Here is a 71,430-nt window from a genome sequence, read left to right as displayed (position 1 = left end):
ACGCACGCACACAACCAAATGCTTCCACCCTCAGGAGCGGCTGTTTGAGCTGAAGCACGGATTCTCTGCCGTGTTTTTCCTTTGAGTTAGGTGGCTGTCTTTCAGCCTGCACACACACCCAGGGCAACGGTACTAGCCCCATAACCATGATGTGAGTTGAGAGCTGCCTTCTGTACCGGCCTGTCTCTCCCCGATATTACGATATTGAAACCGTCCCAGGGCTCTCAGCCACAGTACACCCTAAACTGCTTCGCCCACACAGAGGTCGACGGTAGCTAAAGCACGGCTTCTCTACAGTGTTGTTTCTTCGAGTTAGAACGCTAGCTATTAGACTTCCATGCAAAAGTGGGGCTGCCGTGCTAGCGTGATGAAACACATGGGGAGTCGTGTTCTGCCTTTCGCTGGGGCCTGAGTCTCACTCGCAAAAAGCTTTGGACTCCCTTGCAGTGCTCTCACGCACGCACACAACAAAATGCTTGCACCCTCAGGAGCAGCTCTTTTACCTGCAGCACAGGCTCTCTACCGAGTTTTTCCTTCGAGTTAGGTGGCTGTGTTTAAGCCTGCACACACCCACGGGGCAACGGAACTAGCCCCATAACCATGTAGGGAGTTCAGATCTGCCTTATGTGCCAGCCTGTCTCTCCCCCGATATGATGAAATGGAAACCGTCCCCAGGCTCTCAGCCACAGTACACCCTAAACTGCTTCGCCCACAGAGAGGTCGACGGTAGCTAAAGCACGGTTTCTCTACAGTGTTGTTTCTCCGAGCTAGAAAGCTAGCTGTTAGACTTCCATGCAAAAGTGGGGCCGCAGTCCTAGCTTCATGGAGCAAGTGGGGAGTCGTGTTCTGGCTTCTTCCGGGGCCTGGGTCTCACAAGGAAAATGCTTTTGGACTCACTTGCAGTGCGCTCACGCATGCACACAGCAAAATGCGTCCACCCTGAGGCATGGCTCTTTTAGCCGAAGCAGGAATTCCCTACAGAGTTGTTCCTTTGAGTTAGGTGGTTGGCTTTAGGCCTGCAGGCACCCCCGGGGCAAGGGCACTAGCCTCATCAACCAGAGGTGACTTGAGAGCTGCCTTCCGCACCGGCCTGTTTCTCACTCCATTTCACGTCTGGGACCCTTTCCCCGGTCTCTCGTACACGAGCAGGGTCAAATTCCTCCTGCTTCAGGCACGGCAATGTTAACTCAAGCGCAGTCACTCTAGAGGATTGATTCTTGGTGTTAGTAGCCTGGGAACTAGGCATCCAGGCACACAGGGTACAGCGGTGCTAATCTCCTCAAACAAGAGGTGAGTCGACAGCAGCCTTCCTTCCAGGCCTGCTTCTCACTCCGAGTTACGTTTAGGTTCCATTTCTCATGCTTTCACAAAAACACACAACAGATGAAGTGCACGCTCAGGAAGGGCGATCTTTGCTGAGGCACGGGTTCTCTACAGTTTTGTTCCTTTGCGTTGCGTGGATGGCACTGAGGACTCCACGCACACACGGGAGAGCCGATCTAGTTTCCCGAAACAAGAGTTGAGTCCATAGGGGCCTTCTGCCCATGCTTATTTCTCCCTCCGAATTCGGCTGGGACTCCTTCCCCAGGTTTGCACTCAAGCAGACTTGAAAATGCTGCCACCCTGTGGAGAGGCGAACGAGCTGAAGCTGGGCTTCTTGAGCGGCTTCTTTCTGCCAAATCAGTGTGGAGCCCTTAGCATTCCTATGCACACATGGAGCCGAAGTGTTAGCTTCAGGTAACAAGAGCTGAGTCGAGAGGAGCCTTCTGGCCCGGACTCCTTCTCCCTCGGTTTCACGTAAGGAACCCGTTCCTCAGGCTCTCACCCACGGTAGCCTGGAAAGTGCTTCCTCCCTCAGAGAGGTGGATGGTAGCTAAAGCACGGTTTCTCTACCGTGTTGTTTCTTCCAGGGAGAACGCTAGCGATTAGATTTCCATGCAAAAGTAGGGCCGCAGTGCTAGCTAAATGAAACACACGGGGAGTCGTCTTCTGCCTTTTGCTGGGGCCTGAGTCTCACTCGCAGAAACTTTGGACTCCCTTGCAGTCCTCTCACGCACGCACACAACCAAATGCTTCCACCCTCAGGAGCGGCTGTTTGAGCTGAAGCACGGATTCTCTGCCGTGTTTTTCCTTTGAGTTAGGTGGCTGTCTTTCAGCCTGCACACACACCCAGGGCAACGGTACTAGCCCCATAACCATGATGTGAGTTGAGAGCTGCCTTCTGTACCGGCCTGTCTCTCCCCGATATTACGATATTGAAACCGTCCCAGGGCTCTCAGCCACAGTACACCCTAAACTGCTTCGCCCACACAGAGGTCGACGGTAGCTAAAGCACGGCTTCTCTACAGTGTTGTTTCTTCGAGTTAGAACGCTAGCTATTAGACTTCCATGCAAAAGTGGGGCTGCCGTGCTAGCGTGATGAAACACATGGGGAGTCGTGTTCTGCCTTTCGCTGGGGCCTGAGTCTCACTCGCAAAAAGCTTTGGACTCCCTTGCAGTGCTCTCACGCACGCACACAACAAAATGCTTGCACCCTCAGGAGCAGCTCTTTTACCTGCAGCACAGGCTCTCTACCGAGTTTTTCCTTCGAGTTAGGTGGCTGTGTTTAAGCCTGCACACACCCACGGGGCAACGGAACTAGCCCCATAACCATGTAGTGAGTTCAGATCTGCCTTATGTGCCAGCCTGTCTCTCCCCCGATATTATGAAATGGAAACCGTCCCCAGGCTCTCAGCCACAGTACACCCTAAACTGCTTCGCCCACAGAGAGGTCGACGGTAGCTAAAGCACGGTTTCTCTACAGTGTTGTTTCTCCGAGTTAGAAAGCTAGCTGTTAGACTTCCATGCAAAAGTGGGGCCGCAGTCCTAGCTTCATGGAGCAAGTGGGGAGTCGTGTTCTGGCTTCTTCCGGGGCCTGGGTCTCACAAGGAAAATGCTTTTGGACTCACTTGCAGTGCGCTCACGCATGCACACAGCAAAATGCGTCCACCCTGAGGCATGGCTCTTTTAGCCGAAGCAGGAATTCCCTACAGAGTTGTTCCTTTGAGTTAGGTGGTTGGCTTTAGGCCTGCAGGCACCCCCGGGGCAAGGGCACTAGCCTCATCAACCAGAGGTGACTTGAGAGCTGCCTTCCGCACCGGCCTGTTTCTCACTCCATTTCACGTCTGGGACCCTTTCCCCGGTCTCTCGTACACGAGCAGGGTCAAATTCCTCCTGCTTCAGGCACGGCAATGTTAACTCAAGCGCAGTCACTCTAGAGGATTGATTCTTGGTGTTAGTAGCCTGGGAACTAGGCATCCAGGCACACAGGGTACAGCGGTGCTAATCTCCTCAAACAAGAGGTGAGTCGACAGCAGCCTTCCTTCCAGGCCTGCTTCTCACTCCGAGTTACGTTTAGGTTCCATTTCTCATGCTTTCACAAAAACACACAACAGATGAAGTGCACGCTCAGGAAGGGCGATCTTTGCTGAGGCACGGGTTCTCTACAGTTTTGTTCCTTTGCGTTGCGTGGATGGCACTGAGGACTCCACGCACACACGGGAGAGCCGATCTAGTTTCCCGAAACAAGAGTTGAGTCCATAGGGGCCTTCTGCCCATGCTTATTTCTCCCTCCGAATTCGGCTGGGACTCCTTCCCCAGGTTTGCACTCAAGCAGACTTGAAAATGCTGCCACCCTGTGGAGAGGCGAACGAGCTGAAGCTGGGGTTCTTGAGCGGCTTCTTTCTGCCAAATCAGTGTGGAGCCCTTAGCATTCCTAGGCACACATGGAGCCGAAGTGTTAGCTTCAGGTAACAAGAGCTGAGTCGAGAGGAGCCTTCTGGCCCGGACTCCTTCTCCCTCGGTTTCACGTAAGGAACCCGTTCCTCAGGCTCTCACCCACGGTAGCCTGGAAAGTGCTTCCTCCCTCAGAGAGGTGGATGGTAGCTAAAGCACGGTTTCTCTACCGTGTTGTTTCTTCCAGGGAGAACGCTAGCGATTAGATTTCCATGCAAAAGTAGGGCCGCAGTGCTAGCTAAATGAAACACACGGGGAGTCGTCTTCTGCCTTTTGCTGGGGCCTGAGTCTCACTCGCAGAAACTTTGGACTCCCTTGCAGTCCTCTCACGCACGCACACAACCAAATGCTTCCACCCTCAGGAGCGGCTGTTTGAGCTGAAGCACGGATTCTCTACCGTGTTTTTCCTTTGAGTTAGGTGGCTGTCTTTCAGCCTGCACACACACCCTGGGCAATGGTACTAGCCCCATAACCATGATGTGAGTTGAGAGCTGCCTTCTGTACCGGCCTGTCTCGCCCCGATATTACGATATTGAAACCGTCCCAGGGCTCTCAGCCACAGTACACCCTAAACTGCTTCGCCCACACCGAGGTCGACGGTAGCTAAAGCACGGCTTCTCTACAGTGTTGTTTCTTCGAGTTAGAACGCTAGCTATTAGACTTCCATGCAAAAGTGGGGCTGCCGTGCTAGCGTGATGAAACACATGGGGAGTCGTGTTCTGCCTTTCGCTGGGGCCTGAGTCTCACTCGCAAAAAGCTTTGGACTCCCTTGCAGTGCTCTCACGCACGCACACAACAAAATGCTTGCACCCTCAGGAGCAGCTCTTTTACCTGCAGCACAGGCTCTCTACCGAGTTTTTCCTTCGAGTTAGGTGGCTGTGTTTAAGCCTGCACACACCCACGGGGCAACGGAACTAGCCCCATAACCATGTAGTGAGTTCAGATCTGCCTTATGTGCCAGCCTGTCTCTCCCCCGATATGATGAAATGGAAACCGTCCCCAGGCTCTCAGCCACAGTACACCCTAAACTGCTTCGCCCACAGAGAGGTCGACGGTAGCTAAAGCACGGTTTCTCTACAGTGTTGTTTCTCCGAGTTAGAAAGCTAGCTGTTAGACTTCCATGCAAAAGTGGGGCCGCAGTCCTAGCTTCATGGAGCAAGTGGGGAGTCGTGTTCTGGCTTCTTCCGGGGCCTGGGTCTCACAAGGAAAATGCTTTTGGACTCACTTGCAGTGCGCTCACGCATGCACACAGCAAAATGCGTCCACCCTGAGGCATGGCTCTTTTAGCCGAAGCAGGAATTCCCTACAGAGTTGTTCCTTTGAGTTAGGTGGTTGGCTTTAGGCCTGCAGGCACCCCCGGGGCAAGGGCACTAGCCTCATCAACCAGAGGTGACTTGAGAGCTGCCTTCCGCACCGGCCTGTTTCTCACTCCATTTCACGTCTGGGACCCTTTCCCCGGTCTCTCGTACACGAGCAGGGTCAAATTCCTCCTGCTTCAGGAACGGCAATGTTAACTCAAGCGCAGTCACTCTAGAGGATTGATTCTTGGTGTTAGTAGCCTGGGAACTAGGCATCCAGGCACACAGGGTACACCAGTGCTAATCTCCTCAAACAAGAGGTGAGTCGACAGCAGCCTTCCTTCCAGGCCTGCTTCTCACTCCGAGTTACGTTTAGGTTCCATTTCTCATGCTTTCACAAAAACACACAACAGATGAAGTGCACGCTCAGGAAGGGCGATCTTTGCTGAGGCACGGGTTCTCTACAGTTTTGTTCCTTTGCGTTGCGTGGATGGCACTGAGGACTCCACGCACACACGGGAGAGCCGATCTAGTTTCCCGAAACAAGAGTTGAGTCCATAGGGGCCTTCTGCCCATGCTTATTTCTCCCTCCGAATTCGGCTGGGACTCCTTCCCCAGGTTTGCACTCAAGCAGACTTGAAAATGCTGCCACCCTGTGGAGAGGCGAACGAGCTGAAGCTGGGCTTCTTGAGCGGCTTCTTTCTGCCAAATCAGTGTGGAGCCCTTAGCATTCCTATGCACACATGGAGCCGAAGTGTTAGCTTCAGGTAACAAGAGCTGAGTCGAGAGGAGCCTTCTGGCCCGGACTCCTTCTCCCTCGGTTTCACGTAAGGAACCCGTTCCTCAGGCTCTCACCCACGGTAGCCTGGAAAGTGCTTCCTCCCTCAGAGAGGTGGATGGTAGCTAAAGCACGGTTTCTCTACCGTGTTGTTTCTTCCAGGGAGAACGCTAGCGATTAGATTTCCATGCAAAAGTAGGGCCGCAGTGCTAGCTAAATGAAACACACGGGGAGTCGTCTTCTGCCTTTTGCTGGGGCCTGAGTCTCACTCGCAGAAACTTTGGACTCCCTTGCAGTCCTCTCACGCACGCACACAACCAAATGCTTCCACCCTCAGGAGCGGCTGTTTGAGCTGAAGCACGGATTCTCTGCCGTGTTTTTCCTTTGAGTTAGGTGGCTGTCTTTCAGCCTGCACACACACCCAGGGCAACGGTACTAGCCCCATAACCATGATGTGAGTTGAGAGCTGCCTTCTGTACCGGCCTGTCTCTCCCCGATATTACGATATTGAAACCGTCCCAGGGCTCTCAGCCACAGTACACCCTAAACTGCTTCGCCCACACAGAGGTCGACGGTAGCTAAAGCACGGCTTCTCTACAGTGTTGTTTCTTCGAGTTAGAACGCTAGCTATTAGACTTCCATGCAAAAGTGGGGCTGCCGTGCTAGCGTGATGAAACACATGGGGAGTCGTGTTCTGCCTTTCGCTGGGGCCTGAGTCTCACTCGCAAAAAGCTTTGGACTCCCTTGCAGTGCTCTCACGCACGCACACAACAAAATGCTTGCACCCTCAGGAGCAGCTCTTTTACCTGCAGCACAGGCTCTCTACCGAGTTTTTCCTTCGAGTTAGGTGGCTGTGTTTAAGCCTGCACACACCCACGGGGCAACGGAACTAGCCCCATAACCATGTAGGGAGTTCAGATCTGCCTTATGTGCCAGCCTGTCTCTCCCCCGATATGATGAAATGGAAACCGTCCCCAGGCTCTCAGCCACAGTACACCCTAAACTGCTTCGCCCACAGAGAGGTCGACGGTAGCTAAAGCACGGTTTCTCTACAGTGTTGTTTCTCCGAGCTAGAAAGCTAGCTGTTAGACTTCCATGCAAAAGTGGGGCCGCAGTCCTAGCTTCATGGAGCAAGTGGGGAGTCGTGTTCTGGCTTCTTCCGGGGCCTGGGTCTCACAAGGAAAATGCTTTTGGACTCACTTGCAGTGCGCTCACGCATGCACACAGCAAAATGCGTCCACCCTGAGGCATGGCTCTTTTAGCCGAAGCAGGAATTCCCTACAGAGTTGTTCCTTTGAGTTAGGTGGTTGGCTTTAGGCCTGCAGGCACCCCCGGGGCAAGGGCACTAGCCTCATCAACCAGAGGTGACTTGAGAGCTGCCTTCCGCACCGGCCTGTTTCTCACTCCATTTCACGTCTGGGACCCTTTCCCCGGTCTCTCGTACACGAGCAGGGTCAAATTCCTCCTGCTTCAGGCACGGCAATGTTAACTCAAGCGCAGTCACTCTAGAGGATTGATTCTTGGTGTTAGTAGCCTGGGAACTAGGCATCCAGGCACACAGGGTACAGCGGTGCTAATCTCCTCAAACAAGAGGTGAGTCGACAGCAGCCTTCCTTCCAGGCCTGCTTCTCACTCCGAGTTACGTTTAGGTTCCATTTCTCATGCTTTCACAAAAACACACAACAGATGAAGTGCACGCTCAGGAAGGGCGATCTTTGCTGAGGCACGGGTTCTCTACAGTTTTGTTCCTTTGCGTTGCGTGGATGGCACTGAGGACTCCACGCACACACGGGAGAGCCGATCTAGTTTCCCGAAACAAGAGTTGAGTCCATAGGGGCCTTCTGCCCATGCTTATTTCTCCCTCCGAATTCGGCTGGGACTCCTTCCCCAGGTTTGCACTCAAGCAGACTTGAAAATGCTGCCACCCTGTGGAGAGGCGAACGAGCTGAAGCTGGGCTTCTTGAGCGGCTTCTTTCTGCCAAATCAGTGTGGAGCCCTTAGCATTCCTATGCACACATGGAGCCGAAGTGTTAGCTTCAGGTAACAAGAGCTGAGTCGAGAGGAGCCTTCTGGCCCGGACTCCTTCTCCCTCGGTTTCACGTAAGGAACCCGTTCCTCAGGCTCTCACCCACGGTAGCCTGGAAAGTGCTTCCTCCCTCAGAGAGGTGGATGGTAGCTAAAGCACGGTTTCTCTACCGTGTTGTTTCTTCCAGGGAGAACGCTAGCGATTAGATTTCCATGCAAAAGTAGGGCCGCAGTGCTAGCTAAATGAAACACACGGGGAGTCGTCTTCTGCCTTTTGCTGGGGCCTGAGTCTCACTCGCAGAAACTTTGGACTCCCTTGCAGTCCTCTCACGCACGCACACAACCAAATGCTTCCACCCTCAGGAGCGGCTGTTTGAGCTGAAGCACGGATTCTCTGCCGTGTTTTTCCTTTGAGTTAGGTGGCTGTCTTTCAGCCTGCACACACACCCAGGGCAACGGTACTAGCCCCATAACCATGATGTGAGTTGAGAGCTGCCTTCTGTACCGGCCTGTCTCTCCCCGATATTACGATATTGAAACCGTCCCAGGGCTCTCAGCCACAGTACACCCTAAACTGCTTCGCCCACACAGAGGTCGACGGTAGCTAAAGCACGGCTTCTCTACAGTGTTGTTTCTTCGAGTTAGAACGCTAGCTATTAGACTTCCATGCAAAAGTGGGGCTGCCGTGCTAGCGTGATGAAACACATGGGGAGTCGTGTTCTGCCTTTCGCTGGGGCCTGAGTCTCACTCGCAAAAAGCTTTGGACTCCCTTGCAGTGCTCTCACGCACGCACACAACAAAATGCTTGCACCCTCAGGAGCAGCTCTTTTACCTGCAGCACAGGCTCTCTACCGAGTTTTTCCTTCGAGTTAGGTGGCTGTGTTTAAGCCTGCACACACCCACGGGGCAACGGAACTAGCCCCATAACCATGTAGTGAGTTCAGATCTGCCTTATGTGCCAGCCTGTCTCTCCCCCGATATTATGAAATGGAAACCGTCCCCAGGCTCTCAGCCACAGTACACCCTAAACTGCTTCGCCCACAGAGAGGTCGACGGTAGCTAAAGCACGGTTTCTCTACAGTGTTGTTTCTCCGAGTTAGAAAGCTAGCTGTTAGACTTCCATGCAAAAGTGGGGCCGCAGTCCTAGCTTCATGGAGCAAGTGGGGAGTCGTGTTCTGGCTTCTTCCGGGGCCTGGGTCTCACAAGGAAAATGCTTTTGGACTCACTTGCAGTGCGCTCACGCATGCACACAGCAAAATGCGTCCACCCTGAGGCATGGCTCTTTTAGCCGAAGCAGGAATTCCCTACAGAGTTGTTCCTTTGAGTTAGGTGGTTGGCTTTAGGCCTGCAGGCACCCCCGGGGCAAGGGCACTAGCCTCATCAACCAGAGGTGACTTGAGAGCTGCCTTCCGCACCGGCCTGTTTCTCACTCCATTTCACGTCTGGGACCCTTTCCCCGGTCTCTCGTACACGAGCAGGGTCAAATTCCTCCTGCTTCAGGCACGGCAATGTTAACTCAAGCGCAGTCACTCTAGAGGATTGATTCTTGGTGTTAGTAGCCTGGGAACTAGGCATCCAGGCACACAGGGTACAGCGGTGCTAATCTCCTCAAACAAGAGGTGAGTCGACAGCAGCCTTCCTTCCAGGCCTGCTTCTCACTCCGAGTTACGTTTAGGTTCCATTTCTCATGCTTTCACAAAAACACACAACAGATGAAGTGCACGCTCAGGAAGGGCGATCTTTGCTGAGGCACGGGTTCTCTACAGTTTTGTTCCTTTGCGTTGCGTGGATGGCACTGAGGACTCCACGCACACATGGGAGAGCCGATCTAGTTTCCCGAAACAAGAGTTGAGTCCATAGGGGCCTTCTGCCCATGCTTATTTCTCCCTCCGAATTCGGCTGGGACTCCTTCCCCAGGTTTGCACTCAAGCAGACTTGAAAATGCTGCCACCCTGTGGAGAGGCGAACGAGCTGAAGCTGGGGTTCTTGAGCGGCTTCTTTCTGCCAAATCAGTGTGGAGCCCTTAGCATTCCTAGGCACACATGGAGCCGAAGTGTTAGCTTCAGGTAACAAGAGCTGAGTCGAGAGGAGCCTTCTGGCCCGGACTCCTTCTCCCTCGGTTTCACGTAAGGAACCCGTTCCTCAGGCTCTCACCCACGGTAGCCTGGAAAGTGCTTCCTCCCTCAGAGAGGTGGATGGTAGCTAAAGCACGGTTTCTCTACCGTGTTGTTTCTTCCAGGGAGAACGCTAGCGATTAGATTTCCATGCAAAAGTAGGGCCGCAGTGCTAGCTAAATGAAACACACGGGGAGTCGTCTTCTGCCTTTTGCTGGGGCCTGAGTCTCACTCGCAGAAACTTTGGACTCCCTTGCAGTCCTCTCACGCACGCACACAACCAAATGCTTCCACCCTCAGGAGCGGCTGTTTGAGCTGAAGCACGGATTCTCTACCGTGTTTTTCCTTTGAGTTAGGTGGCTGTCTTTCAGCCTGCACACACACCCTGGGCAATGGTACTAGCCCCATAACCATGATGTGAGTTGAGAGCTGCCTTCTGTACCGGCCTGTCTCTCCCCGATATTACGATATTGAAACCGTCCCAGGGCTCTCAGCCACAGTACACCCTAAACTGCTTCACCCACACCGAGGTCGACGGTAGCTAAAGCACGGCTTCTCTACAGTGTTGTTTCTTCGAGTTAGAACGCTAGCTATTAGACTTCCATGCAAAAGTGGGGCTGCCGTGCTAGCGTGATGAAACACATGGGGAGTCGTGTTCTGCCTTTCGCTGGGGCCTGAGTCTCACTCGCAAAAAGCTTTGGACTCCCTTGCAGTGCTCTCACGCACGCACACAACAAAATGCTTGCACCCTCAGGAGCAGCTCTTTTACCTGCAGCACAGGCTCTCTACCGAGTTTTTCCTTCGAGTTAGGTGGCTGTGTTTAAGCCTGCACACACCCACGGGGCAACGGAACTAGCCCCATAACCATGTAGTGAGTTCAGATCTGCCTTATGTGCCAGCCTGTCTCTCCCCCGATATGATGAAATGGAAACCGTCCCCAGGCTCTCAGCCACAGTACACCCTAAACTGCTTCGCCCACAGAGAGGTCGACGGTAGCTAAAGCACGGTTTCTCTACAGTGTTGTTTCTCCGAGTTAGAAAGCTAGCTGTTAGACTTCCATGCAAAAGTGGGGCCGCAGTCCTAGCTTCATGGAGCAAGTGGGGAGTCGTGTTCTGGCTTCTTCCGGGGCCTGGGTCTCACAAGGAAAATGCTTTTGGACTCACTTGCAGTGCGCTCACGCATGCACACAGCAAAATGCGTCCACCCTGAGGCATGGCTCTTTTAGCCGAAGCAGGAATTCCCTACAGAGTTGTTCCTTTGAGTTAGGTGGTTGGCTTTAGGCCTGCAGGCACCCCCGGGGCAAGGGCACTAGCCTCATCAACCAGAGGTGACTTGAGAGCTGCCTTCCGCACCGGCCTGTTTCTCACTCCATTTCACGTCTGGGACCCTTTCCCCGGTCTCTCGTACACGAGCAGGGTCAAATTCCTCCTGCTTCAGGAACGGCAATGTTAACTCAAGCGCAGTCACTCGAGAGGATTGATTCTTGGTGTTAGTCGCCTGGGAACTAGGCATCCAGGCACACAGGGTACAGCAGTGCTAATCTCCTCAAACAAGAGGTGAGTCGACAGCAGCCTTCCTTCCAGGCCTGCTTCTCACTCCGAGTTACGTTTAGGTTCCATTTCTCATGCTTTCACAAAAACACACAACAGATGAAGTGCACGCTCAGGAAGGGCGATCTTTGCTGAGGCACGGGTTCTCTACAGTTTTGTTCCTTTGCGTTGCGTGGATGGCACTGAGGACTCCACGCACACACGGGAGAGCCGATCTAGTTTCCCGAAACAAGAGTTGAGTCCATAGGGGCCTTCTGCCCATGCTTATTTCTCCCTCCGAATTCGGCTGGGACTCCTTCCCCAGGTTTGCACTCAAGCAGACTTGAAAATGCTGCCACCCTGTGGAGAGGCGAACGAGCTGAAGCTGGGGTTCTTGAGCGGCTTCTTTCTGCCAAATCAGTGTGGAGCCCTTAGCATTCCTAGGCACACATGGAGCCGAAGTGTTAGCTTCAGGTAACAAGAGCTGAGTCGAGAGGAGCCTTCTGGCCCGGACTCCTTCTCCCTCGGTTTCACGTAAGGAACCCGTTCCTCAGGCTCTCACCCACGGTAGCCTGGAAAGTGCTTCCTCCCTCAGAGAGGTGGATGGTAGCTAAAGCACGGTTTCTCTACCGTGTTGTTTCTTCCAGGGAGAACGCTAGCGATTAGATTTCCATGCAAAAGTAGGGCCGCAGTGCTAGCTAAATGAAACACACGGGGAGTCGTCTTCTGCCTTTTGCTGGGGCCTGAGTCTCACTCGCAGAAACTTTGGACTCCCTTGCAGTCCTCTCACGCACGCACACAACCAAATGCTTCCACCCTCAGGAGCGGCTGTTTGAGCTGAAGCACGGATTCTCTACCGTGTTTTTCCTTTGAGTTAGGTGGCTGTCTTTCAGCGTGCACACACACCCAGGGCAACGGTACTAGCCCCATAACCATGATGTGAGTTGAGAGCTGCCTTCTGTACCGGCCTGTCTCTCCCCCGATTTTACAAAATGGAAAATGTCCCCAGGCTCTCAGCCACAGTACACCCTAAACTGCTTCGCCCACAGAGAGGTCGACGGTAGCTAAAGCACGGTTTCTCTACTGTGTCGTTTCTTCGAGTTAGAACGCTAGCTCTTAGACTTCCATGCAAATGTGGGGCTGCCGTGCTAGCTTGGTAAAACACATGGGGAGTCGTGTTCTGCCTTTCGCTGGGGCCTGAGTCTCACTCGCAAAATGCTTTGGACTCCCTTGCAGTGCTCTCACGCACGCACACAACAAAAGGCTTCCACCCTTAGGAGCAGCTGTTTTACCTGCAGCTCGGATTCCCTACCGAGTTTTTCCTTCGAGTTAAGTGGCTGTCTTTAAGCCTGCACACACCCACGGGGCAACGGAACTAGCCCCTTAAGCATGTAGTGAGTTGAGAGCTGCCTTCTGTACCGGACTGTCTCTCCCCCTATATTCCGAAATGGAAACCGTCCCCAGGCTGCCAGCCACAGTACACCCTAAACTGCTTCGCCCACACAGAGGTCGACGGTAGCTAAAGCACGACTTCTCTACAGTGTTGTTTCTTCGACTTAGAACGCTAGCTATTAGACTTCCCTGAAAAGTGGCGCTGCCGTGCTAGCGTGATGAAACACATGGGGAGTGGTGTTCTGCCTTTCGCTGGGGCCTGAGTCTCACTCGCAGAAAGCTTTGGACTCCCTTGCAGTGCTCTCACGCACGCACACAACAAAATGCTTCCACCCTCAGGAGCAGCTGTTTTACCTGCAGCACAGGCTCTCTACCGAGTTTTTCCTTCGAGTTAGGTGGCTGTGTTTAAGCCTGCACACACACCCTGGGCAACGGTAGTAGCCCCATAACCATGATGTGAGTTGAGAGCTGCCTTCTGTGCCGGCCTGTCCCTCCACCGATATTATGATATTGAAACCGTCCCAGGGCTCCCAACCTCAGTACACCCTAAACTGCTTCGCCCTCAGAGAGGTCGACGGTAGCTAAAGCACGGTTTCTCTACAGTGTTGTTTCTTCGACTTAGAAAGCTAACTATCAGACTTCCATGCAAAAGTGGGGCCGCAGTATTAGATTCATGGAGCAAGTGGGGAGTCGTGTTCTGGCTTCTTCTGGGGCCTGGGTCTCACAAGGGAAATGCTTTTGGACTCACTTGCTGTGCACTCCCGCATGCACACCACACAATGCGTCCACCCTGAGGCATGGCTCTTTTAGCCGAAGCAGGAATTCTCTACAGAGTTGTTCCTTTGAGTTAGGCGGTTGGCTTATGGCCTGCAGGAACACACGGGGCAAGGGTACTGGCCTCATAAACAAGAGGTGAGTTGAGAGCTGCCTTCCGCACCGGCCTGTTTCTCACTCCATTTCACGTATGGGACCCTTTCCCCGGTCTCTCATACACGAACACTATACAACTCCTGCGGCTTCAGGAACTGCAATGTTAGCTAAAGCGCAGTAAAGCTACAGCATTGATTCTTGGTGTTAGTAGTCTGGTAGGCGAATGAGCTGCACCTGGGATTCTTGACAGGCTTGTTTCTTCCCAGTCAGTGTCGAGCACATAGCATTCCAAGCACACATGGAGCAGTAGTGTTAGCTTCAGGTAGCAAGAGCTGAGTCCAGAGGTGCCTTCTGCCCGGACCTATTTCTCCCTTGGTTTCACGTATGGAACCCGTTCCCCAGGCTCTCAGCCACGGTACTCCGTGTAATACTTCCTCCATCTAGAGGTCGACGGCAGCTAAAGCAGGGTTTCTCTACAGTGTTGTTTCTTCGAGTTAGAACACTAGCTGTTAGACTTCCATGCAAAAGTGGGGCTGCCGTGCTAGCGTGATGAAACACATGGGGAGTCGTGTTCTGCCTTCTGCTGGGGCCTGAGGCTCACTCACAAAAAGCTTTGGACTCCCTTGCAGGGCTCTCATGCACGCACACAACATAATGCTTCCACCTTCAAGAGCGGCTCTTTTAGCTGAAGCATGGATTCTCCAGCGAGTTTTTCCTTCGAGTTAGGCGGTTTTCATGAAGCCTGCACACACACCCGGGGCAACGGTACTAGCCCCATAACCATGGTGTGAGTTGAGAGCTGCCTTCTCTCCGGGCTGTCTCTCCCTCGATTTTAGGAAACGGAACCCGTCCCCAGGCTCTCACCCACCGTACACCCTAAACTGCTTCCTCCCACACAGAGGTCGTCGGTAGCTAAAGCACGGTTTCTCTTCAGTGTTGTTTCTCCGAGTTAGAACGCTTGCTATTAATGTCCACAATAGCCAAACTGTGGAAAGAGCCAAGATGTCCACCAACAGATGAATGGATAAAGAAGAGGGGGTATATATATATATATATATACAATGGAATATTATGCAGCCATCAAAAGGAATGAGATCTTGCCCTCTGCAACGACGTGGATGGAACTGGAGGGTATCATGCTGAGCGAAATAAGTCAAACAGAGAAAGACATGTATCATATGACCTCACTGATATGAGGAATTCTTAATCTCAGGAAACAAACTGAGGGTTGCTGGAGTGGGGGCTGGGGTGGGAGGGATGGGGTCACTGGGTGTTGGACACTGGGGAGGGTATGTGTTCTGGTAAGCGCTGTGAATTGTGCAAGACTGTTGAATCTCAGATCTGTACCTCTGAAACAAATAATGCAATATATGTTAAGAAAGAAAAAAAGAAGAAGAAGAATGTAGCAGGAGGGGAAGAATGAAGGGGGGAAAATCGGAGGGGGAAAAGAACCATGAGAGACGATGGACTCTGAAAAACAAACTGAGGGTTCTAGAGGGGAGGGGGGTGGGAGGATGGGTTAGCCTGGTGATGGGTATTGAGCAGGGCACGATCTGCATGGAGCACTGGGTGATATGCACAAACAATGAATCATGGAACACTATATCTAAAACTAATGATGTAATGTATGGGGATTAACATAACAATAAAAACATTTAATAATAATAATAATAAAGAACGCTTGCTATTAGACTTCCAGGCAAAAGTGGGGCCGCAGTGCTAGCTTCATGAAACAAGTGGGGAGTCGTGTTCTGTCTTCTGCCGGGGCCTGAGTCCCACACGGAAAATGGGTCTGGACTCCCTTGCAGTGCTCTCACGCACGCACACAACAAAATGCTGCCACCCTCAGGAGCAGCTGTTTTACCTGCAGCACAGGCTCTCAACCGAGTTTTTCCTTCGAGTTAGGTGGCTGTGTTTAAGCCTGCACACACACCCTGGGCAATGGTACTAGCCCCATAACCATGATGTGATTTGAGAGCTGCCTTCTGTACCGGCCTGTCTCTCCCCGATATTACGATATTGAAACCGTCCCAGGGCTCTCAGCCACAGTACACCCTAAACTGCTTCGCCCACACAGAGGTCGACGGTAGCTAAAGCACGGCTTCTCTACAGTGTTGTTTCTTCGAGTTAGAACGCTAGCTATTAGACTTCCATGCAAAAGTGGGGCTGCCGTGCTAGCGTGATGAAACACATGGGGAGTCGTGTTCTGCCTTTCGCTGGGGCCTGAGTCTCACTCGCAAAAAGCTTTGGACTCCCTTGCAGTGCTCTCACGCACGCACACAACAAAATGCTTGCACCCTCAGGAGCAGCTCTTTTACCTGCAGCACAGGCTCTCTACCGAGTTTTTCCTTCGAGTTAGGTGGCTGTGTTTAAGCCTGCACACACCCACGGGGCAACGGAACTAGCCCCATAACCATGTAGTGAGTTCAGATCTGCCTTATGTGCCAGCCTGTCTCTCCCCCGATATGATGAAATGGAAACCGTCCCCAGGCTCTCAGCCACAGTACACCCTAAACTGCTTCGCCCACAGAGAGGTCGACGGTAGCTAAAGCACGGTTTCTCTACAGTGTTGTTTCTCCGAGTTAGAAAGCTAGCTGTTAGACTTCCATGCAAAAGTGGGGCCGCAGTCCTAGCTTCATGGAGCAAGTGGGGAGTCGTGTTCTGGCTTCTTCCGGGGCCTGGGTCTCACAAGGAAAATGCTTTTGGACTCACTTGCAGTGCGCTCACGCATGCACACAGCAAAATGCGTCCACCCTGAGGCATGGCTCTTTTAGCCGAAGCAGGAATTCCCTACAGAGTTGTTCCTTTGAGTTAGGTGGTTGGCTTTAGGCCTGCAGGCACCCCCGGGGCAAGGGCACTAGCCTCATCAACCAGAGGTGACTTGAGAGCTGCCTTCCGCACCGGCCTGTTTCTCACTCCATTTCACGTCTGGGACCCTTTCCCCGGTCTCTCGTACACGAGCAGGGTCAAATTCCTCCTGCTTCAGGAACGGCAATGTTAACTCAAGCGCAGTCACTCTAGAGGATTGATTCTTGGTGTTAGTAGCCTGGGAACTCGGCACCCAGGCACACAGGGTACAGCAGTGCTAATCTCCTCAAACAAGAGGTGAGTCGACAGCAGCCTTCCTTCCAGGCCTGCTTCTCACTCCGAGTTACGTTTAGGTTCCATTTCTCATGCTTTCACAAAAACACACAACAGATGAAGTGCACGCTCAGGAAGGGCGATCTTTGCTGAGGCACGGGTTCTCTACAGTTTTGTTCCTTTGCGTTGCGTGGATGGCACTGAGGACTCCACGCACACACGGGAGAGCCGATCTAGTTTCCCGAAACAAGAGTTGAGTCCATAGGGGCCTTCTGCCCATGCTTATTTCTCCCTCCGAATTCGGCTGGGACTCCTTCCCCAGGTTTGCACTCAAGCAGACTTGAAAATGCTGCCACCCTGTGGAGAGGCGAACGAGCTGAAGCTGGGGTTCTTGAGCGGCTTCTTTCTGCCAAATCAGTGTGGAGCCCTTAGCATTCCTATGCACACATGGAGCCGAAGTGTTAGCTTCAGGTAACAAGAGCTGAGTCGAGAGGAGCCTTCTCGCCCGGACTCCTTCTCCCTCGGTTTCACGTAAGGAACCCGTTCCTCAGGCTCTCACCCACGGTAGCCTGGAAAGTGCTTCCTCCCTCAGAGAGGTGGATGGTAGCTAAAGCACGGTTTCTCTACCGTGTTGTTTCTTCCAGGGAGAACGCTAGCGATTAGATTTCCATGCAAAAGTAGGGCCGCAGTGCTAGCTAAATGAAACACACGGGGAGTCGTCTTCTGCCTTTTGCTGGGGCCTGAGTCTCACTCGCAGAAACTTTGGACTCCCTTGCAGTCCTCTCACGCACGCACACAACCAAATGCTTCCACCCTCAGGAGCGGCTGTTTGAGCTGAAGCACGGATTCTCTACCGTGTTTTTCCTTTGAGTTAGGTGGCTGTCTTTCAGCCTGCACACACACCCAGGGCAACGGTACTAGCCCCATAACGATGATGTGAGTTGAGAGCTGCCTTCTGTACCGGCCTGTCTCTCCCCCGATTTTACAAAATGGAAAATGTCCCCAGGCTCTCAGCCACAGTACACCCTAAACTGCTTCGCCCACAGAGAGGTCGACGGTAGCTAAAGCACGGTTTCTCTACTGTGTCGTTTCTTCGAGTTAGAACGCTAGCTCTTAGACTTCCATGCAAATGTGGGGCTGCCGTGCTAGCTTGGTAAAACACATGGGGAGTCGTGTTCTGCCTTTCGCTGGGGCCTGAGTCTCACTCGCAAAATGCTTTGGACTCCCTTGCAGTGCTCTCACGCACGCACACAACAAAAGGCTTCCACCCTTAGGAGCAGCTGTTTTACCTGCAGCTCGGATTCCCTACCGAGTTTTTCCTTCGAGTTAAGTGGCTGTCTTTAAGCCTGCACACACCCACGGGGCAACGGAACTAGCCCCTTAAGCATGTAGTGAGTTGAGAGCTGCCTTCTGTACCGGACTGTCTCTCCCCCTATATTCCGAAATGGAAACCGTCCCCAGGCTGCCAGCCACAGTACACCCTAAACTGCTTCGCCCACACAGAGGTCGACGGTAGCTAAAGCACGGCTTCTCTACAGTGTTGTTTCTTCGACTTAGAACGCTAGCTATTAGACTTCCCTGAAAAGTGGCGCTGCCGTGCTAGCTTGATGAAACACATGGGGAGTGGTGTTCTGCCTTTCGCTGGGGCCTGAGTCTCACTCGCAGAAAGCTTTGGACTCCCTTGCAGTGCTCTCACGCACGCACACAACAAAATGCTTCCACCCTCAGGAGCAGCTGTTTTACCTGCAGCACAGGCTCTCTACCGAGTTTTTCCTTCGAGTTAGGTGGCTGTGTTTAAGCCTGCACACACACCCTGGGCAACGGTAGTAGCCCCATAACCATGATGTGAGTTGAGAGCTGCCTTCTGTGCCGGCCTGTCCCTCCACCGATATTATGATATTGAAACCGTCCCAGGGCTCCCAACCTCAGTACACCCTAAACTGCTTCGCCCTCAGAGAGGTCGACGGTAGCTAAAGCACGGTTTCTCTACAGTGTTGTTTCTTCGACTTAGAAAGCTAACTATCAGACTTCCATGCAAAAGTGGGGCCGCAGTATTAGATTCATGGAGCAAGTGGGGAGTCGTGTTCTGGCTTCTTCTGGGGCCTGGGTCTCACAAGGGAAATGCTTTTGGACTCACTTGCTGTGCACTCACGCATGCACACCACACAATGCGTCCACCCTGAGGCATGGCTCTTTTAGCCGAAGCAGGAATTCTCTACAGAGTTGTTCCTTTGAGTTAGGCGGTTGGCTTATGGCCTGCAGGAACACACGGGGCAAGGGTACTGGCCTCATAAACAAGAGGTGAGTTGAGAGCTGCCTTCCGCACCGGCCTGTTTCTCACTCCATTTCACGTATGGGACCCTTTCCCCGGTCTCTCATACACGAACACTATACAACTCCTGCGGCTTCAGGAACTGCAATGTTAGCTAAAGCGCAGTAAAGCTACAGCATTGATTCTTGGTGTTAGTAGTCTGGTAGGCGAATGAGCTGCACCTGGGATTCTTGACAGGCTTGTTTCTTCCCAGTCAGTGTCGAGCACATAGCATTCCAAGCACACATGGAGCAGTAGTGTTAGCTTCAGGTAGCAAGAGCTGAGTCCAGAGGTGCCTTCTGCCCGGACCTATTTCTCCCTTGGTTTCACGTATGGAACCCGTTCCCCAGGCTCTCAGCCACGGTACTCCGTGTAATACTTCCTCCATCTAGAGGTCGACGGTAGCTAAAGCAGGGTTTCTCTACAGTGTTGTTTCTTCGAGTTAGAACACTAGCTGTTAGACTTCCATGCAAAAGTGGGGCTGCCGTGCTAGCGTGATGAAACACATGGGGAGTCGTGTTCTGCCTTCTGCTGGGGCCTGAGGCTCACTCACAAAAAGCTTTGGACTCCCTTGCAGGGCTCTCATGCACGCACACAACATAATGCTTCCACCTTCAAGAGCGGCTCTTTTAGCTGAAGCATGGATTCTCCAGCGAGTTTTTCCTTCGAGTTAGGCGGTTTTCATGAAGCCTGCACACACACCCGGGGCAACGGTACTAGCCCCATAACCATGGTGTGAGTTGAGAGCTGCCTTCTCTCCGGGCTGTCTCTCCCTCGATTTTAGGAAACGGAACCCGTCCCCAGGCTCTCACCCACCGTACACCCTAAACTGCTTCCTCCCACACAGAGGTCGTCGGTAGCTAAAGCACGGTTTCTCTTCAGTGTTGTTTCTCCGAGTTAGAACGCTTGCTATTAATGTCCACAATAGCCAAACTGTGGAAAGAGCCAAGATGTCCACCAACAGATGAATGGATAAAGAAGAGGGGGTATATATATATATACAATGGAATATTATGCAGCCATCAAAAGGAATGAGATCTTGCCATCTGCAACGACGTGGATGGAACTGGAGGGTATCATGCTGAGCGAAATAAGTCAAACAGAGAAAGACATGTATCATATGACCTCACTGATATGAGGAATTCTTAATCTCAGGAAACAAACTGAGGGTTGCTGGAGTGGGGGCTGGGGTGGGAGGGATGGGGTCACTGGGTGTTGGACACTGGGGAGGGTATGTGTTCTGGTAAGCGCTGTGAATTGTGCAAGACTGTTGAATCTCAGATCTGTACCTCTGAAACAAATAATGCAATATATGTTAAGAAAGAAAAAAAGAAGAAGAAGAATGTAGCAGGAGGGGAAGAATGAAGGGGGGAAAATCGGAGGGGGAAAAGAACCATGAGAGACGATGGACTCTGAAAAACAAACTGAGGGTTCTAGAGGGGAGGGGGGTGGGAGGATGGGTTAGCCTGGTGATGGGTATTGAGCAGGGCACGATCTGCATGGAGCACTGGGTGATATGCACAAACAATGAATCATGGAACACTATATCTAAAACTAATGATGTAATGTATGGGGATTAACATAACAATAAAAACATTTAATAATAATAATAATAAAGAACGCTTGCTATTAGACTTCCAGGCAAAAGTGGGGCCGCAGTGCTAGCTTCATGAAACAAGTGGGGAGTCGTGTTCTGTCTTCTGCCGGGGCCTGAGTCCCACACGGAAAATGGGTCTGGACTCCCTTGCAGTGCTCTCACGCACGCACACAACAAAATGCTGCCACCCTCAGGAGCAGCTGTTTTACCTGCAGCACAGGCTCTCAACCGAGTTTTTCCTTCGAGTTAGGTGGCTGTGTTTAAGCCTGCACACACACCCTGGGCAATGGTACTAGCCCCATAACCATGATGTGATTTGAGAGCTGCCTTCTGTACCGGCCTGTCTCTCCCCGATATTACGATATTGAAACCGTCCCAGGGCTCTCAGCCACAGTACACCCTAAACTGCTTCGCCCACACAGAGGTCGACGGTAGCTAAAGCACGGCTTCTCTACAGTGTTGTTTCTTCGAGTTAGAACGCTAGCTATTAGACTTCCATGCAAAAGTGGGGCTGCCGTGCTAGCGTGATGAAACACATGGGGAGTCGTGTTCTGCCTTTCGCTGGGGCCTGAGTCTCACTCGCAAAAAGCTTTGGACTCCCTTGCAGTGCTCTCACGCACGCACACAACAAAATGCTTGCACCCTCAGGAGCAGCTCTTTTACCTGCAGCACAGGCTCTCTACCGAGTTTTTCCTTCGAGTTAGGTGGCTGTGTTTAAGCCTGCACACACCCACGGGGCAACGGAACTAGCCCCATAACCATGTAGTGAGTTCAGATCTGCCTTATGTGCCAGCCTGTCTCTCCCCCGATATGATGAAATGGAAACCGTCCCCAGGCTCTCAGCCACAGTACACCCTAAACTGCTTCGCCCACAGAGAGGTCGACGGTAGCTAAAGCACGGTTTCTCTACAGTGTTGTTTCTCCGAGTTAGAAAGCTAGCTGTTAGACTTCCATGCAAAAGTGGGGCCGCAGTCCTAGCTTCATGGAGCAAGTGGGGAGTCGTGTTCTGGCTTCTTCCGGGGCCTGGGTCTCACAAGGAAAATGCTTTTGGACTCACTTGCAGTGCGCTCACGCATGCACACAGCAAAATGCGTCCACCCTGAGGCATGGCTCTTTTAGCCGAAGCAGGAATTCCCTACAGAGTTGTTCCTTTGAGTTAGGTGGTTGGCTTTAGGCCTGCAGGCACCCCCGGGGCAAGGGCACTAGCCTCATCAACCAGAGGTGACTTGAGAGCTGCCTTCCGCACCGGCCTGTTTCTCACTCCATTTCACGTCTGGGACCCTTTCCCCGGTCTCTCGTACACGAGCAGGGTCAAATTCCTCCTGCTTCAGGAACGGCAATGTTAACTCAAGCGCAGTCACTCTAGAGGATTGATTCTTGGTGTTAGTAGCCTGGGAACTAGGCATCCAGGCACACAGGGTACAGCAGTGCTAATCTCCTCAAACAAGAGGTGAGTCGACAGCAGCCTTCCTTCCAGGCCTGCTTCTCACTCCGAGTTACGTTTAGGTTCCATTTCTCATGCTTTCACAAAAACACACAACAGATGAAGTGCACGCTCAGGAAGGGCGATCTTTGCTGAGGCACGGGTTCTCTACAGTTTTGTTCCTTTGCGTTGCGTGGATGGCACTGAGGACTCCACGCACACACGGGAGAGCCGATCTAGTTTCCCGAAACAAGAGTTGAGTCCATAGGGGCCTTCTGCCCATGCTTATTTCTCCCTCCGAATTCGGCTGGGACTCCTTCCCCAGGTTTGCACTCAAGCAGACTTGAAAATGCTGCCACCCTGTGGAGAGGCGAACGAGCTGAAGCTGGGGTTCTTGAGCGGCTTCTTTCTGCCAAATCAGTGTGGAGCCCTTAGCATTCCTAGGCACACATGGAGCCGAAGTGTTAGCTTCAGGTAACAAGAGCTGAGTCGAGAGGAGCCTTCTGGCCCGGACTCCTTCTCCCTCGGTTTCACGTAAGGAACCCGTTCCTCAGGCTCTCACCCACGGTAGCCTGGAAAGTGCTTCCTCCCTCAGAGAGGTGGATGGTAGCTAAAGCACGGTTTCTCTACCGTGTTGTTTCTTCCAGGGAGAACGCTAGCGATTAGATTTCCATGCAAAAGTAGGGCCGCAGTGCTAGCTAAATGAAACACACGGGGAGTCGTCTTCTGCCTTTTGCTGGGGCCTGAGTCTCACTCGCAGAAACTTTGGACTCCCTTGCAGTCCTCTCACGCACGCACACAACCAAATGCTTCCACCCTCAGGAGCGGCTGTTTGAGCTGAAGCACGGATTCTCTACCGTGTTTTTCCTTTGAGTTAGGTGGCTGTCTTTCAGCCTGCACACACACCCAGGGCAACGGTACTAGCCCCATAACGATGATGTGAGTTGAGAGCTGCCTTCTGTACCGGCCTGTCTCTCCCCCGATTTTACAAAATGGAAAATGTCCCCAGGCTCTCAGCCACAGTACACCCTAAACTGCTTCGCCCACAGAGAGGTCGACGGTAGCTAAAGCACGGTTTCTCTACTGTGTCGTTTCTTCGAGTTAGAACGCTAGCTCTTAGACTTCCATGCAAATGTGGGACTGCCGTGCTAGCTTGGTAAAACACATGGGGAGTCGTGTTCTGCCTTTCGCTGGGGCCTGAGTCTCACTCGCAAAATGCTTTGGACTCCCTTGCAGTGCTCTCACGCACGCACACAACAAAAGGCTTCCACCCTTAGGAGCAGCTGTTTTACCTGCAGCTCGGATTCCCTACCGAGTTTTTCCTTCGCGTTAAGTGGCTGTCTTTAAGCCTGCACACACCCACGGGGCAACGGAACTAGCCCCTTAAGCATGTAGTGAGTTGAGAGCTGCCTTCTGTACCGGACTGTCTCTCCCCCTATATTCCGAAATGGAAACCGTCCCCAGGCTGCCAGCCACAGTACACCCTAAACTGCTTCGCCCACACAGAGGTCGACGGTAGCTAAAGCACGGCTTCTCTACAGTGTTGTTTCTTCGACTTAGAACGCTAGCTATTAGACTTCCCTGAAAAGTGGGGCTGCCGTGCTAGCTTGATGAAACACATGGGGAGTGGTGTTCTGCCTTTCGCTGGGGCCTGAGTCTCACTCGCAGAAAGCTTTGGACTCCCTTGCAGTGCTCTCACGCACGCACACAACAAAATGCTTCCACCCTCAGGAGCAGCTGTTTTACCTGCAGCACAGGCTCTCTACCGAGTTTTTCCTTCGAGTTAGGTGGCTGTGTTTAAGCCTGCACACACACCCTGGGCAACGGTAGTAGCCCCATAACCATGATGTGAGTTGAGAGCTGCCTTCTGTGCCGGCCTGTCCCTCCACCGATATTATGATATTGAAACCGTCCCAGGGCTCCCAACCTCAGTACACCCTAAACTGCTTCGCCCTCAGAGAGGTCGACGGTAGCTAAAGCACGGTTTCTCTACAGTGTTGTTTCTTCGACTTAGAAAGCTAACTATCAGACTTCCATGCAAAAGTGGGGCCGCAGTATTAGATTCATGGAGCAAGTGGGGAGTCGTGTTCTGGCTTCTTCTGGGGCCTGGGTCTCACAAGGGAAATGCTTTTGGACTCACTTGCTGTGCACTCCCGCATGCACACCACACAATGCGTCCACCCTGAGGCATGGCTCTTTTAGCCGAAGCAGGAATTCTCTACAGAGTTGTTCCTTTGAGTTAGGCGGTTGGCTTATGGCCTGCAGGAACACACGGGGCAAGGGTACTGGCCTCATAAACAAGAGGTGAGTTGAGAGCTGCCTTCCGCACCGGCCTGTTTCTCACTCCATTTCACGTATGGGACCCTTTCCCCGGTCTCTCATACACGAACACTATACAACTCCTGCGGCTTCAGGAACTGCAATGTTAGCTAAAGCGCAGTAAAGCTACAGCATTGATTCTTGGTGTTAGTAGTCTGGTAGGCGAATGAGCTGCACCTGGGATTCTTGACAGGCTTGTTTCTTCCCAGTCAGTGTCGAGCACATAGCATTCCAAGCACACATGGAGCAGTAGTGTTAGCTTCAGGTAGCAAGAGCTGAGTCCAGAGGTGCCTTCTGCCCGGACCTATTTCTCCCTTGGTTTCACGTATGGAACCCGTTCCCCAGGCTCTCAGCCACGGTACTCCGTGTAATACTTCCTCCATCTAGAGGTCGACGGTAGCTAAAGCAGGGTTTCTCTACAGTGTTGTTTCTTCGAGTTAGAACACTAGCTGTTAGACTTCCATGCAAAAGTGGGGCTGCCGTGCTAGCGTGATGAAACACATGGGGAGTCGTGTTCTGCCTTCTGCTGGGGCCTGAGGCTCACTCACAAAAAGCTTTGGACTCCCTTGCAGGGCTCTCATGCACGCACACAACATAATGCTTCCACCTTCAAGAGCGGCTCTTTTAGCTGAAGCATGGATTCTCCAGCGAGTTTTTCCTTCGAGTTAGGCGGTTTTCATGAAGCCTGCACACACACCCGGGGCAACGGTACTAGCCCCATAACCATGGTGTGAGTTGAGAGCTGCCTTCTCTCCGGGCTGTCTCTCCCTCGATTTTAGGAAACGGAACCCGTCCCCAGGCTCTCACCCACCGTACACCCTAAACTGCTTCCTCCCACACAGAGGTCGTCGGTAGCTAAAGCACGGTTTCTCTTCAGTGTTGTTTCTCCGAGTTAGAACGCTTGCTATTAATGTCCACAATAGCCAAACTGTGGAAAGAGCCAAGATGTCCACCAACAGATGAATGGATAAAGAAGAGGGGGTATATATATATATACAATGGAATATTATGCAGCCATCAAAAGGAATGAGATCTTGCCCTCTGCAACGACGTGGATGGAACTGGAGGGTATCATGCTGAGCGAAATAAGTCAAACAGAGAAAGACATGTATCATATGACCTCACTGATATGAGGAATTCTTAATCTCAGGAAACAAACTGAGGGTTGCTGGAGTGGGGGCTGGGGTGGGAGGGATGGGGTCACTGGGTGTTGGACACTGGGGAGGGTATGTGTTCTGGTAAGCGCTGTGAATTGTGCAAGACTGTTGAATCTCAGATCTGTACCTCTGAAACAAATAATGCAATATATGTTAAGAAAGAAAAAAAGAAGAAGAATGTAGCAGGAGGGGAAGAATGAAGGGGGGAAAATCGGAGGGGGAAAAGAACCATGAGAGACGATGGACTCTGAAAAACAAACTGAGGGTTCTAGAGGGGAGGGGGGTGGGAGGATGGGTTAGCCTGGTGATGGGTATTGAGCAGGGCACGATCTGCATGGAGCACTGGGTGATATGCACAAACAATGAATCATGGAACACTATATCTAAAACTAATGATGTAATGTATGGGGATTAACATAACAATAAAAACATTTAATAATAATAATAATAAAGAACGCTTGCTATTAGACTTCCATGCAAAAGTGGGGCCGCAGTGCTAGCTTCATGAAACAAGTGGGGAGTCGTGTTCTGTCTTCTGCCGGGGCCTGAGTCCCACACGGAAAATGGGTCTGGACTCCCTTGCAGTGCTCTCACGCACGCACACAACAAAATGCTGCCACCCTCAGGAGCAGCTGTTTTTACCTGCAGCACAGGCTCTCAACCGAGTTTTTCCTTCGAGTTAGGTGGCTGTGTTTAAGCCTGCACACACACCCTGGGCAATGGTACTAGCCCCATAACCATGATGTGAGTTGAGAGCTGCCTTCTGTACCGGCCTGTCTCTCCCCGATATTACGATATTGAAACCGTCCCAGGGCTCTCAGCCACAGTACACCCTAAACTGCTTCGCCCACACAGAGGTCGACGGTAGCTAAAGCACGGCTTCTCTACAGTGTTGTTTCTTCGAGTTAGAACGCTAGCTATTAGACTTCCATGCAAAAGTGGGGCTGCCGTGCTAGCGTGATGAAACACATGGGGAGTCGTGTTCTGCCTTTCGCTGGGGCCTGAGTCTCACTCGCAAAAAGCTTTGGACTCCCTTGCAGTGCTCTCACGCACGCACACAACAAAATGCTTGCACCCTCAGGAGCAGCTCTTTTACCTGCAGCACAGGCTCTCTACCGAGTTTTTCCTTCGAGTTAGGTGGCTGTGTTTAAGCCTGCACACACCCACGGGGCAACGGAACTAGCCCCATAACCATGTAGTGAGTTCAGATCTGCCTTATGTGCCAGCCTGTCTCTCCCCCGATATGATGAAATGGAAACCGTCCCCAGGCTCTCAGCCACAGTACACCCTAAACTGCTTCGCCCACAGAGAGGTCGACGGTAGCTAAAGCACGGTTTCTCTACAGTGTTGTTTCTCCGAGTTAGAAAGCTAGCTGTTAGACTTCCATGCAAAAGTGGGGCCGCAGTCCTAGCTTCATGGAGCAAGTGGGGAGTCGTGTTCTGGCTTCTTCCGGGGCCTGGGTCTCACAAGGAAAATGCTTTTGGACTCACTTGCAGTGCGCTCACGCATGCACACAGCAAAATGCGTCCACCCTGAGGCATGGCTCTTTTAGCCGAAGCAGGAATTCCCTACAGAGTTGTTCCTTTGAGTTAGGTGGTTGGCTTTAGGCCTGCAGGCACCCCCGGGGCAAGGGCACTAGCCTCATCAACCAGAGGTGACTTGAGAGCTGCCTTCCGCACCGGCCTGTTTCTCACTCCATTTCACGTCTGGGACCCTTTCCCCGGTCTCTCGTACACGAGCAGGGTCAAATTCCTCCTGCTTCAGGAACGGCAATGTTAACTCAAGCGCAGTCACTCTAGAGGATTGATTCTTGGTGTTAGTAGCCTGGGAACTCGGCACCCAGGCACACAGGGTACAGCAGTGCTAATCTCCTCAAACAAGAGGTGAGTCGACAGCAGCCTTCCTTCCAGGCCTGCTTCTCACTCCGAGTTACGTTTAGGTTCCATTTCTCATGCTTTCACAAAAACACACAACAGATGAAGTGCACGCTCAGGAAGGGCGATCTTTGCTGAGGCACGGGTTCTCTACAGTTTTGTTCCTTTGCGTTGCGTGGATGGCACTGAGGACTCCACGCACACACGGGAGAGCCGATCTAGTTTCCCGAAACAAGAGTTGAGTCCATAGGGGCCTTCTGCCCATGCTTATTTCTCCCTCCGAATTCGGCTGGGACTCCTTCCCCAGGTTTGCACTCAAGCAGACTTGAAAATGCTGCCACCCTGTGGAGAGGCGAACGAGCTGAAGCTGGGGTTCTTGAGCGGCTTCTTTCTGCCAAATCAGTGTGGAGCCCTTAGCATTCCTAGGCACACATGGAGCCGAAGTGTTAGCTTCAGGTAACAAGAGCTGAGTCGAGAGGAGCCTTCTGGCCCGGACTCCTTCTCCCTCGGTTTCACGTAAGGAACCCGTTCCTCAGGCTCTCACCCACGGTAGCCTGGAAAGTGCTTCCTCCCTCAGAGAGGTGGATGGTAGCTAAAGCACGGTTTCTCTACCGTGTTGTTTCTTCCAGGGAGAACGCTAGCGATTAGATTTCCATGCAAAAGTAGGGCCGCAGTGCTAGCTAAATGAAACACACGGGGAGTCGTCTTCTGCCTTTTGCTGGGGCCTGAGTCTCACTCGCAGAAACTTTGGACTCCCTTGCAGTCCTCTCACGCACGCACACAACCAAATGCTTCCACCCTCAGGAGCGGCTGTTTGAGCTGAAGCACGGATTCTCTGCCGTGTTTTTCCTTTGAGTTAGGTGGCTGTCTTTCAGCCTGCACACACACCCAGGGCAACGGTACTAGCCCCATAACCATGATGTGAGTTGAGAGCTGCCTTCTGTACCGGCCTGTCTCTCCCCCGATTTTACAAAATGGAAAATGTCCCCAGGCTCTCAGCCACAGTACACCCTAAACTGCTTCGCCCACAGAGAGGTCGACGGTAGCTAAAGCACGGTTTCTCTACTGTGTCGTTTCTTCGAGTTAGAACGCTAGCTCTTAGACTTCCATGCAAATGTGGGGCTGCCGTGCTAGCTTGGTAAAACACATGGGGAGTCGTGTTCTGCCTTTCGCTGGGGCCTGAGTCTCACTCGCAAAATGCTTTGGACTCCCTTGCAGTGCTCTCACGCACGCACACAACAAAAGGCTTCCACCCTTAGGAGCAGCTGTTTTACCTGCAGCTCGGATTCCCTACCGAGTTTTTCCTTCGAGTTAAGTGGCTGTCTTTAAGCCTGCACACACCCACGGGGCAACGGAACTAGCCCCTTAAGCATGTAGTGAGTTGAGAGCTGCCTTCTGTACCGGACTGTCTCTCCCCCTATATTCCGAAATGGAAACCGTCCCCAGGCTGCCAGCCACAGTACACCCTAAACTGCTTCGCCCACACAGAGGTCGACGGTAGCTAAAGCACGGCTTCTCTACAGTGTTGTTTCTTCGACTTAGAACGCTAGCTATTAGACTTCCCTGAAAAGTGGCGCTGCCGTGCTAGCTTGATGAAACACATGGGGAGTGGTGTTCTGCCTTTCGCTGGGGCCTGAGTCTCACTCGCAGAAAGCTTTGGACTCCCTTGCAGTGCTCTCACGCACGCACACAACAAAATGCTTCCACCCTCAGGAGCAGCTGTTTTACCTGCAGCACAGGCTCTCTACCGAGTTTTTCCTTCGAGTTAGGTGGCTGTGTTTAAGCCTGCACACACACCCTGGGCAACGGTAGTAGCCCCATAACCATGATGTGAGTTGAGAGCTGCCTTCTGTGCCGGCCTGTCCCTCCACCGATATTATGATATTGAAACCGTCCCAGGGCTCCCAACCTCAGTACACCCTAAACTGCTTCGCCCTCAGAGAGGTCGACGGTAGCTAAAGCACGGTTTCTCTACAGTGTTGTTTCTTCGACTTAGAAAGCTAACTATCAGACTTCCATGCAAAAGTGGGGCCGCAGTATTAGATTCATGGAGCAAGTGGGGAGTCGTGTTCTGGCTTCTTCTGGGGCCTGGGTCTCACAAGGAAAATGCTTTTGGACTCACTTGCTGTGCACTCCCGCATGCACACCACACAATGCGTCCACCCTGAGGCATGGCTCTTTTAGCCGAAGCAGGAATTCTCTACAGAGTTGTTCCTTTGAGTTAGGCGGTTGGCTTATGGCCTGCAGGAACACACGGGGCAAGGGTACTGGCCTCATAAACAAGAGGTGAGTTGAGAGCTGCCTTCCGCACCGGCCTGTTTCTCACTCCATTTCACGTATGGGACCCTTTCCCCGGTCTCTCATACACGAACACTATACAACTCCTGCGGCTTCAGGAACTGCAATGTTAGCTAAAGCGCAGTAAAGCTACAGCATTGATTCTTGGTGTTAGTAGTCTGGTAGGCGAATGAGCTGCACCTGGGATTCTTGACAGGCTTGTTTCTTCCCAGTCAGTGTCGAGCACATAGCATTCCAAGCACACATGGAGCAGTAGTGTTAGCTTCAGGTAGCAAGAGCTGAGTCCAGAGGTGCCTTCTGCCCGGACCTATTTCTCCCTTGGTTTCACGTATGGAACCCGTTCCCCAGGCTCTCAGCCACGGTACTCCGTGTAATACTTCCTCCATCTAGAGGTCGACGGTAGCTAAAGCAGGGTTTCTCTACAGTGTTGTTTCTTCGAGTTAGAACACTAGCTGTTAGACTTCCATGCAAAAGTGGGGCTGCCGTGCTAGCGTGATGAAACACATGGGGAGTCGTGTTCTGCCTTCTGCTGGGGCCTGAGGCTCACTCACAAAAAGCTTTGGACTCCCTTGCAGGGCTCTCATGCACGCACACAACATAATGCTTCCACCTTCAAGAGCGGCTCTTTTAGCTGAAGCATGGATTCTCCAGCGAGTTTTTCCTTCGAGTTAGGCGGTTTTCATGAAGCCTGCACACACACCCGGGGCAACGGTACTAGCCCCATAACCATGGTGTGAGTTGAGAGCTGCCTTCTCTCCGGGCTGTCTCTCCCTCGATTTTAGGAAACGGAACCCGTCCCCAGGCTCTCACCCACCGTACACCCTAAACTGCTTCCTCCCACACAGAGGTCGTCGGTAGCTAAAGCACGGTTTCTCTTCAGTGTTGTTTCTCCGAGTTAGAACGCTTGCTATTAATGTCCACAATAGCCAAACTGTGGAAAGAGCCAAGATGTCCACCAACAGATGAATGGATAAAGAAGAGGGGGTATATATATATATACAATGGAATATTATGCAGCCATCAAAAGGAATGAGATCTTGCCATCTGCAACGACGTGGATGGAACTGGAGGGTATCATGCTGAGCGAAATAAGTCAAACAGAGAAAGACATGTATCATATGACCTCACTGATATGAGGAATTCTTAATCTCAGGAAACAAACTGAGGGTTGCTGGAGTGGGGGCTGGGGTGGGAGGGATGGGGTCACTGGGTGTTGGACACTGGGGAGGGTATGTGTTCTGGTAAGCGCTGTGAATTGTGCAAGACTGTTGAATCTCAGATCTGTACCTCTGAAACAAATAATGCAATATATGTTAAGAAAGAAAAAAAGAAGAAGAAGAATGTAGCAGGAGGGGAAGAATGAAGGGGGGAAAATCGGAGGGGGAAAAGAACCATGAGAGACGATGGACTCTGAAAAACAAACTGAGGGTTCTAGAGGGGAGGGGGGTGGGAGGATGGGTTAGCCTGGTGATGGGTATTGAGCAGGGCACGATCTGCATGGAGCACTGGGTGATATGCACAAACAATGAATCATGGAACACTATATCTAAAACTAATGATGTAATGTATGGGGATTAACATAACAATAAAAACATTTAATAATAATAATAATAAAGAACGCTTGCTATTAGACTTCCATGCAAAAGTGGGGCCGCAGTGCTAGCTTCATGAAACAAGTGGGGAGTCGTGTTCTGTCTTCTGCCGGGGCCTGAGTCCCACACGGAAAATGGGTCTGGACTCCCTTGCAGTGCTCTCACGCACGCACACAACAAAATGCTGCCACCCTCAGGAGCAGCTGTTTTACCTGCAGCACAGGCTCTCAACCGAGTTTTTCCTTCGAGTTAGGTGGCTGTGTTTAAGCCTGCACACACACCCTGGGCAATGGTACTAGCCCCATAACCATGATGTGATTTGAGAGCTGCCTTCTGTACCGGCCTGTCTCTCCCCGATATTACGATATTGAAACCGTCCCAGGGCTCTCAGCCACAGTACACCCTAAACTGCTTCGCCCACACAGAGGTCGACGGTAGCTAAAGCACGGCTTCTCTACAGTGTTGTTTCTTCGAGTTAGAACGCTAGCTATTAGACTTCCATGCAAAAGTGGGGCTGCCGTGCTAGCGTGATGAAACACATGGGGAGTCGTGTTCTGCCTTTCGCTGGGGCCTGAGTCTCACTCGCAAAAAGCTTTGGACTCCCTTGCAGTGCTCTCACGCACGCACACAACAAAATGCTTGCACCCTCAGGAGCAGCTCTTTTACCTGCAGCACAGGCTCTCTACCGAGTTTTTCCTTCGAGTTAGGTGGCTGTGTTTAAGCCTGCACACACCCACGGGGCAACGGAACTAGCCCCATAACCATGTAGTGAGTTCAGATCTGCCTTATGTGCCAGCCTGTCTCTCCCCCGATATGATGAAATGGAAACCGTCCCCAGGCTCTCAGCCACAGTACACCCTAAACTGCTTCGCCCACAGAGAGGTCGACGGTAGCTAAAGCACGGTTTCTCTACAGTGTTGTTTCTCCGAGTTAGAAAGCTAGCTGTTAGACTTCCATGCAAAAGTGGGGCCGCAGTCCTAGCTTCATGGAGCAAGTGGGGAGTCGTGTTCTGGCTTCTTCCGGGGCCTGGGTCTCACAAGGAAAATGCTTTTGGACTCACTTGCAGTGCGCTCACGCATGCACACAGCAAAATGCGTCCACCCTGAGGCATGGCTCTTTTAGCCGAAGCAGGAATTCCCTACAGAGTTGTTCCTTTGAGTTAGGTGGTTGGCTTTAGGCCTGCAGGCACCCCCGGGGCAAGGGCACTAGCCTCATCAACCAGAGGTGACTTGAGAGCTGCCTTCCGCACCGGCCTGTTTCTCACTCCATTTCACGTCTGGGACCCTTTCCCCGGTCTCTCGTACACGAGCAGGGTCAAATTCCTCCTGCTTCAGGAACGGCAATGTTAACTCAAGCGCAGTCACTCTAGAGGATTGATTCTTGGTGTTAGTAGCCTGGGAACTCGGCACCCAGGCACACAGGGTACAGCAGTGCTAATCTCCTCAAACAAGAGGTGAGTCGACAGCAGCCTTCCTTCCAGGCCTGCTTCTCACTCCGAGTTACGTTTAGGTTCCATTTCTCATGCTTTCACAAAAACACACAACAGATGAAGTGCACGCTCAGGAAGGGCGATCTTTGCTGAGGCACGGGTTCTCTACAGTTTTGTTCCTTTGCGTTGCGTGGATGGCACTGAGGACTCCACGCACACACGGGAGAGCCGATCTAGTTTCCCGAAACAAGAGTTGAGTCCATAGGGGCCTTCTGCCCATGCTTATTTCTCCCTCCGAATTCGGCTGGGACTCCTTCCCCAGGTTTGCACTCAAGCAGACTTGAAAATGCTGCCACCCTGTGGAGAGGCGAACGAGCTGAAGCTGGGGTTCTTGAGCGGCTTCTTTCTGCCAAATCAGTGTGGAGCCCTTAGCATTCCTAGGCACACATGGAGCCGAAGTGTTAGCTTCAGGTAACAAGAGCTGAGTCGAGAGGAGCCTTCTGGCCCGGACTCCTTCTCCCTCGGTTTCACGTAAGGAACCCGTTCCTCAGGCTCTCACCCACGGTAGCCTGGAAAGTGCTTCCTCCCTCAGAGAGGTGGATGGTAGCTAAAGCACGGTTTCTCTACCGTGTTGTTTCTTCCAGGGAGAACGCTAGCGATTAGATTTCCATGCAAAAGTAGGGCCGCAGTGCTAGCTAAATGAAACACACGGGGAGTCGTCTTCTGCCTTTTGCTGGGGCCTGAGTCTCACTCGCAGAAACTTTGGACTCCCTTGCAGTCCTCTCACGCACGCACACAACCAAATGCTTCCACCCTCAGGAGCGGCTGTTTGAGCTGAAGCACGGATTCTCTACCGTGTTTTTCCTTTGAGTTAGGTGGCTGTCTTTCAGCCTGCACACACACCCAGGGCAACGGTACTAGCCCCATAACCATGATGTGAGTTGAGAGCTGCCTTCTGTACCGGCCTGTCTCTCCCCCGATTTTACAAAATGGAAAATGTCCCCAGGCTCTCAGCCACAGTACACCCTAAACTGCTTCGCCCACAGAGAGGTCGACGGTAGCTAAAGCACGGTTTCTCTACTGTGTCGTTTCTTCGAGTTAGAACGCTAGCTCTTAGACTTCCATGCAAATGTGGGGCTGCCGTGCTAGCTTGGTAAAACACATGGGGAGTCGTGTTCTGCCTTTCGCTGGGGCCTGAGTCTCACTCGCAAAATGCTTTGGACTCCCTTGCAGTGCTCTCACGCACGCACACAACAAAAGGCTTCCACCCTTAGGAGCAGCTGTTTTACCTGCAGCTCGGATTCCCTACCGAGTTTTTCCTTCGAGTTAAGTGGCTGTCTTTAAGCCTGCACACACCCACGGGGCAACGGAACTAGCCCCTTAAGCATGTAGTGAGTTGAGAGCTGCCTTCTGTACCGGACTGTCTCTCCCCCTATATTCCGAAATGGAAACCGTCCCCAGGCTGCCAGCCACAGTACACCCTAAACTGCTTCGCCCACACAGAGGTCGACGGTAGCTAAAGCACGGCTTCTCTACAGTGTTGTTTCTTCGACTTAGAACGCTAGCTATTAGACTTCCCTGAAAAGTGGCGCTGCCGTGCTAGCTTGATGAAACACATGGGGAGTGGTGTTCTGCCTTTCGCTGGGGCCTGAGTCTCACTCGCAGAAAGCTTTGGACTCCCTTGCAGTGCTCTCACGCACGCACACAACAAAATGCTTCCACCCTCAGGAGCAGCTGTTTTACCTGCAGCACAGGCTCTCTACCGAGTTTTTCCTTCGAGTTAGGTGGCTGTGTTTAAGCCTGCACACACACCCTGGGCAACGGTAGTAGCCCCATAACCATGATGTGAGTTGAGAGCTGCCTTCTGTGCCGGCCTGTCCCTCCACCGATATTATGATATTGAAACCGTCCCAGGGCTCCCAACCTCAGTACACCCTAAACTGCTTCGCCCTCAGAGAGGTCGACGGTAGCTAAAGCACGGTTTCTCTACAGTGTTGTTTCTTCGACTTAGAAAGCTAACTATCAGACTTCCATGCAAAAGTGGGGCCGCAGTATTAGATTCATGGAGCAAGTGGGGAGTCGTGTTCTGGCTTCTTCTGGGGCCTGGGTCTCACAAGGAAAATGCTTTTGGACTCACTTGCTGTGCACTCCCGCATGCACACCACACAATGCGTCCACCCTGAGGCATGGCTCTTTTAGCCGAAGCAGGAATTCTCTACAGAGTTGTTCCTTTGAGTTAGGCGGTTGGCTTATGGCCTGCAGGAACACACGGGGCAAGGGTACTGGCCTCATAAACAAGAGGTGAGTTGAGAGCTGCCTTCCGCACCGGCCTGTTTCTCACTCCATTTCACGTATGGGACCCTTTCCCCGGTCTCTCATACACGAACACTATACAACTCCTGCGGCTTCAGGAACTGCAATGTTAGCTAAAGCGCAGTAAAGCTACAGCATTGATTCTTGGTGTTAGTAGTCTGGTAGGCGAATGAGCTGCACCTGGGATTCTTGACAGGCTTGTTTCTTCCCAGTCAGTGTCGAGCACATAGCATTCCAAGCACACATGGAGCAGTAGTGTTAGCTTCAGGTAGCAAGAGCTGAGTCCAGAGGTGCCTTCTGCCCGGACCTATTTCTCCCTTGGTTTCACGTATGGAACCCGTTCCCCAGGCTCTCAGCCACGGTACTCCGTGTAATACTTCCTCCATCTAGAGGTCGACGGTAGCTAAAGCAGGGTTTCTCTACAGTGTTGTTTCTTCGAGTTAGAACACTAGCTGTTAGACTTCCATGCAAAAGTGGGGCTGCCGTGCTAGCGTGATGAAACACATGGGGAGTCGTGTTCTGCCTTCTGCTGGGGCCTGAGGCTCACTCACAAAAAGCTTTGGACTCCCTTGCAGGGCTCTCATGCACGCACACAACATAATGCTTCCACCTTCAAGAGCGGCTCTTTTAGCTGAAGCATGGATTCTCCAGCGAGTTTTTCCTTCGAGTTAGGCGGTTTTCATGAAGCCTGCACACACACCCGGGGCAACGGTACTAGCCCCATAACCATGGTGTGAGTTGAGAGCTGCCTTCTCTCCGGGCTGTCTCTCCCTCGATTTTAGGAAACGGAACCCGTCCCCAGGCTCTCACCCACCGTACACCCTAAACTGCTTCCTCCCACACAGAGGTCGTCGGTAGCTAAAGCACGGTTTCTCTTCAGTGTTGTTTCTCCGAGTTAGAACGCTTGCTATTAATGTCCACAATAGCCAAACTGTGGAAAGAGCCAAGATGTCCACCAACAGATGAATGGATAAAGAAGAGGGGGTATATATATATATACAATGGAATATTATGCAGCCATCAAAAGGAATGAGATCTTGCCATCTGCAACGACGTGGATGGAACTGGAGGGTATCATGCTGAGCGAAATAAGTCAAACAGAGAAAGACATGTATCATATGACCTCACTGATATGAGGAATTCTTAATCTCAGGAAACAAACTGAGGGTTGCTGGAGTGGGGGCTGGGGTGGGAGGGATGGGGTCACTGGGTGTTGGACACTGGGGAGGGTATGTGTTCTGGTAAGCGCTGTGAATTGTGCAAGACTGTTGAATCTCAGATCTGTACCTCTGAAACAAATAATGCAATATATGTTAAGAAAGAAAAAAAGAAGAAGAAGAATGTAGCAGGAGGGGAAGAATGAAGGGGGGAAAATCGGAGGGGGAAAAGAACCATGAGAGACGATGGACTCTGAAAAACAAACTGAGGGTTCTAGAGGGGAGGGGGGTGGGAGGATGGGTTAGCCTGGTGATGGGTATTGAGCAGGGCACGATCTGCATGGAGCACTGGGTGATATGCACAAACAATGAATCATGGAACACTATATCTAAAACTAATGATGTAATGTATGGGGATTAACATAACAATAAAAACATTTAATAATAATAATAATAAAGAACGCTTGCTATTAGACTTCCATGCAAAAGTGGGGCCGCAGTGCTAGCTTCATGAAACAAGTGGGGAGTCGTGTTCTGTCTTCTGCCGGGGCCTGAGTCCCACACGGAAAATGGGTCTGGACTCCCTTGCAGTGCTCTCACGCACGCACACAACAAAATGCTGCCACCCTCAGGAGCAGCTGTTTTACCTGCAGCACAGGCTCTCAACCGAGTTTTTCCTTCGAGTTAGGTGGCTGTGTTTAAGCCTGCACACACACCCTGGGCAATGGTACTAGCCCCATAACCATGATGTGAGTTGAGAGCTGCCTTCTGTACCGGCCTGTCTCTCCCCGATATTACGATATTGAAACCGTCCCAGGGCTCTCAGCCACAGTACACCCTAAACTGCTTCGCCCACACAGAGGTCGACGGTAGCTAAAGCACGGCTTCTCTACAGTGTTGTTTCTTCGAGTTAGAACGCTAGCTATTAGACTTCCATGCAAAAGTGGGGCTGCCGTGCTAGCGTGATGAAACACATGGGGAGTCGTGTTCTGCCTTTCGCTGGGGCCTGAGTCTCACTCGCAAAAAGCTTTGGACTCCCTTGCAGTGCTCTCACGCACGCACACAACAAAATGCTTGCACCCTCAGGAGCAGCTCTTTTACCTGCAGCACAGGCTCTCTACCGAGTTTTTCCTTCGAGTTAGGTGGCTGTGTTTAAGCCTGCACACACCCACGGGGCAACGGAACTAGCCCCATAACCATGTAGTGAGTTCAGATCTGCCTTATGTGCCAGCCTGTCTCTCCCCCGATATGATGAAATGGAAACCGTCCCCAGGCTCTCAGCCACAGTACACCCTAAACTGCTTCGCCCACAGAGAGGTCGACGGTAGCTAAAGCACGGTTTCTCTACAGTGTTGTTTCTCCGAGTTAGAAAGCTAGCTGTTAGACTTCCATGCAAAAGTGGGGCCGCAGTCCTAGCTTCATGGAGCAAGTGGGGAGTCGTGTTCTGGCTTCTTCCGGGGCCTGGGTCTCACAAGGAAAATGCTTTTGGACTCACTTGCAGTGCGCTCACGCATGCACACAGCAAAATGCGTCCACCCTGAGGCATGGCTCTTTTAGCCGAAGCAGGAATTCCCTACAGAGTTGTTCCTTTGAGTTAGGTGGTTGGCTTTAGGCCTGCAGGCACCCCCGGGGCAAGGGCACTAGCCTCATCAACCAGAGGTGACTTGAGAGCTGCCTTCCGCACCGGCCTGTTTCTCACTCCATTTCACGTCTGGGACCCTTTCCCCGGTCTCTCGTACACGAGCAGGGTCAAATTCCTCCTGCTTCAGGCACGGCAATGTTAACTCAAGCGCAGTCACTCTAGAGGATTGATTCTTGGTGTTAGTAGCCTGGGAACTAGGCATCCAGGCACACAGGGTACAGCGGTGCTAATCTCCTCAAACAAGAGGTGAGTCGACAGCAGCCTTCCTTCCAGGCCTGCTTCTCACTCCGAGTTACGTTTAGGTTCCATTTCTCATGCTTTCACAAAAACACACAACAGATGAAGTGCACGCTCAGGAAGGGCGATCTTTGCTGAGGCACGGGTTCTCTACAGTTTTGTTCCTTTGCGTTGCGTGGATGGCACTGAGGACTCCACGCACACACGGGAGAGCCGATCTAGTTTCCCGAAACAAGAGTTGAGTCCATAGGGGTCTTCTGCCCATGCTTATTTCTCCCTCCGAATTCGGCTGGGACTCCTTCCCCAGGTTTGCACTCAAGCAGACTTGAAAATGCTGCCACCCTGTGGAGAGGCGAACGAGCTGAAGCTGGGGTTCTTGAGCGGCTTCTTTCTGCCAAATCAGTGTGGAGCCCTTAGCATTCCTAGGCACACATGGAGCCGAAGTGTTAGCTTCAGGTAACAAGAGCTGAGTCGAGAGGAGCCTTCTGGCCCGGACTCCTTCTCCCTCGGTTTCACGTAAGGAACCCGTTCCTCAGGCTCTCACCCACGGTAGCCTGGAAAGTGCTTCCTCCCTCAGAGAGGTGGATGGTAGCTAAAGCACGGTTTCTCTACCGTGTTGTTTCTTCCAGGGAGAACGCTAGCGATTAGATTTCCATGCAAAAGTAGGGCCGCAGTGCTAACTAAATGAAACACACGGGGAGTCGTCTTCTGCCTTTTGCTGGGGCCTGAGTCTCACTCGCAGAAACTTTGGACTCCCTTGCAGTCCTCTCACGCACGCACACAACCAAATGCTTCCACCCTCAGGAGCGGCTGTTTGAGCTGAAGCACGGATTCTCTACCGTGTTTTTCCTTTGAGTTAGGTGGCTGTCTTTCAGCCTGCACACACACCCTGGGCAATGGTACTAGCCCCATAACCATGATGTGAGTTGAGAGCTGCCTTCTGTACCGGCCTGTCTCTCCCCGATATTACGATATTGAAACCGTCCCAGGGCTCTCAGCCACAGTACACCCTAAACTGCTTCGCCCACACCGAGGTCGACGGTAGCTAAAGCACGGCTTCTCTACAGTGTTGTTTCTTCGAGTTAGAACGCTAGCTATTAGACTTCCATGCAAAAGTGGGGCTGCCGTGCTAGCGTGATGAAACACATGGGGAGTCGTGTTCTGCCTTTCGCTGGGGCCTGAGTCTCACTCGCAAAAAGCTTTGGACTCCCTTGCAGTGCTCTCACGCACGCACACAACAAAATGCTTGCACCCTCAGGAGCAGCTCTTTTACCTGCAGCACAGGCTCTCTACCGAGTTTTTCCTTCGAGTTAGGTGGCTGTGTTTAAGCCTGCACACACCCACGGGGCAACGGAACTAGCCCCATAACCATGTAGTGAGTTCAGATCTGCCTTATGTGCCAGCCTGTCTCTCCCCCGATATTATGAAATGGAAACCGTCCCCAGGCTCTCAGCCACAGTACACCCTAAACTGCTTCGCCCACAGAGAGGTCGACGGTAGCTAAAGCACGGTTTCTCTACAGTGTTGTTTCTCCGAGTTAGAAAGCTAGCTGTTAGACTTCCATGCAAAAGTGGGGCCGCAGTCCTAGCTTCATGGAGCAAGTGGGGAGTCGTGTTCTGGCTTCTTCCGGGGCCTGGGTCTCACAAGGAAAATGCTTTTGGACTCACTTGCAGTGCGCTCACGCATGCACACAGCAAAATGCGTCCACCCTGAGGCATGGCTCTTTTAGCCGAAGCAGGAATTCCCTACAGAGTTGTTCCTTTGAGTTAGGTGGTTGGCTTTAGGCCTGCAGGCACCCCCGGGGCAAGGGCACTAGCCTCATCAACCAGAGGTGACTTGAGAGCTGCCTTCCGCACCGGCCTGTTTCTCACTCCATTTCACGTCTGGGACCCTTTCCCCGGTCTCTCGTACACGAGCAGGGTCAAATTCCTCCTGCTTCAGGAACGGCAATGTTAACTCAAGCGCAGTCACTCGAGAGGATTGATTCTTGGTGTTAGTAGCCTGGGAACTAGGCATCCAGGCACACAGGGTACAGCAGTGCTAATCTCCTCAAACAAGAGGTGAGTCGACAGCAGCCTTCCTTCCAGGCCTGCTTCTCACTCCGAGTTACGTTTAGGTTCCATTTCTCATGCTTTCACAAAAACACACAACAGATGAAGTGCACGCTCAGGAAGGGCGATCTTTGCTGAGGCACGGGTTCTCTACAGTTTTGTTCCTTTGCGTTGCGTGGATGGCACTGAGGACTCCACGCACACACGGGAGAGCCGATCTAGTTTCCCGAAACAAGAGTTGAGTCCATAGGGGCCTTCTGCCCATGCTTATTTCTCCCTCCGAATTCGGCTGGGACTCCTTCCCCAGGTTTGCACTCAAGCAGACTTGAAAATGCTGCCACCCTGTGGAGAGGCGAACGAGCTGAAGCTGGGGTTCTTGAGCGGCTTCTTTCTGCCAAATCAGTGTGGAGCCCTTAGCATTCCTATGCACACATGGAGCCGAAGTGTTAGCTTCAGGTAACAAGAGCTGAGTCGAGAGGAGCCTTCTGGCCCGGACTCCTTCTCCCTCGGTTTCACGTAAGGAACCCGTTCCTCAGGCTCTCACCCACGGTAGCCTGGAAAGTGCTTCCTCCCTCAGAGAGGTGGATGGTAGCTAAAGCACGGTTTCTCTACCGTGTTGTTTCTTCCAGGGAGAACGCTAGCGATTAGATTTCCATGCAAAAGTAGGGCCGCAGTGCTAGCTAAATGAAACACACGGGGAGTCGTCTTCTGCCTTTTGCTGGGGCCTGAGTCTCACTCGCAGAAACTTTGGACTCCCTTGCAGTCCTCTCACGCACGCACACAACCAAATGCTTCCACCCTCAGGAGCGGCTGTTTGAGCTGAAGCACGGATTCTCTACCGTGTTTTTCCTTTGAGTTAGGTGGCTGTCTTTCAGCGTGCACACACACCCAGGGCAACGGTACTAGCCCCATAACCATGATGTGAGTTGAGAGCTGCCTTCTGTACCGGCCTGTCTCTCCCCCGATTTTACAAAATGGAAAATGTCCCCAGGCTCTCAGCCACAGTACACCCTAAACTGCTTCGCCCACAGAGAGGTCGACGGTAGCTAAAGCACGGTTTCTCTACTGTGTCGTTTCTTCGAGTTAGAACGCTAGCTCTTAGACTTCCATGCAAATGTGGGGCTGCCGTGCTAGCTTGGTAAAACACATGGGGAGTCGTGTTCTGCCTTTCGCTGGGGCCTGAGTCTCACTCGCAAAATGCTTTGGACTCCCTTGCAGTGCTCTCACGCACGCACACAACAAAAGGCTTCCACCCTTAGGAGCAGCTGTTTTACCTGCAGCTCGGATTCCCTACCGAGTTTTTCCTTCGAGTTAAGTGGCTGTCTTTAAGCCTGCACACACCCACGGGGCAACGGAACTAGCCCCTTAAGCATGTAGTGAGTTGAGAGCTGCCTTCTGTACCGGACTGTCTCTCCCCCTATATTCCGAAATGGAAACCGTCCCCAGGCTGCCAGCCACAGTACACCCTAAACTGCTTCGCCCACACAGAGGTCGACGGTAGCTAAAGCACGGCTTCTCTACAGTGTTGTTTCTTCGACTTAGAACGCTAGCTATTAGACTTCCCTGAAAAGTGGCGCTGCCGTGCTAGCTTGATGAAACACATGGGGAGTGGTGTTCTGCCTTTCGCTGGGGCCTGAGTCTCACTCGCAGAAAGCTTTGGACTCCCTTGCAGTGCTCTCACGCACGCACACAACAAAATGCTTCCACCCTCAGGAGCAGCTGTTTTACCTGCAGCACAGGCTCTCTACCGAGTTTTTCCTTCGAGTTTAGGTGGCTGTGTTTAAGCCTGCACACACACCCTGGGCAACGGTAGTAGCCCCATAACCATGATGTGAGTTGAGAGCTGCCTTCTGTGCCGGCCTGTCCCTCCACCGATATTATGATATTGAAACCGTCCCAGGGCTCCCAACCTCAGTACACCCTAAACTGCTTCGCCCTCAGAGAGGTCGACGGTAGCTAAAGCACGGTTTCTCTACAGTGTTGTTTCTTCGACTTAGAAAGCTAACTATCAGACTTCCATGCAAAAGTGGGGCCGCAGTATTAGATTCATGGAGCAAGTGGGGAGTCGTGTTCTGGCTTCTTCTGGGCCCTGGGTCTCACAAGGAAAATGCTTTTGGACTCACTTGCTGTGCACTCCCGCATGCACACCACACAATGCGTCCACCCTGAGGCATGGCTCTTTTAGCCGAAGCAGGAATTCTCTACAGAGTTGTTCCTTTGAGTTAGGCGGTTGGCTTATGGCCTGCAGGAACACACGGGGCAAGGGTACTGGCCTCATAAACAAGAGGTGAGTTGAGAGCTGCCTTCCGCACCGGCCTGTTTCTCACTCCATTTCACGTATGGGACCCTTTCCCCGGTCTCTCATACACGAACACTATACAACTCCTGCGGCTTCAGGAACTGCAATGTTAGCTAAAGCGCAGTAACGCTACAGCATTGATTCTTGGTGTTAGTAGTCTGGTAGGCGAATGAGCTGCACCTGGGATTCTTGACAGGCTTGTTTCTTCCCAGTCAGTGTCGAGCACATAGCATTCCAAGCACACATGGAGCAGTAGTGTTAGCTTCAGGTAGCAAGAGCTGAGTCCAGAGGTGCCTTCTGCCCGGACCTATTTCTCCCTTGGTTTCACGTATGGAACCCGTTCCCCAGGCTCTCAGCCACGGTACTCCGTGTAATACTTCCTCCATCTAGAGGTCGACGGCAGCTAAAGCAGGGTTTCTCTACAGTGTTGTTTCTTCGAGTTAGAACACTAGCTGTTAGACTTCCATGCAAAAGTGGGGCTGCCGTGCTAGCGTGATGAAACACATGGGGAGTCGTGTTCTGCCTTCTGCTGGGGCCTGAGGCTCACTCACAAAAAGCTTTGGACTCCCTTGCAGGGCTCTCATGCACGCACACAACATAATGCTTCCACCTTCAAGAGCGGCTCTTTTAGCTGAAGCATGGATTCTCCAGCGAGTTTTTCCTTCGAGTTAGGCGGTTTTCATGAAGCCTGCACACACACCCGGGGCAACGGTACTAGCCCCATAACCATGGTGTGAGTTGAGAGCTGCCTTCTCTCCGGGCTGTCTCTCCCTCGATTTTAGGAAACGGAACCCGTCCCCAGGCTCTCACCCACCGTACACCCTAAACTGCTTCCTCCCACACAGAGGTCGTCGGTAGCTAAAGCACGGTTTCTCTTCAGTGTTGTTTCTCCGAGTTAGAACGCTTGCTATTAATGTCCACAATAGCCAAACTGTGGAAAGAGCCAAGATGTCCACCAACAGATGAATGGATAAAGAAGAGGGGGTATATATATATATACAATGGAATATTATGCAGCCATCAAAAGGAATGAGATCTTGCCATCTGCAACGACGTGGATGGAACTGGAGGGTATCATGCTGAGCGAAATAAGTCAAACAGAGAAAGACATGTATCATATGACCTCACTGATATGAGGAATTCTTAATCTCAGGAAACAAACTGAGGGTTGCTGGAGTGGGGGCTGGGGTGGGAGGGATGGGGTCACTGGGTGTTGGACACTGGGGAGGGTATGTGTTCTGGTAAGCGCTGTGAATTGTGCAAGACTGTTGAATCTCAGATCTGTACCTCTGAAACAAATAATGCAATATATGTTAAGAAAGAAAAAAAGAAGAAGAAGAATGTAGCAGGAGGGGAAGAATGAAGGGGGGAAAATCGGAGGGGGAAAAGAACCATGAGAGACGATGGACTCTGAAAAACAAACTGAGGGTTCTAGAGGGGAGGGGGGTGGGAGGATGGGTTAGCCTGGTGATGGGTATTGAGCAGGGCACGATCTGCATGGAGCACTGGGTGATATGCACAAACAATGAATCATGGAACACTATATCTAAAACTAATGATGTAATGTATGGGGATTAACATAACAATAAAAACATTTAATAATAATAATAATAAAGAACGCTTGCTATTAGACTTCCATGCAAAAGTGGGGCCGCGGTGCTAGCTTCATGAAACAAGTGGGGAGTCGTGTTCTGTCTTCTGCCGGGGCCTGAGTCCCACACGGAAAATGGGTCTGGACTCCCTTGCAGTGCTCTCACGCACGCACACAACAAAATGCTGCCACCCTCAGGAGCAGCTGTTTTACCTGCAGCACAGGCTCTCAACCGAGTTTTTCCTTCGAGTTAGGTGGCTGTGTTTAAGCCTGCACACACACCCTGGGCAATGGTACTAGCCCCATAACCATGATGTGATTTGAGAGCTGCCTTCTGTACCGGCCTGTCTCTCCCCGATATTACGATATTGAAACCGTCCCAGGGCTCCCAACCTCAGTACACCCTAAACTGCTTCGCCCTCAGAGAGGTCGACGGTAGCTAAAGCACGGTTTCTCTACAGTGTTGTTTCTTCGACTTAGAAAGCTAACTATCAGACTTCCATGCAAAAGTGGGGCCGCAGTATTAGATTCATGGAGCAAGTGGGGAGTCGTGTTCTGGCTTCTTCTGGGCCCTGGGTCTCACAAGGAAAATGCTTTTGGACTCACTTGCTGTGCACTCCCGCATGCACACCACACAATGCGTCCACCCTGAGGCATGGCTCTTTTAGCCGAAGCAGGAATTCTCTACAGAGTTGTTCCTTTGAGTTAGGCGGTTGGCTTATGGCCTGCAGGAACACACGGGGCAAGGGTACTGGCCTCATAAACAAGAGGTGAGTTGAGAGCTGCCTTCCGCACCGGCCTGTTTCTCACTCCATTTCACGTATGGGACCCTTTCCCCGGTCTCTCATACACGAACACTATACAACTCCTGCGGCTTCAGGAACTGCAATGTTAGCTAAAGCGCAGTAACGCTACAGCATTGATTCTTGGTGTTAGTAGTCTGGTAGGCGAATGAGCTGCACCTGGGATTCTTGACAGGCTTGTTTCTTCCCAGTCAGTGTCGAGCACATAGCATTCCAAGCACACATGGAGCAGTAGTGTTAGCTTCAGGTAGCAAGAGCTGAGTCCAGAGGTGCCTTCTGCCCGGACCTATTTCTCCCTTGGTTTCACGTATGGAACCCGTTCCCCAGGCTCTCAGCCACGGTACTCCGTGTAATACTTCCTCCATCTAGAGGTCGACGGCAGCTAAAGCAGGGTTTCTCTACAGTGTTGTTTCTTCGAGTTAGAACACTAGCTGTTAGACTTCCATGCAAAAGTGGGGCTGCCGTGCTAGCGTGATGAAACACATGGGGAGTCGTGTTCTGCCTTCTGCTGGGGCCTGAGGCTCACTCACAAAAAGCTTTGGACTCCCTTGCAGGGCTCTCATGCACGCACACAACATAATGCTTCCACCTTCAAGAGCGGCTCTTTTAGCTGAAGCATGGATTCTCCAGCGAGTTTTTCCTTCGAGTTAGGCGGTTTTCATGAAGCCTGCACACACACCCGGGGCAACGGTACTAGCCCCATAACCATGGTGTGAGTTGAGAGCTGCCTTCTCTCCGGGCTGTCTCTCCCTCGATTTTAGGAAACGGAACCCGTCCCCAGGCTCTCACCCACCGTACACCCTAAACTGCTTCCTCCCACACAGAGGTCGTCGGTAGCTAAAGCACGGTTTCTCTTCAGTGTTGTTTCTCCGAGTTAGAACGCTTGCTATTAATGTCCACAATAGCCAAACTGTGGAAAGAGCCAAGATGTCCACCAACAGATGAATGGATAAAGAAGAGGGGGTATATATATATATACAATGGAATATTATGCAGCCATCAAAAGGAATGAGATCTTGCCATCTGCAACGACGTGGATGGAACTGGAGGGTATCATGCTGAGCGAAATAAGTCAAACAGAGAAAGACATGTATCATATGACCTCACTGATATGAGGAATTCTTAATCTCAGGAAACAAACTGAGGGTTGCTGGAGTGGGGGCTGGGGTGGGAGGGATGGGGTCACTGGGTGTTGGACACTGGGGAGGGTATGTGTTCTGGTAAGCGCTGTGAATTGTGCAAGACTGTTGAATCTCAGATCTGTACCTCTGAAACAAATAATGCAATATATGTTAAGAAAGAAAAAAAGAAGAAGAAGAATGTAGCAGGAGGGGAAGAATGAAGGGGGGAAAATCGGAGGGGGAAAAGAACCATGAGAGACGATGGACTCTGAAAAACAAACTGAGGGTTCTAGAGGGGAGGGGGGTGGGAGGATGGGTTAGCCTGGTGATGGGTATTGAGCAGGGCACGATCTGCATGGAGCACTGGGTGATATGCACAAACAATGAATCATGGAACACTATATCTAAAACTAATGATGTAATGTATGGGGATTAACATAACAATAAAAACATTTAATAATAATAATAATAAAGAACGCTTGCTATTAGACTTCCATGCAAAAGTGGGGCCGCGGTGCTAGCTTCATGAAACAAGTGGGGAGTCGTGTTCTGTCTTCTGCCGGGGCCTGAGTCCCACACGGAAAATGGGTCTGGACTCCCTTGCAGTGCTCTCACGCACGCACACAACAAAATGCTGCCACCCTCAGGAGCAGCTGTTTTACCTGCAGCACAGGCTCTCAACCGAGTTTTTCCTTCGAGTTAGGTGGCTGTGTTTAAGCCTGCACACACACCCTGGGCAATGGTACTAGCCCCATAACCATGATGTGATTTGAGAGCTGCCTTCTGTACCGGCCTGTCTCTCCCCGATATTACGATATTGAAACCGTCCCAGGGCTCTCAGCCACAGTACACCCTAAACTGCTTCGCCCACACAGAGGTCGACGGTAGCTAAAGCACGGCTTCTCTACCGTGTTGTTTCTTCGAGTTAGAACGCTAGCTATTAGACTTCCATGCAAAAGTGGGGCTGCCGTGCTAGCGTGATGAAACACATGGGGAGTCATGTTCTGCCTTTCGCTGGGGCCTGAGTCTCACTCGCAAAAAGCTTTGGACTCCCTTGCAGTGCTCTCACGCACGCACACAACAAAATGCTTGCACCCTCAGGAGCAGCTCTTTTACCTGCAGCACAGGCTCTCTACCGAGTTTTTCCTTCGAGTTAGGTGGCTGTGTTTAAGCCTGCACACACCCACGGGGCAACGGAACTAGCCCCATAACCATGTAGTGAGTTCAGATCTGCCTTATGTGCCATCCTGTCTCTCCCCCGATATTATGAAATGGAAACCGTCCCCAGGCTCTCAGCCACAGTACACCCTAAACTGCTTCGCCCACAGAGAGGTCGACGGTAGCTAAAGCACGGTTTCTCTACAGTGTTGTTTCTCCGAGTTAGAAAGCTAGCTGTTAGACTTCCATGCAAAAGTGGGGCCGCAGTCCTAGCTTCATGGAGCAAGTGGGGAGTCGTGTTCTGGCTTCTTCCGGGGCCTGGGTCTCACAAGGAAAATGCTTTTGGACTCACTTGCAGTGCGCTCACGCATGCACACAGCAAAATGCGTCCACCCTGAGGCATGGCTCTTTTAGCCGAAGCAGGAATTCCCTACAGAGTTGTTCCTTTGAGTTAGGTGGTTGGCTTTAGGCCTGCAGGCACCCCCGGGGCAAGGGCACTAGCCTCATCAACCAGAGGTGACTTGAGAGCTGCCTTCCGCACCGGCCTGTTTCTCACTCCATTTCACGTCTGGGACCCTTTCCCCGGTCTCTCGTACACGAGCAGGGTCAAATTCCTCCTGCTTCAGGAACGGCAATGTTAACTCAAGCGCAGTCACTCTAGAGGATTGATTCTTGGTGTTAGTAGCCTGGGAACTAGGCATCCAGGCACACAGGGTACAGCAGTGCTAATCTCCTCAAACAAGAGGTGAGTCGACAGCAGCCTTCCTTCCAGGCCTGCTTCTCACTCCGAGTTACGTTTAGGTTCCATTTCTCATGCTTTCACAAAAACACACAACAGATGAAGTGCACGCTCAGGAAGGGCGATCTTTGCTGAGGCACGGGTTCTCTACAGTTTTGTTCCTTTGCGTTGCGTGGATGGCACTGAGGACTCCACGCACACACGGGAGAGCCGATCTAGTTTCCCGAAACAAGAGTTGAGTCCATAGGGGCCTTCTGCCCATGCTTATTTCTCCCTCCGAATTCGGCTGGGACTCCTTCCCCAGGTTTGCACTCAAGCAGACTTGAAAATGCTGCCACCCTGTGGAGAGGCGAACGAGCTGAAGCTGGGGTTCTTGAGCGGCTTCTTTCTGCCAAATCAGTGTGGAGCCCTTAGCATTCCTAGGCACACATGGAGCCGAAGTGTTAGCTTCAGGTAACAAGAGCTGAGTCGAGAAGAGCCTTCTGGCCCGGACTCCTTCTCCCTCGGTTTCACGTAAGGAACCCGTTCCTCAGGCTCTCACCCACGGTAGCCTGGAAAGTGCTTCCTCCCTCAGAGAGGTGGATGGTAGCTAAAGCACGGTTTCTCTACCGTGTTGTTTCTTCCAGGGAGAACACTAGCGATTAGATTTCCATGCAAAAGTAGGGCCGCAGTGCTAGCTAAATGAAACACACGGGGAGTCGTCTTCTGCCTTTTGCTGGGGCCTGAGTCTCACTCGCAGAAACTTTGGACTCCCTTGCAGTCCTCTCACGCACGCACACAACCAAATGCTTCCACCCTCAGGAGCGGCTGTTTGAGCTGAAGCACGGATTCTCTACCGTGTTTTTCCTTTGAGTTAGGTGGCTGTCTTTCAGCGTGCACACACACCCAGGGCAACGGTACTAGCCCCATAACCATGATGTGAGTTGAGAGCTGCCTTCTGTACCGGCCTGTCTCTCCCCCGATTTTACAAAATGGAAAATGTCCCCAGGCTCTCAGCCACAGTACACCCTAAACTGCTTCGCCCACAGAGAGGTCGACGGTAGCTAAAGCACGGTTTCTCTACTGTGTAGTTTCTTCGAGTTAGAACGCTAGCTCTTAGACTTCCATGCAAATGTGGGGCTGCCGTGCTAGCTTGGTAAAACACATGGGGAGTCGTGTTCTGCCTTTCGCTGGGGCCTGAGTCTCACTCGCAAAATGCTTTGGACTCCCTTGCAGTGCTCTCACGCACGCACACAACAAAAGGCTTCCACCCTTAGGAGCAGCTGTTTTACCTGCAGCTCGGATTCCCTACCGAGTTTTTCCTTCGAGTTAAGTGGCTGTCTTTAAGCCTGCACACACCCACGGGGCAACGGAACTAGCCCCTTAAGCATGTAGTGAGTTGAGAGCTGCCTTCTGTACCGGACTGTCTCTCCCCCTATATTCCGAAATGGAAACCGTCCCCAGGCTGCCAGCCACAGTACACCCTAAACTGCTTCGCCCACACAGAGGTCGACGGTAGCTAAAGCACGGCTTCTCTACAGTGTTGTTTCTTCGACTTAGAACGCTAGCTATTAGACTTCCCTGAAAAGTGGCGCTGCCGTGCTAGCTTGATGAAACACATGGGGAGTGGTGTTCTGCCTTTCGCTGGGGCCTGAGTCTCACTCGCAGAAAGCTTTGGACTCCCTTGCAGTGCTCTCACGCACGCACACAACAAAATGCTTCCACCCTCAGGAGCAGCTGTTTTACCTGCAGCACAGGCTCTCTACCGAGTTTTTCCTTCGAGTTAGGTGGCTGTGTTTAAGCCTGCACACACACCCTGGGCAACGGTAGTAGCCCCATAACCATGATGTGAGTTGAGAGCTGCCTTCTGTGCCGGCCTGTCCCTCCACCGATATTATGATATTGAAACCGTCCCAGGGCTCCCAACCTCAGTACACCCTAAACTGCTTCGCCCTCAGAGAGGTCGACGGTAGCTAAAGCACGGTTTCTCTACAGTGTTGTTTCTTCGACTTAGAAAGCTAACTATCAGACTTCCATGCAAAAGTGGGGCCGCAGTATTAGATTCATGGAGCAAGTGGGGAGTCGTGTTCTGGCTTCTTCTGGGCCCTGGGTCTCACAAGGAAAATGCTTTTGGACTCACTTGCTGTGCACTCCCGCATGCACACCACACAATGCGTCCACCCTGAGGCATGGCTCTTTTAGCCGAAGCAGGAATTCTCTACAGAGTTGTTCCTTTGAGTTAGGCGGTTGGCTTATGGCCTGCAGGAACACACGGGGCAAGGGTACTGGCCTCATAAACAAGAGGTGAGTTGAGAGCTGCCTTCCGCACCGGCCTGTTTCTCACTCCATTTCACGTATGGGACCCTTTCCCCGGTCTCTCATACACGAACACTATACAACTCCTGCGGCTTCAGGAACTGCAATGTTAGCTAAAGCGCAGTAACGCTACAGCATTGATTCTTGGTGTTAGTAGTCTGGTAGGCGAATGAGCTGCACCTGGGATTCTTGACAGGCTTGTTTCTTCCCAGTCAGTGTCGAGCACATAGCATTCCAAGCACACATGGAGCAGTAGTGTTAGCTTCAGGTAGCAAGAGCTGAGTCCAGAGGTGCCTTCTGCCCGGACCTATTTCTCCCTTGGTTTCACGTATGGAACCCGTTCCCCAGGCTCTCAGCCACGGTACTCCGTGTAATACTTCCTCCATCTAGAGGTCGACGGCAGCTAAAGCAGGGTTTCTCTACAGTGTTGTTTCTTCGAGTTAGAACACTAGCTGTTAGACTTCCATGCAAAAGTGGGGCTGCCGTGCTAGCGTGATGAAACACATGGGGAGTCGTGTTCTGCCTTCTGCTGGGGCCTGAGGCTCACTCACAAAAAGCTTTGGACTCCCTTGCAGGGCTCTCATGCACGCACACAACATAATGCTTCCACCTTCAAGAGCGGCTCTTTTAGCTGAAGCATGGATTCTCCAGCGAGTTTTTCCTTCGAGTTAGGCGGTTTTCATGAAGCCTGCACACACACCCGGGGCAACGGTACTAGCCCCATAACCATGGTGTGAGTTGAGAGCTGCCTTCTCTCCGGGCTGTCTCTCCCTCGATTTTAGGAAACGGAACCCGTCCCCAGGCTCTCACCCACCGTACACCCTAAACTGCTTCCTCCCACACAGAGGTCGTCGGTAGCTAAAGCACGGTTTCTCTTCAGTGTTGTTTCTCCGAGTTAGAACGCTTGCTATTAATGTCCACAATAGCCAAACTGTGGAAAGAGCCAAGATGTCCACCAACAGATGAATGGATAAAGAAGAGGGGGTATATATATATACAATGGAATATTATGCAGCCATCAAAAGGAATGAGATCTTGCCATCTGCAACGACGTGGATGGAACTGGAGGGTATCATGCTGAGCGAAATAAGTCAAACAGAGAAAGACATGTATCATATGACCTCACTGATATGAGGAATTCTTAATCTCAGGAAACAAACTGAGGGTTGCTGGAGTGGGGGCTGGGGTGGGAGGGATGGGGTCACTGGGTGTTGGACACTGGGGAGGGTATGTGTTCTGGTAAGCGCTGTGAATTGTGCAAGACTGTTGAATCTCAGATCTGTACCTCTGAAACAAATAATGCAATATATGTTAAGAAAGAAAAAAAGAAGAAGAAGAATGTAGCAGGAGGGGAAGAATGAAGGGGGGAAAATCGGAGGGGGAAAAGAACCATGAGAGACGATGGACTCTGAAAAACAAACTGAGGGTTCTAGAGGGGAGGGGGGTGGGAGGATGGGTTAGCCTGGTGATGGGTATTGAGCAGGGCACGATCTGCATGGAGCACTGGGTGATATGCACAAACAATGAATCATGGAACACTATATCTAAAACTAATGATGTAATGTATGGGGATTAACATAACAATAAAAACATTTAATAATAATAATAATAAAGAACGCTTGCTATTAGACTTCCATGCAAAAGTGGGGCCGCAGTGCTAGCTTCATGAAACAAGTGGGGAGTCGTGTTCTGTCTTCTGCCGGGGCCTGAGTCCCACACGGAAAATGGGTCTGGACTCCCTTGCAGTGCTCTCACGCACGCACACAACAAAATGCTGCCACCCTCAGGAGCAGCTGTTTTACCTGCAGCACAGGCTCTCAACCGAGTTTTTCCTTCGAGTTAGGTGGCTGTGTTTAAGCCTGCACACACACCCTGGGCAATGGTACTAGCCCCATAACCATGATGTGAGTTGAGAGCTGCCTTCTGTACCGGCCTGTCTCTCCCCGATATTACGATATTGAAACCGTCCCAGGGCTCTCAGCCACAGTACACCCTAAACTGCTTCGCCCACACAGAGGTCGACGGTAGCTAAAGCACGGCTTCTCTACAGTGTTGTTTCTTCGAGTTAGAACGCTAGCTATTAGACTTCCATGCAAAAGTGGGGCTGCCGTGCTAGCGTGATGAAACACATGGGGAGTCGTGTTCTGCCTTTCGCTGGGGCCTGAGTCTCACTCGCAAAAAGCTTTGGACTCCCTTGCAGTGCTCTCACGCACGCACACAACAAAATGCTTGCACCCTCAGGAGCAGCTCTTTTACCTGCAGCACAGGCTCTCTACCGAGTTTTTCCTTCGAGTTAGGTGGCTGTGTTTAAGCCTGCACACACCCACGGGGCAACGGAACTAGCCCCATAACCATGTAGTGAGTTCAGATCTGCCTTATGTGCCAGCCTGTCTCTCCCCCGATATGATGAAATGGAAACCGTCCCCAGGCTCTCAGCCACAGTACACCCTAAACTGCTTCGCCCACAGAGAGGTCGACGGTAGCTAAAGCACGGTTTCTCTACAGTGTTGTTTCTCCGAGTTAGAAAGCTAGCTGTTAGACTTCCATGCAAAAGTGGGGCCGCAGTCCTAGCTTCATGGAGCAAGTGGGGAGTCGTGTTCTGGCTTCTTCCGGGGCCTGGGTCTCACAAGGAAAATGCTTTTGGACTCACTTGCAGTGCGCTCACGCATGCACACAGCAAAATGCGTCCACCCTGAGGCATGGCTCTTTTAGCCGAAGCAGGAATTCCCTACAGAGTTGTTCCTTTGAGTTAGGTGGTTGGCTTTAGGCCTGCAGGCACCCCCGGGGCAAGGGCACTAGCCTCATCAACCAGAGGTGACTTGAGAGCTGCCTTCCGCACCGGCCTGTTTCTCACTCCATTTCACGCCTGGGACCCTTTCCCCGGTCTCTCGTACACGAGCAGGGTCAAATTCCTCCTGCTTCAGGAACGGCAATGTTAACTCAAGCGCAGTCACTCGAGAGGATTGATTCTTGGTGTTAGTAGCCTGGGAACTAGGCATCCAGGCACACAGGGTACAGCAGTGCTAATCTCCTCAAACAAGAGGTGAGTCGACAGCAGCCTTCCTTCCAGGCCTGCTTCTCACTCCGAGTTACGTTTAGGTTCCATTTCTCATGCTTTCACAAAAACACACAACAGATGAAGTGCACGCTCAGGAAGGGCGATCTTTGCTGAGGCACGGGTTCTCTACAGTTTTGTTCCTTTGCGTTGCGTGGATGGCACTGAGGACTCCACGCACACACGGGAGAGCCGATCTAGTTTCCCGAAACAAGAGTTGAGTCCATAGGGGCCTTCTGCCCATGCTTATTTCTCCCTCCGAATTCGGCTGGGACTCCTTCCCCAGGTTTGCACTCAAGCAGACTTGAAAATGCTGCCACCCTGTGGAGAGGCGAACGAGCTGAAGCTGGGCTTCTTGAGCGGCTTCTTTCTGCCAAATCAGTGTGGAGCCCTTAGCATTCCTAGGCACACATGGAGCCGAAGTGTTAGCTTCAGGTAACAAGAGCTGAGTCGAGAGGAGCCTTCTGGCCCGGACTCCTTCTCCCTCGGTTTCACGTAAGGAACCCGTTCCTCAGGCTCTCACCCACGGTAGCCTGGAAAGTGCTTCCTCCCTCAGAGAGGTGGATGGTAGCTAAAGCACGGTTTCTCTACCGTGTTGTTTCTTCCAGGGAGAACGCTAGCGATTAGATTTCCATGCAAAAGTAGGGCCGCAGTGCTAGCTAAATGAAACACACGGGGAGTCGTCTTCTGCCTTTTGCTGGGGCCTGAGTCTCACTCGCAGAAACTTTGGACTCCCTTGCAGTCCTCTCACGCACGCACACAACCAAATGCTTCCACCCTCAGGAGCGGCTGTTTGAGCTGAAGCACGGATTCTCTACCGTGTTTTTCCTTTGAGTTAGGTGGCTGTCTTTCAGCCTGCACACACACCCAGGGCAACGGTACTAGCCCCATAACCATGATGTGAGTTGAGAGCTGCCTTCTGTACCAGCCTGTCTCTCCCCCGATTTTACAAAATGGAAAATGTCCCCAGGCTCTCAGCCACAGTACACCCTAAACTGCTTCGCCCACAGAGAGGTCGACGGTAGCTAAAGCACGGTTTCTCTACTGTGTCGTTTCTTCGAGTTAGAACGCTAGCTCTTAGACTTCCATGCAAATGTGGGGCTGCCGTGCTAGCTTGGTAAAACACATGGGGAGTCGTGTTCTGCCTTTCGCTGGGGCCTGAGTCTCACTCGCAGAAACTTTGGACTCCCTTGCAGTGCTCTCACGCACGCACACAACAAAAGGCTTCCACCCTTAGGAGCAGCTGTTTTACCTGCAGCTCGGATTCCCTACCGAGTTTTTCCTTCGAGTTAAGTGGCTGTCTTTAAGCCTGCACACACCCACGGGGCAACGGAACTAGCCCCTTAAGCATGTAGTGAGTTGAGAGCTGCCTTCTGTACCGGACTGTCTCTCCCCCTATATTCCGAAATGGAAACCGTCCCCAGGCTGCCAGCCACAGTACACCCTAAACTGCTTCGCCCACACAGAGGTCGACGGTAGCTAAAGCACGGCTTCTCTACAGTGTTGTTTCTTCGACTTAGAACGCTAGCTATTAGACTTCCCTGAAAAGTGGCGCTGCCGTGCTAGCTTGATGAAACACATGGGGAGTGGTGTTCTGCCTTTCGCTGGGGCCTGAGTCTCACTCGCAGAAAGCTTTGGACTCCCTTGCAGTGCTCTCACGCACGCACACAACAAAATGCTTCCACCCTCAGGAGCAGCTGTTTTACCTGCAGCACAGGCTCTCTACCGAGTTTTTCCTTCGAGTTAGGTGGCTGTGTTTAAGCCTGCACACACACCCTGGGCAACGGTAGTAGCCCCATAACCATGATGTGAGTTGAGAGCTGCCTTCTGTGCCGGCCTGTCCCTCCACCGATATTATGATATTGAAACCGTCCCAGGGCTCCCAACCTCAGTACACCCTAAACTGCTTCGCCCTCAGAGAGGTCGACGGTAGCTAAAGCACGGTTTCTCTACAGTGTTGTTTCTTCGACTTAGAAAGCTAACTATCAGACTTCCATGCAAAAGTGGGGCCGCAGTATTAGATTCATGGAGCAAGTGGGGAGTCGTGTTCTGGCTTCTTCTGGGCCCTGGGTCTCACAAGGAAAATGCTTTTGGACTCACTTGCTGTGCACTCCCGCATGCACACCACACAATGCGTCCACCCTGAGGCATGGCTCTTTTAGCCGAAGCAGGAATTCTCTACAGAGTTGTTCCTTTGAGTTAGGCGGTTGGCTTATGGCCTGCAGGAACACACGGGGCAAGGGTACTGGCCTCATAAACAAGAGGTGAGTTGAGAGCTGCCTTCCGCACCGGCCTGTTTCTCACTCCATTTCACGTATGGGACCCTTTCCCCGGTCTCTCATACACGAACACTATACAACTCCTGCGGCTTCAGGAACTGCAATGTTAGCTAAAGCGCAGTAACGCTACAGCATTGATTCTTGGTGTTAGTAGTCTGGTAGGCGAATGAGCTGCACCTGGGATTCTTGACAGGCTTGTTTCTTCCCAGTCAGTGTCGAGCACATAGCATTCCAAGCACACATGGAGCAGTAGTGTTAGCTTCAGGTAGCAAGAGCTGAGTCCAGAGGTGCCTTCTGCCCGGACCTATTTCTCCCTTGGTTTCACGTATGGAACCCGTTCCCCAGGCTCTCAGCCACGGTACTCCGTGTAATACTTCCTCCATCTAGAGGTCGACGGCAGCTAAAGCAGGGTTTCTCTACAGTGTTGTTTCTTCGAGTTAGAACACTAGCTGTTAGACTTCCATGCAAAAGTGGGGCTGCCGTGCTAGCGTGATGAAACACATGGGGAGTCGTGTTCTGCCTTCTGCTGGGGCCTGAGGCTCACTCACAAAAAGCTTTGGACTCCCTTGCAGGGCTCTCATGCACGCACACAACATAATGCTTCCACCTTCAAGAGCGGCTCTTTTAGCTGAAGCATGGATTCTCCAGCGAGTTTTTCCTTCGAGTTAGGCGGTTTTCATGAAGCCTGCACACACACCCGGGGCAACGGTACTAGCCCCATAACCATGGTGTGAGTTGAGAGCTGCCTTCTCTCCGGGCTGTCTCTCCCTCGATTTTAGGAAACGGAACCCGTCCCCAGGCTCTCACCCACCGTACACCCTAAACTGCTTCCTCCCACACAGAGGTCGTCGGTAGCTAAAGCACGGTTTCTCTTCAGTGTTGTTTCTCCGAGTTAGAACGCTTGCTATTAATGTCCACAATAGCCAAACTGTGGAAAGAGCCAAGATGTCCACCAACAGATGAATGGATAAAGAAGAGGGGGTATATATATATACAATGGAATATTATGCAGCCATCAAAAGGAATGAGATCTTGCCATCTGCAACGACGTGGATGGAACTGGAGGGTATCATGCTGAGCGAAATAAGTCAAACAGAGAAAGACATGTATCATATGACCTCACTGATATGAGGAATTCTTAATCTCAGGAAACAAACTGAGGGTTGCTGGAGTGGGGGCTGGGGTGGGAGGGATGGGGTCACTGGGTGTTGGACACTGGGGAGGGTATGTGTTCTGGTAAGCGCTGTGAATTGTGCAAGACTGTTGAATCTCAGATCTGTACCTCTGAAACAAATAATGCAATATATGTTAAGAAAGAAAAAAAGAAGAAGAAGAATGTAGCAGGAGGGGAAGAATGAAGGGGGGAAAATCGGAGGGGGAAAAGAACCATGAGAGACGATGGACTCTGAAAAACAAACTGAGGGTTCTAGAGGGGAGGGGGGTGGGAGGATGGGTTAGCCTGGTGATGGGTATTGAGCAGGGCACGATCTGCATGGAGCACTGGGTGATATGCACAAACAATGAATCATGGAACACTATATCTAAAACTAATGATGTAATGTATGGGGATTAACATAACAATAAAAACATTTAATAATAATAATAATAAAGAACGCTTGCTATTAGACTTCCATGCAAAAGTGGGGCCGCAGTGCTAGCTTCATGAAACAAGTGGGGAGTCGTGTTCTGTCTTCTGCCGGGGCCTGAGTCCCACACGGAAAATGGGTCTGGACTCCCTTGCAGTGCTCTCACGCACGCACACAACAAAATGCTGCCACCCTCAGGAGCAGCTGTTTTACCTGCAGCACAGGCTCTCAACCGAGTTTTTCCTTCGAGTTAGGTGGCTGTGTTTAAGCCTGCACACACACCCTGGGCAATGGTACTAGCCCCATAACCATGATGTGAGTTGAGAGCTGCCTTCTGTACCGGCCTGTCTCTCCCCGATATTACGATATTGAAACCGTCCCAGGGCTCTCAGCCACAGTACACCCTAAACTGCTTCGCCCACACAGAGGTCGACGGTAGCTAAAGCACGGCTTCTCTACAGTGTTGTTTCTTCGAGTTAGAACGCTAGCTATTAGACTTCCATGCAAAAGTGGGGCTGCCGTGCTAGCGTGATGAAACACATGGGGAGTCGTGTTCTGCCTTTCGCTGGGGCCTGAGTCTCACTCGCAAAAAGCTTTGGACTCCCTTGCAGTGCTCTCACGCACGCACACAACAAAATGCTTGCACCCTCAGGAGCAGCTCTTTTACCTGCAGCACAGGCTCTCTACCGAGTTTTTCCTTCGAGTTAGGTGGCTGTGTTTAAGCCTGCACACACCCACGGGGCAACGGAACTAGCCCCATAACCATGTAGTGAGTTCAGATCTGCCTTATGTGCCAGCCTGTCTCTCCCCCGATATGATGAAATGGAAACCGTCCCCAGGCTCTCAGCCACAGTACACCCTAAACTGCTTCGCCCACAGAGAGGTCGACGGTAGCTAAAGCACGGTTTCTCTACAGTGTTGTTTCTCCGAGTTAGAAAGCTAGCTGTTAGACTTCCATGCAAAAGTGGGGCCGCAGTCCTAGCTTCATGGAGCAAGTGGGGAGTCGTGTTCTGGCTTCTTCCGGGGCCTGGGTCTCACAAGGAAAATGCTTTTGGACTCACTTGCAGTGCGCTCACGCATGCACACAGCAAAATGCGTCCACCCTGAGGCATGGCTCTTTTAGCCGAAGCAGGAATTCCCTACAGAGTTGTTCCTTTGAGTTAGGTGGTTGGCTTTAGGCCTGCAGGCACCCCCGGGGCAAGGGCACTAGCCTCATCAACCAGAGGTGACTTGAGAGCTGCCTTCCGCACCGGCCTGTTTCTCACTCCATTTCACGTCTGGGACCCTTTCCCCGGTCTCTCGTACACGAGCAGGGTCAAATTCCTCCTGCTTCAGGAACGGCAATGTTAACTCAAGCGCAGTCACTCGAGAGGATTGATTCTTGGTGTTAGTAGCCTGGGAACTAGGCATCCAGGCACACAGGGTACAGCAGTGCTAATCTCCTCAAACAAGAGGTGAGTCGACAGCAGCCTTCCTTCCAGGCCTGCTTCTCACTCCGAGTTACGTTTAGGTTCCATTTCTCATGCTTTCACAAAAACACACAACAGATGAAGTGCACGCTCAGGAAGGGCGATCTTTGCTGAGGCACGGGTTCTCTACAGTTTTGTTCCTTTGCGTTGCGTGGATGGCACTGAGGACTCCACGCACACACGGGAGAGCCGATCTAGTTTCCCGAAACAAGAGTTGAGTCCATAGGGGCCTTCTGCCCATGCTTATTTCTCCCTCCGAATTCGGCTGGGACTCCTTCCCCAGGTTTGCACTCAAGCAGACTTGAAAATGCTGCCACCCTGTGGAGAGGCGAACGAGCTGAAGCTGGGGTTCTTGAGCGGCTTCTTTCTGCCAAATCAGTGTGGAGCCCTTAGCATTCCTAGGCACACATGGAGCCGAAGTGTTAGCTTCAGGTAACAAGAGCTGAGTCGAGAGGAGCCTTCTGGCCCGGACTCCTTCTCCCTCGGTTTCACGTAAGGAACCCGTTCCTCAGGCTCTCACCCACGGTAGCCTGGAAAGTGCTTCCTCCCTCAGAGAGGTGGATGGTAGCTAAAGCACGGTTTCTCTACCGTGTTGTTTCTTCCAGGGAGAACGCTAGCGATTAGATTTCCATGCAAAAGTAGGGCCGCAGTGCTAGCTAAATGAAACACACGGGGAGTCGTCTTCTGCCTTTTGCTGGGGCCTGAGTCTCACTCGCAGAAACTTTGGACTCCCTTGCAGTCCTCTCACGCACGCACACAACCAAATGCTTCCACCCTCAGGAGCGGCTGTTTGAGCTGAAGCACGGATTCTCTACCGTGTTTTTCCTTTGAGTTAGGTGGCTGTCTTTCAGCCTGCACACACACCCAGGGCAACGGTACTAGCCCCATAACCATGATGTGAGTTGAGAGCTGCCTTCTGTACCGGCCTGTCTCTCCCCCGATTTTACAAAATGGAAAATGTCCCCAGGCTCTCAGCCACAGTACACCCTAAACTGCTTCGCCCACAGAGAGGTCGACGGTAGCTAAAGCACGGTTTCTCTACTGTGTCGTTTCTTCGAGTTAGAACGCTAGCTCTTAGACTTCCATGCAAATGTGGGGCTGCCGTGCTAGCTTGGTAAAACACATGGGGAGTCGTGTTCTGCCTTTCGCTGGGGCCTGAGTCTCACTCGCAAAATGCTTTGGACTCCCTTGCAGTGCTCTCACGCACGCACACAACAAAAGGCTTCCACCCTTAGGAGCAGCTGTTTTACCTGCAGCTCGGATTCCCTACCGAGTTTTTCCTTCGAGTTAAGTGGCTGTCTTTAAGCCTGCACACACCCACGGGGCAACGGAACTAGCCCCTTAAGCATGTAGTGAGTTGAGAGCTGCCTTCTGTACCGGACTGTCTCTCCCCCTATATTCCGAAATGGAAACCGTCCCCAGGCTGCCAGCCACAGTACACCCTAAACTGCTTCGCCCACACAGAGGTCGACGGTAGCTAAAGCACGGCTTCTCTACAGTGTTGTTTCTTCGACTTAGAACGCTAGCTATTAGACTTCCCTGAAAAGTGGCGCTGCCGTGCTAGCTTGATGAAACACATGGGGAGTGGTGTTCTGCCTTTCGCTGGGGCCTGAGTCTCACTCGCAGAAAGCTTTGGACTCCCTTGCAGTGCTCTCACGCACGCACACAACAAAATGCTTCCACCCTCAGGAGCAGCTGTTTTACCTGCAGCACAGGCTCTCTACCGAGTTTTTCCTTCGAGTTAGGTGGCTGTGTTTAAGCCTGCACACACACCCTGGGCAACGGTAGTAGCCCCATAACCATGATGTGAGTTGAGAGCTGCCTTCTGTGCCGGCCTGTCCCTCCACCGATATTATGATATTGAAACCGTCCCAGGGCTCCCAACCTCAGTACACCCTAAACTGCTTCGCCCTCAGAGAGGTCGACGGTAGCTAAAGCACGGTTTCTCTACAGTGTTGTTTCTTCGACTTAGAAAGCTAACTATCAGACTTCCATGCAAAAGTGGGGCCGCAGTATTAGATTCATGGAGCAAGTGGGGAGTCGTGTTCTGGCTTCTTCTGGGGCCTGGGTCTCACAAGGAAAATGCTTTTGGACTCACTTGCTGTGCACTCACGCATGCACACCACACAATGCGTCCACCCTGAGGCATGGCTCTTTTAGCCGAAGCAGGAATTCTCTACAGAGTTGTTCCTTTGAGTTAGGCGGTTGGCTTATGGCCTGCAGGAACACACGGGGCAAGGGTACTGGCCGCATAAACAAGAGGTGAGTTGAGAGCTGCCTTCCGCACCGGCCTGTTTCTCACTCCATTTCACGTATGGGACCCTTTCCCCGGTCTCTCATACACGAACACTATACAACTCCTGCGGCTTCAGGAACTGCAATGTTAGCTAAAGCGCAGTAACGCTACAGCATTGATTCTTGGTGTTAGTAGTCTGGTAGGCGAATGAGCTGCACCTGGGATTCTTGACAGGCTTGTTTCTTCCCAGTCAGTGTCGAGCACATAGCATTCCAAGCACACGTGGAGCAGTAGTGTTAGCTTCAGGTAGCAAGAGCTGAGTCCAGAGGTGCCTTCTGCCCGGACCTATTTCTCCCTTGGTTTCACGTATGGAACCCGTTCCCCAGGCTCTCAGCCACGGTACTCCGTGTAATACTTCCTCCATCTAGAGGTCGACGGTAGCTAAAGCAGGGTTTCTCTACAGTGTTGTTTCTTCGAGTTAGAACACTAGCTGTTAGACTTCCATGCAAAAGTGGGGCTGCCGTGCTAGCGTGATGAAACACATGGGGAGTCGTGTTCTGCCTTCTGCTGGGGCCTGAGGCTCACTCACAAAAAGCTTTGGACTCCCTTGCATGGCTCTCATGCACGCACACAACATAATGCTTCCACCTTCAAGAGCGGCTCTTTTAGCTGAAGCATGGATTCTCCAGCGAGTTTTTCCTTCGAGTTAGGCGGTTTTCATGAAGCCTGCACACACACCCGGGGCAACGGTACTAGCCCCATAACCATGGTGTGAGTTGAGAGCTGCCTTCTCTCCGGGCTGTCTCTCCCTCGATTTTAGGAAACGGAACCCGTCCCCAGGCTCTCACCCACCGTACACCCTAAACTGCTTCCTCCCACACAGAGGTCGTCGGTAGCTAAAGCACGGTTTCTCTTCAGTGTTGTTTCTCCGAGTTAGAACGCTTGCTATTAATGTCCACAATAGCCAAACTGTGGAAAGAGCCAAGATGTCCACCAACAGATGAATGGATAAAGAAGAGGGGGTATATATATATATACAATGGAATATTATGCAGCCATCAAAAGGAATGAGATCTTGCCATCTGCAACGACGTGGATGGAACTGGAGGGTATCATGCTGAGCGAAATAAGTCAAACAGAGAAAGACATGTATCATATGACCTCACTGATATGAGGAATTCTTAATCTCAGGAAACAAACTGAGGGTTGCTGGAGTGGGGGCTGGGGTGGGAGGGATGGGGTCACTGGGTGTTGGACACTGGGGAGGGTATGTGTTCTGGTAAGTGCTGTGAATTGTGCAAGACTGTTGAATCTCAGATCTGTACCTCTGAAACAAATAATGCAATATATGTTAAGAAAGAAAAAAAGAAGAAGAAGAATGTAGCAGGAGGGGAAGAATGAAGGGGGGAAAATCGGAGGGGGAAAAGAACCATGAGAGACGATGGACTCTGAAAAACAAACTGAGGGTTCTAGAGGGGAGGGGGGTGGGAGGATGGGTTAGCCTGGTGATGGGTATTGAGCAGGGCACGATCTGCATGGAGCACTGGGTGATATGCACAAACAATGAATCATGGAACACTATATCTAAAACTAATGATGTAATGTATGGGGATTAACATAACAATAAAAACATTTAATAATAATAATAATAAAGAACGCTTGCTATTAGACTTCCATGCAAAAGTGGGGCCGCAGTGCTAGCTTCATGAAACAAGTGGGGAGTCGTGTTCTGTCTTCTGCCGGGGCCTGAGTCCCACACGGAAAATGGGTCTGGACTCCCTTGCAGTGCTCTCACGCACGCACACGACAAAATGCTGCCACCCTCAGGAGCAGCTGTTTTACCTGCAGCACAGGCTCTCAACCGAGTTTTTCCTTCGAGTTAGGTGGCTGTGTTTAAGCCTGCACACACACCCTGGGCAATGGTACTAGCCCCATAACCATGATGTGATTTGAGAGCTGCCTTCTGTACCGGCCTGTCTCTCCCCGATATTACGATATTGAAACCGTCCCAGGGCTCTCAGCCACAGTACACCCTAAACTGCTTCGCCCACACAGAGGTCGACGGTAGCTAAAGCACGGCTTCTCTACAGTGTTGTTTCTTCGAGTTAGAACGCTAGCTATTAGACTTCCATGCAAAAGTGGGGCTGCCGTGCTAGCGTGATGAAACACATGGGGAGTCGTGTTCTGCCTTTCGCTGGGGCCTGAGTCTCACTCGCAAAAAGCTTTGGACTCCCTTGCAGTGCTCTCACGCACGCACACAACAAAATGCTTGCACCCTCAGGAGCAGCTCTTTTACCTGCAGCACAGGCTCTCTACCGAGTTTTTCCTTCGAGTTAGGTGGCTGTGTTTAAGCCTGCACACACCCACAGGGCAACGGAACTAGCCCCATAACCATGTAGTGAGTTCAGATCTGCCTTATGTGCCAGCCTGTCTCTCCCCCGATATGATGAAATGGAAACCATCCCCAGGCTCTCAGCCACAGTACACCCTAAACTGCTTCGCCCACAGAGAGGTCGACGGTAGCTAAAGCACGGTTTCTCTACAGTGTTGTTTCTCCGAGTTAGAAAGCTAGCTGTTAGACTTCCATGCAAAAGTGGGGCCGCAGTCCTAGCTTCATGGAGCAAGTGGGGAGTCGTGTTTTGGCTTCTTCCGGGGCCTGGGTCTCACAAGGAAAATGCTTTTGGACTCACTTGCAGTGCGCTCACGCATGCACACAGCAAAATGCGTCCACCCTGAGGCATGGCTCTTTTAGCCGAAGCAGGAATTCCCTACAGAGTTGTTCCTTTGAGTTAGGTGGTTGGCTTTAGGCCTGCAGGCACCCCCGGGGCAAGGGCACTAGCCTCATCAACCAGAGGTGACTTGAGAGCTGCCTTCCGCACCGGCCTGTTTCTCACTCCATTTCACGTCTGGGACCCTTTCCCCGGTCTCTCGTACACGAGCAGGGTCAAATTCCTCCTGCTTCAGGAACGGCAATGTTAACTCAAGCGCAGTCACTCGAGAGGATTGATTCTTGGTGTTAGTCGCCTGGGAACTAGGCATCCAGGCACACAGGGTACAGCGGTGCTAATCTCCTCAAACAAGAGGTGAGTCGACAGCAGCCTTCCTTCCAGGCCTGCTTCTCACTCCGAGTTACGTTTAGGTTCCATTTCTCATGCTTTCACAAAAACACACAACAGATGAAGTGCACGCTCAGGAAGGGCGATCTTTGCTGAGGCACGGGTTCTCTACAGTTTTGTTCCTTTGCGTTGCGTGGATGGCACTGAGGACTCCACGCACACACGGGAGAGCCGATCTAGTTTCCCGAAACAAGAGTTGAGTCCATAGGGGCCTTCTGCCCATGCTTATTTCTCCCTCCGAATTCGGCTGGGACTCCTTCCCCAGGTTTGCACTCAAGCAGACTTGAAAATGCTGCCACCCTGTGGAGAGGCGAACGAGCTGAAGCTGGGGTTCTTGAGCGGCTTCTTTCTGCCAAATCAGTGTGGAGCCCTTAGCATTCCTAGGCACACATGGAGCCGAAGTGTTAGCTTCAGGTAACAAGAGCTGAGTCGAGAGGAGCCTTCTGGCCCGGACTCCTTCTCCCTCGGTTTCACGTAAGGAACCCGTTCCTCAGGCTCTCACCCACGGTAGCCTGGAAAGTGCTTCCTCCCTCAGAGAGGTGGATGGTAGCTAAAGCACGGTTTCTCTACCGTGTTGTTTCTTCCAGGGAGAACGCTAGCGATTAGATTTCCATGCAAAAGTAGGGCCGCAGTGCTAGCTAAATGAAACACACGGGGAGTCGTCTTCTGCCTTTTGCTGGGGCCTGAGTCTCACTCGCAGAAACTTTGGACTCCCTTGCAGTCCTCTCACGCACGCACACAACCAAATGCTTCCACCCTCAGGAGCGGCTGTTTGAGCTGAAGCACGGATTCTCTACCGTGTTTTTCCTTTGAGTTAGGTGGCTGTCTTTCAGCCTGCAAACACACCCAGGGCAACGGTACTAGCCCCATAACCATGATGTGAGTTGAGAGCTGCCTTCTGTACCGGCCTGTCTCTCCCCCGATTTTACAAAATGGAAAATGTCCCCAGGCTCTCAGCCACAGTACACCCTAAACTGCTTCGCCCACAGAGAGGTCGACGGTAGCTAAAGCACGGTTTCTCTACTGTGTCGTTTCTTCGAGTTAGAACGCTAGCTCTTAGACTTCCATGCAAATGTGGGGCTGCCGTGCTAGCTTGGTAAAACACATGGGGAGTCGTGTTCTGCCTTTCGCTGGGGCCTGAGTCTCACTCGCAAAATGCTTTGGACTCCCTTGCAGTGCTCTCACGCACGCACACAACAAAAGGCTTCCACCCTTAGGAGCAGCTGTTTTACCTGCAGCTCGGATTCCCTACCGAGTTTTTCCTTCGAGTTAAGTGGCTGTCTTTAAGCCTGCACACACCCACGGGGCAACGGAACTAGCCCCTTAAGCATGTAGTGAGTTGAGAGCTGCCTTCTGTACCGGACTGTCTCTCCCCCTATATTCCGAAATGGAAACCGTCCCCAGGCTGCCAGCCACAGTACACCCTAAACTGCTTCGCCCACACAGAGGTCGACGGTAGCTAAAGCACGGCTTCTCTACAGTGTTGTTTCTTCGACTTAGAACGCTAGCTATTAGACTTCCCTGAAAAGTGGCGCTGCCGTGCTAGCTTGATGAAACACATGGGGAGTGGTGTTCTGCCTTTCGCTGGGGCCTGAGTCTCACTCGCAGAAAGCTTTGGACTCCCTTGCAGTGCTCTCACGCACGCACACAACAAAATGCTTCCACCCTCAGGAGCAGCTGTTTTACCTGCAGCACAGGCTCTCTACCGAGTTTTTCCTTCGAGTTAGGTGGCTGTGTTTAAGCCTGCACACACACCCTGGGCAACGGTAGTAGCCCCATAACCATGATGTGAGTTGAGAGCTGCCTTCTGTGCCGGCCTGTCCCTCCACCGATATTATGATATTGAAACCGTCCCAGGGCTCCCAACCTCAGTACACCCTAAACTGCTTCGCCCTCAGAGAGGTCGACGGTAGCTAAAGCACGGTTTCTCTACAGTGTTGTTTCTTCGACTTAGAAAGCTAACTATCAGACTTCCATGCAAAAGTGGGGCCGCAGTATTAGATTCATGGAGCAAGTGGGGAGTCGTGTTCTGGCTTCTTCTGGGGCCTGGGTCTCACAAGGAAAATGCTTTTGGACTCACTTGCTGTGCACTCACGCATGCACACCACACAATGCGTCCACCCTGAGGCATGGCTCTTTTAGCCGAAGCAGGAATTCTCTACAGAGTTGTTCCTTTGAGTTAAGCGGTTGGCTTATGGCCTGCAGGAACACACGGGGCAAGGGTACTGGCCGCATAAACAAGAGGTGAGTTGAGAGCTGCCTTCCGCACCGGCCTGTTTCTCACTCCATTTCACGTATGGGACCCTTTCCCCGGTCTCTCATACACGAACACTATACAACTCCTGCGGCTTCAGGAACTGCAATGTTAGCTAAAGCGCAGTAACGCTACAGCATTGATTCTTGGTGTTAGTAGTCTGGTAGGCGAATGAGCTGCACCTGGGATTCTTGACAGGCTTGTTTCTTCCCAGTCAGTGTCGAGCACATAGCATTCCAAGCACACGTGGAGCAGTAGTGTTAGCTTCAGGTAGCAAGAGCTGAGTCCAGAGGTGCCTTCTGCCCGGACCTATTTCTCCCTTGGTTTCACGTATGGAACCCGTTCCCCAGGCTCTCAGCCACGGTACTCCGTGTAATACTTCCTCCATCTAGAGGTCGACGGTAGCTAAAGCAGGGTTTCTCTACAGTGTTGTTTCTTCGAGTTAGAACACTAGCTGTTAGACTTCCATGCAAAAGTGGGGCTGCCGTGCTAGCGTGATGAAACACATGGGGAGTCGTGTTCTGCCTTCTGCTGGGGCCTGAGGCTCACTCACAAAAAGCTTTGGACTCCCTTGCAGGGCTCTCATGCACGCACACAACATAATGCTTCCACCTTCAAGAGCGGCTCTTTTAGCTGAAGCATGGATTCTCCAGCGAGTTTTTCCTTCGAGTTAGGCGGTTTTCATGAAGCCTGCACACACACCCGGGGCAACGGTACTAGCCCCATAACCATGGTGTGAGTTGAGAGCTGCCTTCTCTCCGGGCTGTCTCTCCCTCGATTTTAGGAAACGGAACCCGTCCCCAGGCTCTCACCCACCGTACACCCTAAACTGCTTCCTCCCACACAGAGGTCGTCGGTAGCTAAAGCACGGTTTCTCTTCAGTGTTGTTTCTCCGAGTTAGAACGCTTGCTATTAATGTCCACAATAGCCAAACTGTGGAAAGAGCCAAGATGTCCACCAACAGATGAATGGATAAAGAAGAGGGGGTATATATATATATATACAATGGAATATTATGCAGCCATCAAAAGGAATGAGATCTTGCCATCTGCAACGACGTGGATGGAACTGGAGGGTATCATGCTGAGCGAAATAAGTCAAACAGAGAAAGACATGTATCATATGACCTCACTGATATGAGGAATTCTTAATCTCAGGAAACAAACTGAGGGTTGCTGGAGTGGGGGCTGGGGTGGGAGGGATGGGGTCACTGGGTGTTGGACACTGGGGAGGGTATGTGTTCTGGTAAGCGCTGTGAATTGCGCAAGACTGTTGAATCTCAGATCTGTACCTCTGAAACAAATAATGCAATATATGTTAAGAAAGAAAAAAAGAAGAAGAAGAATGTAGCAGGAGGGGAAGAATGAAGGGGGGAAAATCGGAGGGGGAAAAGAACCATGAGAGACGATGGACTCTGAAAAACAAACTGAGGGTTCTAGAGGGGAGGGGGGTGGGAGGATGGGTTAGCCTGGTGATGGGTATTGAGCAGGGCACGATCTGCATGGAGCACTGGGTGATATGCACAAACAATGAATCATGGAACACTATATCTAAAACTAATGATGTAATGTATGGGGATTAACATAACAATAAAAACATTTAATAATAATAATAATAAAGAACGCTTGCTATTAGACTTCCATGCAAAAGTGGGGCCGCAGTGCTAGCTTCATGAAACAAGTGGGGAGTCGTGTTCTGTCTTCTGCCGGGGCCTGAGTCCCACACGGAAAATGGGTCTGGACTCCCTTGCAGTGCTCTCACGCACGCACACAACAAAATGCTGCCACCCTCAGGAGCAGCTGTTTTACCTGCAGCACAGGCTCTCAACCGAGTTTTTCCTTCGAGTTAGGTGGCTGTGTTTAAGCCTGCACACACACCCTGGGCAATGGTACTAGCCCCATAACCATGATGTGATTTGAGAGCTGCCTTCTGTACCGGCCTGTCTCTCCCCGATATTACGATATTGAATCCGTCCCAGGGCTCTCAGCCACAGTACACCCTAAACTGCTTCGCCCACACAGAGGTCGACGGTAGCTAAAGCACGGCTTCTCTACAGTGTTGTTTCTTCGAGTTAGAACGCTAGCTATTAGACTTCCATGCAAAAGTGGGGCTGCCGTGCTAGCGTGATGAAACACATGGGGAGTCGTGTTCTGCCTTTCGCTGGGGCCTGAGTCTCACTCGCAAAAAGCTTTGGACTCCCTTGCAGTGCTCTCACGCACGCACACAACAAAATGCTTGCACCCTCAGGAGCAGCTCTTTTACCTGCAGCACAGGCTCTCTACCGAGTTTTTCCTTCGAGTTAGGTGGCTGTGTTTAAGCCTGCACACACCCACGGGGCAACGGAACTAGCCCCATAACCATGTAGTGAGTTCAGATCTGCCTTATGTGCCAGCCTGTCTCTCCCCCGATATGATGAAATGGAAACCGTCCCCAGGCTCTCAGCCACAGTACACCCTAAACTGCTTCGCCCACAGAGAGGTCGACGGTAGCTAAAGCACGGTTTCTCTACAGTGTTGTTTCTCCGAGTTAGAAAGCTAGCTGTTAGACTTCCATGCAAAAGTGGGGCCGCAGTCCTAGCTTCATGGAGCAAGTGGGGAGTCGTGTTCTGGCTTCTTCCGGGGCCTGGGTCTCACAAGGAAAATGCTTTTGGACTCACTTGCAGTGCGCTCACGCATGCACACAGCAAAATGCGTCCACCCTGAGGCATGGCTCTTTTAGCCGAAGCAGGAATTCCCTACAGAGTTGTTCCTTTGAGTTAGGTGGTTGGCTTTAGGCCTGCAGGCACCCCCGGGGCAAGGGCACTAGCCTCATCAACCAGAGGTGACTTGAGAGCTGCCTTCCGCACCGGCCTGTTTCTCACTCCATTTCACGTCTGGGACCCTTTCCCCGGTCTCTCGTACACGAGCAGGGTCAAATTCCTCCTGCTTCAGGAACGGCAATGTTAACTCAAGCGCAGTCACTCTAGAGGATTGATTCTTGGTGTTAGTCGCCTGGGAACTAGGCATCCAGGCACACAGGGTACAGCAGTGCTAATCTCCTCAAACAAGAGGTGAGTCGACAGCAGCCTTCCTTCCAGGCCTGCTTCTCACTCCGAGTTACGTTTAGGTTCCATTTCTCATGCTTTCACAAAAACACACAACAGATGAAGTGCACGCTCAGGAAGGGCGATCTTTGCTGAGGCACGGGTTCTCTACAGTTTTGTTCCTTTGCGTTGCGTGGATGGCACTGAGGACTCCACGCACACACGGGAGAGCCGATCTAGTTTCCCGAAACAAGAGTTGAGTCCATAGGGGCCTTCTGCCCATGCTTATTTCTCCCTCCGAATTCGGCTGGGACTCCTTCCCCAGGTTTGCACTCAAGCAGACTTGAAAATGCTGCCACCCTGTGGAGAGGCGAACGAGCTGAAGCTGGGGTTCTTGAGCGGCTTCTTTCTGCCAAATCAGTGTGGAGCCCTTAGCATTCCTAGGCACACATGGAGCCGAAGTGTTAGCTTCAGGTAACAAGAGCTGAGTCGAGAGGAGCCTTCTGGCCCGGACTCCTTCTCCCTCGGTTTCACGTAAGGAACCCGTTCCTCAGGCTCTCACCCACGGTAGCCTGGAAAGTGCTTCCTCCCTCAGAGAGGTGGATGGTAGCTAAAGCACGGTTTCTCTACCGTGTTGTTTCTTCCAGGGAGAACGCTAGCGATTAGATTTCCATGCAAAAGTAGGGCCGCAGTGCTAGCTAAATGAAACACACGGGGAGTCGTCTTCTGCCTTTTGCTGGGGCCTGAGTCTCACTCGCAGAAACTTTGGACTCCCTTGCAGTCCTCTCACGCACGCACACAACCAAATGCTTCCACCCTCAGGAGCGGCTGTTTGAGCTGAAGCACGGATTCTCTACCGTGTTTTTCCTTTGAGTTAGGTGGCTGTCTTTCAGCCTGCACACACACCCAGGGCAACGGTACTAGCCCCATAACCATGATGTGAGTTGAGAGCTGCCTTCTGTACCGGCCTGTCTCTCCCCCGATTTTACAAAATGGAAAATGTCCCCAGGCTCTCAGCCACAGTACACCCTAAACTGCTTCGCCCACAGAGAGGTCGACGGTAGCTAAAGCACGGTTTCTCTACTGTGTCGTTTCTTCGAGTTAGAACGCTAGCTCTTAGACTTCCATGCAAATGTGGGGCTGCCGTGCTAGCTTGGTAAAACACATGGGGAGTCGTGTTCTGCCTTTCGCTGGGGCCTGAGTCTCACTCGCAAAATGCTTTGGACTCCCATGCAGTGCTCTCACGCACGCACACAACAAAAGGCTTCCACCCTTAGGAGCAGCTGTTTTACCTGCAGCTCGGATTCCCTACCGAGTTTTTCCTTCGAGTTAAGTGGCTGTCTTTAAGCCTGCACACACCCACGGGGCAACGGAACTAGCCCCTTAAGCATGTAGTGAGTTGAGAGCTGCCTTCTGTACCGGACTGTCTCTCCCCCTATATTCCGAAATGGAAACCGTCCCCAGGCTGCCAGCCACAGTACACCCTAAACTGCTTCGCCCACACAGAGGTCGACGGTAGCTAAAGCACGGCTTCTCTACAGTGTTGTTTCTTCGACTTAGAACGCTAGCTATTAGACTTCCCTGAAAAGTGGCGCTGCCGTGCTAGCTTGATGAAACACATGGGGAGTGGTGTTCTGCCTTTCGCTGGGGCCTGAGTCTCACTCGCAGAAAGCTTTGGACTCCCTTGCAGTGCTCTCACGCACGCACACAACAAAATGCTTCCACCCTCAGGAGCAGCTGTTTTACCTGCAGCACAGGCTCTCTACCGAGTTTTTCCTTCGAGTTAGGTGGCTGTGTTTAAGCCTGCACACACACCCTGGGCAACGGTAGTAGCCCCATAACCATGATGTGAGTTGAGAGCTGCCTTCTGTGCCGGCCTGTCCCTCCACCGATATTATGATATTGAAACCGTCCCAGGGCTCCCAACCTCAGTACACCCTAAACTGCTTCGCCCTCAGAGAGGTCGACGGTAGCTAAAGCACGGTTTCTCTACAGTGTTGTTTCTTCGACTTAGAAAGCTAACTATCAGACTTCCATGCAAAAGTGGGGCCGCAGTATTAGATTCATGGAGCAAGTGGGGAGTCGTGTTCTGGCTTCTTCTGGGGCCTGGGTCTCACAAGGAAAATGCTTTTGGACTCACTTGCTG

Source organism: Halichoerus grypus, chromosome 3, assembly GCF_964656455.1.
Source record: "Halichoerus grypus chromosome 3, mHalGry1.hap1.1, whole genome shotgun sequence".
In the NCBI taxonomy this organism is placed as follows: domain Eukaryota; kingdom Metazoa; phylum Chordata; class Mammalia; order Carnivora; family Phocidae; genus Halichoerus; species Halichoerus grypus.
Note: the sequence above shows the minus strand (reverse complement) of the source record.